Source organism: Sorex araneus, chromosome 1, assembly GCF_027595985.1.
Source record: "Sorex araneus isolate mSorAra2 chromosome 1, mSorAra2.pri, whole genome shotgun sequence".
Taxonomy (NCBI): domain Eukaryota; kingdom Metazoa; phylum Chordata; class Mammalia; order Eulipotyphla; family Soricidae; genus Sorex; species Sorex araneus.
The window spans coordinates 145,790,262-145,861,989 of NC_073302.1; the positions used below are offsets into that span (position 1 = coordinate 145,790,262).

The 71,728-nt window shown below is 41.9% G+C and overlaps 1 protein-coding gene and 1 non-coding gene across 3 annotated transcripts; one reads left to right on the top strand and one right to left on the bottom strand.

Moving 5' to 3' along the window:
• The first annotated feature begins 1,036 nt into the window (after nt 1-1,036).
• On the top strand, nt 1,037-48,437 carry SREK1 (splicing regulatory glutamic acid and lysine rich protein 1). Of its 2 annotated transcripts, XM_055123952.1 has the most exons (12): nt 1,037-1,393; nt 10,404-10,537; nt 15,942-16,057; nt 24,623-24,787; nt 25,163-25,341; nt 26,594-26,724; nt 27,561-27,675; nt 33,096-33,215; nt 33,582-33,938; nt 41,427-41,522; nt 42,308-42,452; nt 44,785-48,437. In XM_055123952.1, exons 1-12 carry the CDS (start codon nt 1,233-1,235, stop codon nt 44,932-44,934), a joined length of 1,869 nt encoding a protein of 622 aa, XP_054979927.1. In that variant the 5' UTR covers nt 1,037-1,232; the 3' UTR covers nt 44,935-48,437. The 2 variants fall into 2 exon arrangements, with proteins under 2 accessions (XP_054979927.1, XP_054979937.1); XM_055123962.1 differs by lacking the exons at nt 1,037-1,393; nt 10,404-10,537 and adding an exon at nt 12,945-15,644.
• Nucleotides 48,438-53,951: 5,514 nt separating this feature from the next.
• LOC129401365 (U6 spliceosomal RNA) lies at nt 53,952-54,053 on the bottom strand. Its single transcript, XR_008628293.1, has one exon. It is a non-coding gene; the product is annotated as a U6 spliceosomal RNA (small nuclear RNA).
• Between the last annotated feature and the right edge of the window lie 17,675 nt (nt 54,054-71,728).

Genomic DNA, 71,728 nt, shown 5'->3' on the forward strand with positions numbered 1-71,728 from the left:
GCTCTGACCTGGAAACCTCTCCTGGCCAGCAGTTCTGCAGGCTACCAGGAACACCCCCAACAGGGGGCCATCTGTGTCAGACCCAGTGTTGCCCAAGGAACCTTGTGATGCCTGTTATGGTCCTACAGTATTGCTCCAGTCCTTTGAGTTGTCTTCCTGTCAGTGACATTTTTTCAGTTTTTTCTTTTTTTGGGGGGGGGGGGACACTTAGCTGGGCTCAGGGATAGAGGAGGGACTGTATTTGTGCTCTAAAAAAATCTTAACTTTTGTGTTGGTGAATACAAAGTATCAGTGTTTGAAAACACTGCTTTGATTCCTGGTAAGGCGCCCCAACAGTTTGACCTACTTTTACAACCTTAATGCAAATACCAACAAAAACGATGAAGGTCAACTATCATAGCATTATGGAAGTTTGATTTCGCAAACTTATGAAAATACTTCACTCAAGCTTTTGCAGCAGCATTTTGGAAATAGTGACCCTCGTTTCGGGTCTTAGTTACTTGTCACCCACTCGGTTGCAAGTTCTAAACGGACCGTTTCTAACAGCCTTTTAACGGTGTCTCATACATAGTAATTATGACCATCTGTGGATTGAGCAAATAAACTACAAGTTGTAAACAATAAGCACATGGTCATCATCTTATTGCCTCCTTAATGTTTGTAGAATTTTGTATAAAATCTCCCCCATTTGGTTTTTTGTTTTAAATAACTGGGGCGGAGACCCAGTGTATCTAAAGGATGCCGCTTATAGTTTATGTCAGCGGTGCCCGAATCACTCCTTCTCAGTGTCACAACATCAGAGAAGGCGTCTTGGTTCCCTAGTGCTACCTAGAGTAGAGATCTGGAAGTGCTGGCTAACCCGTGTTTATAGGCGCACAAAGCATTTGATCGAGTAGGTGGGGAAAAAAAAAAAAATAGGACACACAGTCGGGCGAGAGGGAAGCGAGTAGCAGAAGAGACAGCTCCCGGGAGGCGCAGGCCGCAGCCTCGCGAGACCCGCGCGTTGCCGCGGCGACGCTTCCGGCCGGCGCGCGCGCGCAGCCTCGGGAGCAGGGGAGTCGTGACGCGGGCGGCTAGAGCTGCCCGCCGCCGCAGCTGCCGCCGCGAATTCCGCCCGCGGGAGCGCGCTCGTGGCGCGCGGCCGTGCTCAGCTCTCCAGCCTCGCTCGCTGACGCGTCGTTGACGTTGGGGAGCGGGAAGGCAGCGGCGGCGGCGGCGGCGGCGGCGGCGGGATGAACAGCGGCGCTGCCTTCGCGCTGGGTCTAGGCTTCGGCCTCACCCCGACGGCGGTGATTCAGGTGACGAATCTGTCCTCGGCCGTGACCAGCGAGCAGATGCGGACCCTCTTTTCCTTCCTAGGAGAAATCGAGGAGCTGCGGCTCTACCCCCCGGAGTAAGTGCAGGAGCTCGGCTGGGGGGGAGGGGAGCGGGCGCCCCGGGGCGAGACCCCCGGGAACCCAGGCCCGGGCGCGGGCGGGCGGGCGGATGAACGGGGCGGGGGCGGGGGGGGTCGCGCGCGCGGCGCCTGTCACGTGACCGCCGGGCTTACCTTGGTGCCCATGTTTGATCCGGGCACCTGAGTCCGGCTTCGAGCCTGGCTGGGACTCTAGGTTCCGCCCCAGTTGGGAGGGGTGGAGGGGGGCCTCAGCGCGTGCACCGCGCCTTGCCAAGGGCTTTAAGCGGCGTCTTGGTGGGGGGCCCGCCGGCCCGCGAATCAGCACCCTCCCCTCACCCCCGCCCCTTTCTTTCCCGAACTTAAGATGGCCGCAGGTGGGCCCCGAGGCGTCCTCATGGCCCGCGCCAGGGACCCGCGGAGACCGCGCCCGGGGCGGCCGCCCGGGTGCCGGGCTCCACCCTCCGCCCCCAACCCCTCCGAGGCTGCAGGGCCCCCTCTGGGCCCGCCTGCGGCAGTCCGTGGTCCCCGGAGCGGAGCCAGGGCCGCCTTTGTGGCCCGTCCCCCTCCCCCGGGCGTTGTTTACAGGTCTTCAGCATCTTCCCGGTTCTTGCGAGCCCAGCCGTGCGGTTAGGGAAGATCCCGGCCCTTGTTGACCCTGGTGGCCCCGGGATGCGACTCTACCCTCCGGGAAAGGCACCCGGCCCAGGCTCTTTCGGAGAAAAGTCTTGGGTCCACGCGGGGATGATCCCTTAACCGGGCACTTTGCTGAAGCCGCCTGCGGCCCGCGCACACCTTCCCGGGTGCATTTTGAGGTCAAGATGCCCCCCCCACCCCCCTCCCCGTGCGATACTGTATCCGCTCTAGCTTGTATACAGTCACCTTTGCGGGTGGTTACATTCTCAACGAGCTTTGACTACTGTTACTGTTTTTAAAAGCCAGAGTGTTAGACTTTTGAAATACTCTTCGGTTTTTTTTTGTTCATTGTGTCGGAAATAGTTTTTTCATTGCCGATAACTAGTGTTTAGTGTCTTTTTTTTTTTTCTCAAAATACCAACCGTTGGTATTTGGGGGGGATTAATTTTTTCCCCAGTTTTTTTCTACTTTTTGTTTCTGAATATTTCATGTGTACACAGAAAAATTGCAGAAAATACCGAATGCATTTGACAACCCATGTTCCTTTTACCTGTGTACATCCTTTACCACGGTTAATTTCTTTCTTTTATTCCCCTCCATTCCCATTTCCCATCTTTTTGAAAGTAGTTGCAGATACCACGATATTCATCCCTCAAGACTAAAGTATGTATACTTCAACAAGTATGTTGCCGACGTTGTCACAGTAATATTCGTGGCTAAGCATTTATTTTATTTTTAAAATTTAAAGGTAATACGTTTACGGTGGTGTTAACATTTTTGATCTTGGTGTACAGTTGCTTCATCTGTGCCCCAGTACTTTTACACTAAGGTTAAATACTATTTCATGTGTAATATTTAAGTCTTCCCTTTCCTTTGATGTATGCTGTAACCAGAGATCTTCTGTAGCATTTCATTTTAAAGTCTTCCATGACATTAATATTTGTTTCACAGAATAACTCAACCTGGGGGCTGGAGCAATAGCACAGCGGGTGGGGCATTTGCCTTGCACGCGGCCGACCCGGGTTCGATTCCCAGCATCCCATATGGTCCTCTGAGCACCGCCAGGGGTAATTCCTCAGTGCAGAGCCAGGAGTAGCCCCGTACATCGCCAGGTGTGACCCAAAATAACCAAAAAAAATAAAAAGGGAATAACTCAATCTGGATTTATTTATTTTTTAAAGTATACCACATTACATTTTATTTTATGTTTGGAACAATCTGGATTTAGATAGCTTGCTTTTAAATGTTAGGATTTAGATAGTACATTAAAACACTTTTATAGGGGCTGCTCCCAGTCGTCCTGGGGGTGGTGGTGTTTCCTTTGATGCTTGGTGGGCCACTTGGGCTGCCCCAGCTCTGCTTGGTGGGCCGTGAAGTGTGAAACAGCCCTACTCACTTGCTAGGCATGTGCTTCATCACTTGAACCATTTCTGTGCCTTGTCAAGTAATACATTTAATTTATTTTTTGGTTTTGGAACCATACCCAATGGTGCTCAGGGCTTCCTCGTAGTTCCGTGGTCAGGGATCACTCCTGACAGGCTCAGGGAACGCTGTGGGATGCTAGGGATTGAACCAGGGTCATCGGCGTGCAAGGCAAATCCGCTACCTGCTGTGCTATCTCACCAGCCCCTTAAGTAATGCATATTTTTGTCAAGACTATTTCATAGGTGCATGTACATATATGTGGATTAGCTGTCGAATATATAAATATGGATTTTATTTAACTTTTGTTTGTTTTTTGGGGGATAGTGGCAGAAGCACTTTTAAGGATGCTGAGGGCTACTTCTGTTCTGTGCTCATGATTCCTCAGTGTTCTTGACTGTCAAACCTGGGCCTCCTGCATGCACAGCATATGCTCTCTCTCCCGCCCTGTTTAACTTTGAAAATGCTTTCAGCAGTGTCCTCATTTAGCATTAAAATAGTTCTTAAGGGACTCACAAAATGGCTTAGTGTCACCTTAGTACTTGACTACCAAGCAGAAGTTGTGGATTCAGGCCGAGAGTTCAGACCCCATGCTGCAGCGTGAGCCAGGGCCCTCCTGCCAGGTCTGAGGTCTCAGATCCCTGTTGTGGGAAAAATTTCTTTAGCTATTGAGAAGAATCTGAGCTGGATCTTCTCTTCGGACCCTCTGTTGAGTGGCCCAGCCCGGTGACCTCAAGACACCTGGGGATTGTGTTCAGTGGTAGACTTGCTTTGTATTTATGACACTTTGTGTGCCATCCCTGCCTCCTGACCTCCAAGTCAAAGAAAAAAATGCTCTCAACCAGAGTCCATTAATGAGCCTAGTGAGTCATGGCTGCAAATCATATTGCAAAATTGTAGCAATAAAATGAATCAAGCAAATTCTTTAGTTAGATTTTTTTTTTAATGAAATTCCTCACTGCTGTTTCTCAGAAATGCTTTTGTTCTTTAATGAAGTGATTTTAACCTGGTCCACATATTAAAGGGATTTATGTAAAAGTGATTGATAGGAATTAAAGGCACAGTAGTAGGGGGCCAAGAGATAGTACAGTGGTGAGCAAGGCATGTGCCTGATCCTGCTTGATTTCTGACCCTCTTGCTCTTCTGAGCCCCACCAGGTGTGGGTGATGCTGGAGGCATCCAGCATAGCTGGGTGATCTAGGTTTTCCCTGCACTGCAGGACCCGAGCATCATCGCATCTGTGGGCCCTTGTGCTGGTTGGCTGAGAATTGCCACTGGGGCTCCAGGATCTCCTGAGCACCACTGGGGAATGACCTTCCTCCAAAAGTGAAAAAGTGCAGTGGTACTAGTTAAATTGAAGACAGTTGCTTTGCAACTGTAATAATAATACTACTATATGATTATGCTCTTAGAAACTGTAAATGTCTCTTTTTCTTTTTTTAGTTTTTGGGCTACACCTGGTGGTGCTCAGGGCTTACTTCTAACTATGCTTATGATCACACCCGACAGAGTCAGGGGACTTATGGGGTGCCGGTGATCAAATCCATATGCAAGGGAAACATGGTACCTGCTGTATGACCTCTCTGACCCACCAGGATTTTTTTTTAAAGCATTAAGAATTTATATAAGAGGAACTGGAGAGGTAATATCTCGAGACTAAGTGTGGTTGCAGCCTACTAATCCCTTATTAGTCATTCCTGAGTACTGCTGAGTGTGTCTGCATCCATCCCTCCCACTCCCCAGCCCCTAAGAGATGGGGAGATAGCTCAAAGGGTTTGTGTGCATGTTTTACATGCTGGTTACCTGGGTTTGATCCTTGACACCTTGTGGTCTCCAACCACTGCTGATTAAGTCACCCTTCCCCCGCCCATCCATGAAAAGAATTAGTACAAACATGAGAAGTTCTTTTTGTTTTGTATTTGAGTTATACCTAGATTTGGTTTCGGTGCTGAGGGGACCATGTGGTGTTGCTGGGGATGGAATCCAGACCTCCAGGATGCAAAGCAGGCATCCCAGCCCTTTGTGAACTCGACTCTGGCTGAAAAATTTGTAATTGCTTTGTTGAACTGCATGCCAGACAAGTGTCCAGAATTTTCATTTAAAGTATTTGCGCAATAAGTCTTGTATGTCATGAAAGCCTTTTCATAGCAGTAACAAATCTCTAATTTTTTTCTAGTAAGCTTTTTATTGAAGTATGATGTATGTACAGAAAGGTGTGTGGATAATAGTACAGTGAAGATTTAGAAAATGAATACAGAACACCTGCATCAGGATTATCTGCATCTTATCTTCCTCTCTGCCCCCCTTCCCATTTGTTGTTGTTGTTGGCCTATAGCTAGTGGTGCTTGAGGATCACAGTGTAGCTCTCTGGGTAGCATGTAGTGCCACGCATTCAACCTGGCATCCTGCAGGCTAGTGTGTGTGCCAGCTATTTAAGCCATCTCATTGGCTCTTAATTGTAAGCTTTTTTTTTTTTTTTGGTGGTGGGGGAGGGTGTCATGTCACACCTGGCTGTACTTAGGATTCTTTCTTTAGGGGCGCACCAAGTGATGCTTAGGATTTAGTCCTGGCTCTGTGACCAGGGACCACTTTTGTTTAGCTCTGGGCACTGTATAGGCTGCAGGACTGAACCCAGGTAGGCAGCCTGCAAATAAACCACCCTATTCGCTGTACTATGGTCCAGACCCTTGGTATGATGTCTTAACCTGTAGTTGCTTTAGAGTAGTCAGACTCAAGGTTTCTTATTCCCGTGGATGTCTTAGTTTGAAATGATAGGTTTCCAAGTTAGGTGTACTTATAAATGTAATTTTAGTTTCCAGCAGTGATTAGGTTTCCATTCTCTGTTTTGGAGGGGAGCCTCCCAAGTGGAGCTCAGCTGGTATGTGAGCCTCTCCAGTAATGTTTCGACAACCAGAAAACTAGGCCAGGGCTAGAAGATGTATTGCTTCCTGGGTTCTGTGCTACTGGGGATGTTCTGGTCACCCTGCCGGTGATGGAGGCTTCCAGGGCTGCACCCAGTGAAGCTCAGGGCATATGTACTGGAATTGGGACCCAGATTGGATGCGCCTAGCACGCAATGACTGCTGTACCATCTCCGGACTCTCCATTCTTTGTTAAAAAAATGTCTTTTTGGAAATGTTTCTTTCAGAAGTGTGAGGGTTTGGCTGAAAACTTTGGTGTTGAAAAAAGATAGTTGTTGCATTTGCTAGGACTTAGGCAGCTTGTTTTAATCATAGAGGCTTTTGGTTGCAAAGGAGAAACTTGGCTTCCCAATATAAATTGGACAAGACATTATTTAGAGATTTCCCTAAATTGGAGAGTTAAGATAGCCAGACTTCCCAAAGAGCTAGGCCTCTTGTGAACTGGGTCTGGGAACGAGAGGGTATCAACAGCCAAGGGGTGGTGACTTTAAAATTGTTTTAAAGTTTTTTTATTTTTTATTTTTTGCTTTTTGGGTCACACCTGGCAATGCACAGGGTCTACTCCTGGCTCTGCACTCAGGAATCACCCCTCACGGTGCTCAGGGAACCATATGGGATGCTGGGAATCGAACCCGGGTTGGCCGCATGCAAGGCAAATGCCCTACCCGCTGTGCTATTGCTCCGGCCCAATTTTTTGAACTTAAATTTTGTTGCTTTTTGGCCACATATGGAAGGGGTACCTAATCACTTTATATCTTAAAGTTGTTTTCCAAAAGACTTGGAAAATTGAGCCTTATAGGATTTTAAAAATTTAGGCTTTTAGACTCCATGCTGGCATATTTTGTGGCAGATTGTTGTTACTAAGGAATTTGGATTGGAGGTAGTGTTATTGATTAGGAGGCATTGTAGTATTAGGTGAGCAATGAGATCTGAATTAAGGCATTAATAATGAAAATGATGGGAAAATTAATGTGACGAATGTTTGAGAGGCAATGTGCAGAATTTAGTGGCCAGTTGAATGAAGAGAACAAAAAGTGTGCTTTTTTAGTCAAGGTAGGCAAGGTTTTGTTAACAGCCAAATTTAGTAGTTTCACAAAAATACTAATACTTTTTGTTGGTTTTAGGGCCACAATTAACTCTGGTCATGGATTATTCCTGCTGGTGCTCAGAGGACCAAGTGTTGTGGCAGGGGTCTGACTGGGATCGACTGCATGCACAGCAATCATCTGAACCCCTGTACTCTTTCTCTGGCCCTTATTTCTTCCACTAAATTTAGTATCAGAAACAGTCATTCTGTTGTTGTCATTCACTCTGGAATGAGGCTGATGTATCAGCCACCTATCTTTTGAGTGTTGTTACTGGCAGAGGAAAAGAGCAAAATAGTGTATTACTTTAAAACTCCAGCGTTACCCCTGTCCACTCTGCTTATCTTTATTTGACCAAAATTAGTTGCGTGGCTTGTTCTAAGGAACAGAGAAATTGAATTGTATCGTATACTTAGGGAATTTTGGCATATTTGGTAGAATATGTACTAAAAATGGTCCCATTATTAGATTTCTGACTTCGGTAATATAGTCACATGGGATTTTCGTGAGCTGAGACATGAACTATAGGACAAAGGACAGGACTGATGAGGAAGGAGGATGGTGGATTTATTTTGAATTCTAAATTAGGTCAGCCCAGTGACCATTCAAGGTATAATATTCCAGCAGGCACTTGGACCTGAGTCTGGAGCACAGGGGAAGCCTAAGTTGGCAGTTTTGATAGCATGATGAATTTAGTCTGGAAGGGAATTTATGTACTTCAGCAATAATTCATAAAATGATTGACTCAGATGTTGACTGTGCGGCAGATTATTGGGGTAGGTGGTCTTAATTGGGTGGGATGAATTAGGCAGGAGTGAATTGAATTGGGTTGGATAAGAGGTGGAATTTTTATTTTGCTTCTTTTACTTAGCCTGACTAGTTGTGTCATTAATATATAAATTCCATAGTATTAAGAGTAAATATCTAATCATTATTAGTGTGGATTTTTTTGTTTGAAGATGGATTTGTTATGTGAAGACCTCATTTAATGTATTTATTTTTTTTGCTTATTGGGTCACACCCAGCGTTGCACAGGGGTTACTCCTGGTTATGCACTCAGGAATTACTCCTGGTGGTGCTGGGGGGACCATATGGGATGCTGGGAATTGAACTCGGGTGCGCGTATGCAGAGCAAATACCCTAGCTGCTGTACTATCACTCCAGCCCCAAGACTTCAGTTTAAAAATGTGAAAATGTGAAGTTGGGGCTGGAGAGATAGTACAATGGGCGGCACTCTTGCCTTGCACAATACCAACTAGAGTTTAATCCCTGGCACCTGTGTGGTCCCGAGCCCCGCCAGTAGTAATCTCTGACCCAAGAGCCAAGAATTAAGCCCTGAGCACCACCAGGTGTGACCCCCAAAACCAAACCAAAAAATGTGAAATTATAAATATTGTACAAAATGACTTGAAAATTTGAATAATCAGGGTTGTTTGAGAATTGGAATGAAGATGATTAGACTTACGTTTCACCTTCACCGCTGCAGAAATGGGCAACCTGATTCCCCCTTTTTTTTTTTTTACATTTGTGGGCTATAAATATAGGCAGATGGGCTAAGGGCAGCCATAGAGAAGCATGTGTATCTGTCCATTAATGTACCAGTACCATGGCCACAAAAGTATTTTGTGGGCTGGATAGTAAGGAATAATGTTAACTTCCTTGATTTGTAAGAAATTGTTGCTGCTCAGGACATGTAAAATAATTATAGGTACATTGACATACTGATTGTCCTTGAGGATAATATATTTTGGAATCTAATAAGAAATTCATATGAAGGAAAATTTTTTTTGGGTCTTTTTTATTTTTGGTGGAGGTATTCATACCCAGGAGTGCTGAGAGCTCACTCCATAGTGTTTGGGCTACTACATGGGGTGCTTGGGATCCAACCTAGTTTGGCTGCATGCAAGGCAAGTGCCCTACCCATTGTACTATCTTGCTCGCGCTGGAAAAATTGCTTTATATTTGCTGTGTATGGTTCCAGCGCCAGGGATCTGTTCCAGAACCTCATGTGAGGTACCTACTTTAGGTCCCCGGTTTCTTTTTAAAGAAAACCTGTAGGCCTGAGATTGAACACAGGTCTAGATATTTACTTGTAAATTTCTTGTTGCTTTTTTTGCATATTTTCTTTGAAAATACTTTCACCTGAAACTACAATGCTTCAGCAGCCCTGGACAGTCTAATAATATATGCATAAGACCTTAATCTTATTTTCTGTTGTCTGATTGTTTCCAGTTCTGTGCAGTTTTTAGCTATTTGTGTGCCAGGGAATCACTCTAAGTAGGGTTAGTGTTGGAAGTGGTTATAAAATATGGGAGGTTTGAGAATTGTCTTTTATAAAGGGTGATAAGCATCAAACCCAGTTCAGCTGCTTACTTACTGTACTATCCCTACAGAACTTACAAATACTTTTTCTATTGATGTAGAACTGACATAAAGTATACAGTATTAGTTTCCGATTTGCAACAATTACTCATTATCTTTGATACTTGTATCTGTTGCAGAATGATCATTATAATAAATCTAACTTTACATCACCTTACAGTTACAAGTTTTTCCCCTTGTGATGAGAATTTTTAAGATTACTTTCTTAGCAACTGTTGGGTATGCAAGATAGTGTCATTGCCTCTTTTTGCCAGGCTCTTCATTACACCCTCCTCACCCCCATCTTTTATTGTTTTGTTTTTGTGGTTATATCTAGTAGTGCCGGCGCCAGGGTGAGGAGGCCTCCTATGTGCAGACTCTGCCTATTGAGCTATCTCTCTGCCCCCCACCCCTGGCTTAACCTTATACCTAGAAATTTGTACCTTTTGACTCTCAGAACAAAATGTCTTAAGTTTTGATCATCAAAAATTAATGTGAAGATGTAAGAAAGAAGCTTTAAATGAAAATGGCAGAACCAACCAAACATTTAATTAATCTAATCGTTTTTCTTCTTTTATCTTGCAGCAACGCACCTCTTGCTTTTTCTTCCAAAGTATGTTATGTTAAGTTTCGTGACCCATCCAGTGTTGGCGTGGCCCAGCATCTAACTAACACGGTTTTTATTGACAGAGCTCTGATAGTTGTTCCTTGTGCAGAAGGTTGGTATCTCACATGTTTTTTGCTATTATTTTAAATTCTGTCCTGTCTGTTACTATTTTTCTAGAAATTGGCAGGTACATAAATGTGTGTTTGTATATAAGAATGAAATTTGGAACAGAGATTTTTATCTAATAAAATATATTAAAAGGTTAACTAAATATTTTAGTCTGAGATTTTATGGCTGAATATTAAAAAGTTCATAAATTATTTGGTTTCACAGGTTTACTTTGGCTTTCTGTAATTTATAAGTTTTAAAGAAAGCTGTCTAAAATGAAATTTGGTCAGGAAATTATTTTAAGTGGGTAAATAAGTTAGACTTTGCCCCACTGTGAACAGTAGTAATGATAGCACATAAATAGATGTATACACATTTTTCCAAACTGGGATTAACTGATTCTTGTAAGAAAACTGTCCTTAATTTAAGTATTACCTTATGGCTACAGAGACCATTATTTCATTTTTACTATAACTGGTATGCAACTGGGGTGTTTTTTTACTGACTTTTTAAGGAAAAAAAATCTTATAATTAAAAGAAAAATCATGCAAAGCTATTTTTTAAAGCTGCTATTAAGAAAATAATTGCTGAAGATGAGGATAGGGCCAAAGGCCTTATTTTAGTTAAATTTTATAACTAAACCTGCTTTAAGAGCTAATTATTACTAATATTAATGTTTTAAAGAAACTTCTGTCTGTTTACAGAGCCACTTACGTATAATAGGCTGCTGAATTTGACAGTTCTGGTGTGTAATACATTTATTCAGAGCACTTGACAGTGGCATATGTACATTGATTTTTTTTAATTGGGTTATTATAATTTAAATGTCTTTAAGATATATTTTCACTGGTGGATGGTGATAAATATTTAACATCAAGTTTAATGAACTTTCATGTTTTAAAACCTTTTAGAAACTGGGCTAATAATTAAAATAACTTGATAAATAATAAGCAGAGTGCTGCACTTTTTTCAGTGTTTCATGTTTATTTCAGGATATCTATTCTGGGATGTAAAAAAACATTAGATTTAGCAAGTAACCATTCTGTTATTTTTGAAGTCCCAGAATAGGACATTCTGGATATTTTTCAGATAAAATGGAAGGGTATTTTTCCCATGCTCAAGTCAGAGAGGGAAGAATGAAAATGTATTGTAGTTACTTAGCAGCACAATCTACCTTACGGACTGATATTTATAAGGGGGGGGTCAACATATGGGGCTCCAGAAATGGAGAGCAAACTGGATGAAAGCTTATAATGTTTTAATTCTGCATCCCAAGCTCAAACCATTTTACAAGTAAACTGCATGGGAAAAAAGGAAACCAGAGGGTTTATAAAATTGAAATATTATATCATAAAATGATACTACCACCAACACATGACTTGACTATAGTGTGTTCGTAAAAGAAATGGAAGTAAGAGTTTATTGGTGTTGCTCTGTTGGAACCTTTCTATGTTCCCACAGAATTTTTCATACCTCTGAGAAAGCTCGTGAGCTACCGTAAATATTAAGGTTTGGGCATGTAGAGGTTCCTTTTAAAATGTTTTAATTGATAGAGATGAATAAATGCACATTTATTAGATTGCTTTAAAATGCTTTTAATACTGTGATTTTGATAGCTATTACTCAGCATAAAAATTCAAGTATATTTTTATTGAAATTTGGTTATGTCTTTTAATAGAACACTGACCTATCAAATAATTGGTATTAGAAAAGCACTCAGATACGTACTTTCATTAGCAAAATAAAGCCAATAAATTTATGGAACCTGAAGAATATCACAGTGAACTGTTAAAGATCTGATTATGCACTGCAAGCAAAATTTTATTTTAATGTATTACTATGCTAAAAAATGGCAAAATGAGTTTGTAATAAACCAAAGGAATGAGTTCTAGTAAAGTAAGTTTTGTAAGCGATGTACTGTACTGTTAGAAGCAGCCATCTATTCACTTCACTGACTGCATTGATGTTACAGAAACAGCACTGTGAAAGAAATGAGAAAACCGTAGGAAAATTTTAGGAAAAGTTTTTTCAGTTTCTTTCAATTTGCTGTTTTTTTTATTGCAGACAGCATTGTGAGAAGATCCTAAGCTGTGTAAATAAGGTTTGATGTGTAATAGTTTGATACATATTAAACATTAGCTATTGTTAAAGCCATTTCAAAATAAAATATACTTTCATTATACTCATCCAATATGACCTCTTTTTGTTGTTGCGTGCATCTCAGATTTCTTTTTATAAATGTTAACACTTAGAAAAAGATACGGTCAGACATAATAACATGGGTGTCAGCCTAATCATCAGTCATAACTTTATGTCCACATTTTCTGGTAGATGGATTTTGACTATTAATTTGGTTTTGTATGTTTTCTCTATGTGATATTTGTGCATTATTAGATGACTAGACTGGCCAAGGCAGACCTGTTACACTTGCCTGAGTTAGGCATTGTTTGCCATGCCACTAAACCTGCCGCCAAGTGAAACCTTCATTGGGGAAATGAGATCGGAGTCTGAACCGCAGAAGATGGACGCCCTGTCTCTGTTTTTTATTGTTTTACTTTAATTTCATTTTCTTTTCTTTATTTTGTCCCTTTTTTGTTTTTGTTTTTGTTTTTGTTTTGTTAAATCTCTTTCACTTTAACTTGTGAGCTGGTTTTCCAGTTCTTTGTAAATGGTATTCCATTAAGGTTTCATGACATTGCAATGCAAATTATATTGGGAAATGGTTAGAAGAGCTCAACCTTAATATTAAATAAATTTCATGCAGTAAATTAGAATACAGTGTTGGTTGGATGCCCAGAATGAGTTTAACTGGTGTTTATAGACTAATGAAGTACATTTTATTCTTGAAACAGGGAACAATGATAGTCTCAGGACCACCCCCTAGTCTTAGTGCTACGCTGCTGCAGCCTGCCCTCATCCCCCCCCCCCCAGGTCTATACATTGTTCCTAAAAACCAGTTGATACCTTCTAATTTTAACCCTCCCCCTTAGAATTTAGGCATTTAGGGAAATTGGTAAATTTTTAAAAACAGTAGTGGGATACAGAGTAAGAAGAGACTCTCACTTTTATGATGAGTAATTAGAGATGAAATTTTATTTCCTTAAAGAATCAGTTGCCTATGCGGGGAATGAATATCTGAGAAATTGTTGATTATTTGCATGTGTGTTCACTGTTTGCTTGAAATTTTTGTTGAAAAATATTTAGAGGTAACTAACTTCTAAGTGGGTCCAGAGATTGGGACTAGTATTTTAATACTGTGAAAGATAATGGTTTTCCTTGGTTGTCCTTGAGAAGTATAGTTTAGGAAAAATGCTAAATGCCTGGTTTATAATCCTATATACTCCTGTAGCGTTTGTAGGGTCAATTTAAAGATATTTTGGCTTGGAAGTCAAAGTGAGATTTTTTTTTTTTTCCTAAAAGTATCTTTCATATTAAGCTGTATCAAGAAATTTAAATTTGTAATAATTTACTACTACAGTGAGAAGCAGTGTCAGGCAACTTACTAATAATTTTTAAGCCAAAATGAAAGAAGTTTCACCTGTATTTTTAGATAGTCTTTTTTGTTTATATAGTTTTTCTATACTGTTTGGTATGGATAGTTTTGCTAATTTAATTGACAAAGTGACATTGCTAGATTAAATCTTTTAAATGTATAAATTAGGGTTTGCACATCAGAATTTCGGTTGATTTTTCAAGATGTGCTCAGGTTTTAGATATTTGAAAAGTACCTATTTGTAGCAGATGAAACTGGTCTGATAGCAATATAAATAATTAAAAAGTGGATGTACAGCTAAATGTAAAAAAATAGTAACTAATACAAAGTAGTTTTATGTCTGCAGTAGGCTACTTTTTAATCTATTGTAATGCATGTGTTAAAATCTGTGCTTTTACAATTTACTTTGAGATAAGTAATTTTAGATTGAAAAACTAAACTAATATAGACTTAGTGGTTAGAAAGCTTTAAAAAAGGTTTTTGCTAATGTAATTTTTATATTTTTATAAATAAGGTGTAATCTATTCTTTAAATGAAATTTTAAAATTCATCTTGACTTCTGTTTGTATTTAGAGATAATTTGGATAATAATGTTTAGAAATTTATCCCTACACATTGGTTGTTTTAAATAGATTTTTGCCACTAGACCCCACTATGGTGTTTTGGAAAATTTACTTCACTTGCTCTTTTCAGTTTAGCATGTTATTGTACACTGTTTTAAATTACTTTTGAAAATTCAAAATGGAATTGTATAGTCAGCTACCATATAATACAAACAGTTCTTATAAAATAAATATATATTGTTAGCTTTTAAAGAAATTTTGGGGGTTGGGATAGACAAAAGAAGACCAGGGGGGAAATATGTGAAAATTGCAGTCTATTAGAATTAATTGTATTTCATTAATTGGAGTGTTTGAGTAAAGTCTTCATTTTTTAACCATAGAAATTTGTTTAAGTCATAGGAATTAGTGTCTAAAGTTATTTTAGTGGAGTTGTTAGGCAATTTAAATGTTTATAAGTAAACCTTTAGGCATTAATGATCCCTCTTCAGATAAGTATACATGAATTTATTCTAAAGTTAGTGTAAAAAGATGACTGAGAATAGGGAACTTTTTTGGTTAATCATGCTTGAAAATGTTAGAGTTTCAGAGGCATTTTCTTGGGAACTGAATTTTTGGGGGCACCTCTATTGTTGGTGAGTTGCCATATTAATGAAACAAGTGAAAGCCTCTGTTGAAGCTGTTAAATTGCTGTAGGCTGTAGTTTTTTTCTTCTGTCTACTTGAATAGAGTCTTTAGGAATATTATCAAAATATTTGCATCACAAGTAGGTAGTTTCAGTAACAGGAGCACTCGGTGAGGGACAAATTTCAATTCGCACATATTTGTTTTTTCTTTTTCTTTTTTTTGACTAATTTGGTTATTTGCCATTTCTGGGGATTAAACTTTAAAAAATGTTCTTCTTTTCTGTATCTGATGTTCTGTGTGCTATTAGTGATGCAGCCAACACGAACGGTTGTCATGTGTAACACAACTTTCGATCACCGCGAAAACACCGTCCTGGGAAAGCGTCCATGCTTGATATCGTTTGGTTCATGAACATTAAGTTTCCAGTACAGGTGACCCATAGCTCAAAGTGTTAAATAATTGTCTACATTATTCAATTTTTAAAATAATATTCCATTAATGAGATTGCTAGTCTTTGAAATTTTGCTCACTTTTATTTTTCCTGGTAGAGCAGGATAAAAGGAAAGACTTAAGTTCTTATTTATTTCTTTATTCGGATCTGATAGATAGATTCATTTATTATTATAATTCTTTTTTTAAGTACAAGGGTAATTGTAAAATCTTAGTGTAAAAGTAAAAGTTTGTGTGGTGTTTCTGCTTTTTGTAATGTTTGGAACTTGCCTCTGCAGGTAAAATTCCAGAGGAATCCAAAGCCCTTTCTCTATTGGCTCCTGCACCAACCATGACAAGTCTGATGCCTGGTGCAGGCTTGCTTCCCATACCCACTCCAAATCCCCTGACTACAGTAAGTGCCATTCACATCATTCAGAAGTTGAGGGGGACATTCGGCCATGTAAAAGCCACTGAATAAAGAGTTTAGCACATTGTTTATATTTCTGATTATTATTTTTTTAATGGAGAGGAAATGTCTACCTAATTTCACTCCCCTCCCCTATATAGTCACGGACTTAAAATGTTATTGAATTGATTTGCTGTCAAATACAGTTACAAAGTTGTTCATGATTGAGTCAGTCATATAATAGTTCAGCACCCATCTCTTCACCAGTATACACCAAGGTTTCAGTTTCCCCCTCTCTTCCCCTAGCCTACCTTGATAACAGACAATTTTCTCCTCTCCCTTCTCTTCTCTCTCCTCTCTACCTTACCTCCCCCTTCCTTCTTCCCTTTCAGGTACCAAGGTTTGCATTGCCCTTACAAAGATTATTATGAATGTCAATTTACCTCCTTCAGCACCCAGTTCTTTTTTTTTTTTTTTTTAATTAATAGTTTATTTTTAATTAGTGAGTCAACGTGAGGGTACAGTTACAGATTTATACATTTTTTTTTGAATGCAAACATCCTTTTATTTATTTATTTACTTATTATTTAATTTTTGTGTTTTTTTTTTATAATTTATTTATTTTTAATTAGAGAATCACCATGAGGGTACAGTTACAGATTTATACACTTCTGTGCTTATACTTCCCTCATACAAAGTTCGGGAACCCATCCCTTCACCAGTGCCCATTCTCCACCACCTGTAAACCCGGCGTCCCTCCCACCCTCCCCACTCCCATCTCCCCCCCACCCCACCCTGCCACTGTGGCAGGGCATTCCCCTCTGTTCTCTCTCTCTAATTAGCTGTTGTGGTTTGCAATAAAGGTGTTGAGTGGCTGCTGTGCTCAGTCTCTAGCCCTCATTCAGCCCGCAACTCCCTTCCCCCACATGGCCTTCAACTACAATGTAGTTGGTGATCGCTTCTCTGAGTTGCCCTTTCCCCGGAACGAAGCACCCAGTTCTTATCACTGACTTTTAACTGCCTATTGGAATGAAGGAATTGTGAAGTGATTGGGGATTCATTTATATTTGAGAATTGAAGTAGATTATTCATTAGAAAATTGCTTTCTGGAACTTAGCATTTCAGACAGCATGAGGAATTGGGATAATTTTTGCCATATTTCTCAACTTATGAAAATCTTCATGCATCAAAAGACACATGCATTTAAATTAAATGATCCACAACCTTGGTAACAGGAGAAAATATCTTAGCAGCAGTTCTCTGGTACTGGGAAAATGTAACAAGGTAAACACATGACAGGAAAATTTTTTAATTGTGCAGAATTGAGTAATGCCAACTTTGTGATTTCTGGTAGATTGAAAGTTAAAAGATTATATGGTTATTGGGCTCTTGGTTTTTAAATAAAAGTTTCTGGTCTATTTTTAAAAAGGGTCCATTTTCTTCCAAGAGAATCCAAAGCAAAGGTAAAACTCAATTAAAATCAAGCTCTGTGGTGCAGGATTATTAAGGAGGGAACATTTTGTTGTTTATTTGCTTTTGGACCCTATCAGAGGTGCTTGGGGCTATTGTGGCTCTGCTCAGAGATTCTCTCCCCCACACCCCTCGCAATGCTAAAGGGACTAACTTTGATGTAACTGGGGACCTTATGATCCTTGAGCAGGTAAGGGAGGGTGCAGATAATTTTATATTTTGAAATTTAAAGTTCTCAAAAGTTTTTAAAAATTGTCACTTAAGAAGATACCTTACAGTACCATTAATTGGTCAGTTTATGCAAAAACTAAATTGTAGACTTAGTCCAAAGAAGTAGTTGTCATTATAGAGTTCTAGAGAAAGTATAAGTGAGTTCTTTGAAGACAAGGATGCGTACTTGAAGCATCAGACTGAAAACCACCGAGATGAGATGTGTCACGAGGGCTTAGTGTCTCCCGAGTGAGCAGGCCAGGAGCTGGGCCCCCTCTGCTGCTCCCCTCTAGCCCTCCATTGCCCAGTGAGCTTGGGGAGATGCCTGGTCCTCAAGTGCTTGTGTGCTATCTTTCGTTAAGCAGAATAGCAATTAACTCCTGACAGTCTTGACAATTTCACTACTGGAGTAAAGTTTACTGTGATTTCTTTCCTGATTGTCATCATCTTTGGAAAGCTTCTATTTCAGAAGTTTTGTGATTCACTTCACTTTGTTGGAGATTCTTGCCTTGGAGGTATCACACCAGTACGTTTGCACCTGTGTGTGAGCAGTTTTGTTGTGAAGCTGTGTTCAGTGGCGCTGCCTGTATCACATAGACCCTGCTCGTTTTGTCTCAGCCTCAAGTCCTTTTCTAATTATGGAGTGCCTAGCTGTTTTTTCTTTATGCTTCACTGTTGATTACATCAGTGCATTTTTGGTATTCCTTGGTAGAATTTCTGCAGTTTATGTTGGTGTCAAATTGATGAATGTTCTGAGATTTGAATAGTTTTTTTTTTTTTCTTTTTTTCGGGGATGGGGGGAGGGCACGTGCTTAGAGCACCTGGTTCTCCTCAGTGTTCAGGGCTTCTGGTTTTCTTCAGGGATCACTCTGGTGGGACTTGGGCCGTATGAGGTGCCAGCAATTAACAAGGCACCCTACCCATTGTACTGTTGTTCTGGCTCCAGTTTGGGAGTTTTTCTTTTGACCTCTCACACAGTGCTCAGGAGGCCAGGGGACTACACTGGTGATACTTGGCTTCCTGGGTGGCAGGTCAGTGCAGGGTCTCAGGATGCTGTGGCTTCCCAGCCCCTGTGATGAGGGATACCTGGGCTACTTCTGGGCCTCACTTGGCTGTGCTGGGGGGCCCACCAGGCCTGTACCCAGTGAGACTCAGAGACCATGCGATGCCAGGAACAAACTATCTCCCAGTTACTGTGCTGTTTCCCAGCCCCACTATTTTGAGGTTTATACTTAACTGTTGCTAGTAGGTGAGGATCAACTGATTGGCAAGGACAAATTGGAGGATACCTGTATTGGCGGATAAGCTGCATTTCAACACTGTTCTGCTTTGTGTATTAATGTGTATATTGCCTAAAAGTTACTCAGTGTACTCAGTGCTCGCTCTCTCCCTCGTCTTTCTTCCTTTTCCCCTCTTTTTCTCTCTCCCACCCCTTTCTCTTTTGGGCTCTCCCAAGCAATGCTCAGAAGACGTGGAGGCCACTCTCTGCTGTAATTGGGACCCACTGCCACTGTGGGTGATGGGGGGGCATACAGTGTGGGGATTGAACTAAGGACCTGTGTCTCCCTTATCCTCATATACCACTAGTTCCAGTATTAGACAAGAATTTTACAGTAAAGCTCTGCTCAGAACAAACACACAAAGGCACACGCCAGGTGCAGTCCTGGAAACCCCTTCATCCCGCTGGGGTGGCCCAGGTAATCCCTGTCACTGCAGGGCCTGGCTGCTCTGCATTCTCAGGCCTTGGCATTGAACTGCATTTCCTGTTGGCTGATACTACCAATGAGGCTCCCAGGCCTTTGGGACAATACTTGGGTGTCCCCTAAAAAAATAGGAACTCAGATAAGTGGTTCTTCATTTTTTATGTCCCCAAGTTCTAGGACAGATTTGGTAATACATTTTTATAATATCTGTAATTCGTAAAAGTTAGACCACATAATTTTGTGGTGCTCAGGGTTTACACCTGTCTCTGTGCTTAGGTATCAATCCTGGTGGGGTTCTCTGGGCCACCTTATGCAGTGCCCAGGATCAGACTAAGCTTGGATACATGCAGGGCAAATGCCTTGATTGCTGAACTATTTCTCTGGCTCAAGAATACATACTTTAAAATGTCATTATTAGGGGCTGGAGCATAAGACAGTGGATAGGGCATTTGCCTTGCATGTACTGACCCACGTTTCATCCCCAGCATCCCAGGTGTGACTCCCCTCCCCCCCAAAAAAAACCAACACAAAAACGAACAAAGAACTTACCAGTGTCATTGAAATTTATTACTGCAGTACCGAAGTTTTTCATACTGGCTTGAAAATTCAAAGTATCATGAAAATGTGCTGATTAAGGTAACTACTAATTTGTAGTACTCCCTTATAGTTATACGACTACATTCTTATCTGTTTCTATGTAGTTAGATTTTGTGTTTGAAGTAGTTTCATAGTGATTCTATTTTTAAGAGAATATCATGTTCCCAAGTACTATTTGCAATACTAGATTTAAATGAAAGAAAATGCAATGTCAATTATACAGGTGTTCTTCGGTCTCCATGTACCTGTGTCCTGGCACAGAGTATCATGTTACAAAGTGCTAGCTGGAGTATTACATTTAAGCAAGAGGGAAGAAAACACATTATACATCCAGTGGACTTGCATGTGTCCTGCATACCTCTTGGCAGTTACAGCCCAGTGGTAAACCCTGGTTGTCAGCCTTCCTGCGCCTTTGGACTGCACCTTTCTGCAGTCTGGACTGGTGGTTGAAGACCTTTGGGTTATACCATTTCCTCACTTGGCATACTAACTGAAATCATTTCTTTAGTGGAAAAACTTCTTTTGTGACCTAGACACAATTCATGGAATCTTTCAGAGTTGAGAGGCTGGAGAGAGTACAGGTATTAAGGCACTTGACATCATATCGTCCTCTGAGCACAGCCCACAGTATCTCAAGTATTACGGGGCATAGCTCAAATCCCTCTCCCCGCCCAGTCCCCCCTTTCCAGAAAAGATTGAGTGGCCAGAGTGATAGTGCCATGGGTAGGGAGCTATTTCCAGTTTTTATTTTAAGGAACTGTTGCTGGGGACCACAGGGAGAGAGCCCGGCAGTGTGCAGGCACCTCTGTGGCTATAGCCTGTGGTGCTTTGGGGATGGGATGGGAGCAGTGTGGTTCCAGGGATCTAATTCAGGCTCTAATGCATGCCCTGTTCCCCTTGTGCTATCGCTAAAGCCCTGAAAATGCTTTCTAATTCACAGCTCATTTGAGTTGGGCTTTTCTGAAAATTATACTTAATATATTTTAACATTCTAACTTCTGGATATCCTTTTCTCTGTCCGTAGAAACTTTTTGCTGTTGGTGAATATTTTCTCTCTTGATGCACTTGCATGAGTGATTCCCTAGTACTGAAAATAAGGCATGTGTGTGTATTGGGGTGGGTTTGGTTGGCAGTGATATTTAGTTCATATAGTTTGCTGCCTTGAGGGGAAATGGTTTCCTTTATATCCAGTTGTATATATTCTGTTACAAAACATAATTTGTGAAGAACATCTTTATTTAAAAACAGGAAAGATGGCTTGTTTTGGTTTGGCTTTTGGATACTTCTCTGACCTTTTTATCTTACCTGTTTCTCTTGCTCACTCTACTTAGCTATATTTACCTTGTTATTTCATTGACGTACCCAGTTTATTTCTGCCTTGGATTTTGTATTAAACTCTTGCTAAAACTTTTTTCCATGGGACTGGAGAGATCGTATAATTGGTAAGGTGTTTTTTTTTTTTCCTTGGCTCGAACATGGTCAACCTGTATTTGATCCCTAGCACCCCATGTGGTTTCCTGAGCCCTGCCAGGAATGATCCCTGAGCAGGCAGGTGTGGCACTAAAACAAAGCTAAGAAACACCAGTTCTTTTTAGACATTTAAAAAGGTTAACAATGGAACCTTTAGTGAGGTTTCTGCTTGAAGCCTCACATTTCAAGGGAGGCCACGGTTTCTATATTAGACATCTCTGGAGTCCAAATCATCTTTGGCCATGAAAGACCAAAGTGTAGGGGCAACTGAATGTTTAGGTGCCTTATAACACAGCTGGAAAATAGACCAGAGAAGGGTAATTGTAGTTCCAGAGCAGCCACGTCCAGTAGAACTCTCTGTGGTTCGGGAAATGGCTGTATCTGTACTAATAAGTGTAGTAGCCACATGTGGTGAATGACCACTTGAAATACGGCTAGTGTAGAGTTTTAATTTAAAATTCAAATACCCATAAAGTTCAAGAATTTGTCATTAATAAATGTATAGAAGAATGGTGTAGTGACAAGTAAAAGTTTCTAAAACAGTTGAATTTTTAATTTGAAAAACAAAGGTGTTGGATCAGATGATTTACTTTTCCAATTTAAAGTTCAGTTCAGACTTGTATACAGTTGTATTTCATAGTAAAGAAAAATTTTAGGGACTAGAGCGATAGTACAGCGTGTAGGCTATTTGCCTTGCACACGGCCGACCCGGGTTCGATTCCCAGCATCCCATATGGTCCCCTGAGCACCTCCTGAGTAATTCCTGAGTGCAAAGCCAGGAGTAACTTAACCCTGTGCATTGCCGGGTGTGACCCAAAAAGCAAAAGCAAAAAAAAAGATCTGATTTTCATCTGTGTATCTTGCATCATAGATTACCGAGAGGCTGTGAGGGAGGAGTATGATTACAAAAGCAATGCACAGGGAAAGTCATCACTCAGAGCAAAGTGGCCTTAAATAGTAGAGCTTATTTCACCATTTTTTGGTTTTGTTTCGGGTCCAGACCTGGCTATGCTCAGGGGTTACTCCTGGCTCTGCTCCCAGAAATTACTTGTGGTTTTGCTCTGGCTACCATATGGGTACGGGGATTGAACCTGGATCAGCCCTTTCCAAGGCAAACACTATCTGCTTTACTTATCATTCCAACCCTATTCCACAATTTTGAACTGAGTTAGTCAATAACATGATAATTTGAAATGTTGATGATGAGCATCAGCTCTTAAGCTCTGTTAGCAGCAAGATGCATAGATTATAATAAAAAACAGTTGACCTTGAACTAATGAGGGCTAAGGAGGTTGAACCCTTGTGAGGCAAATAAATAAATAAATAAATAAATAAATAAATAAATAAATAAATTTTCTTTTTTTGGATCCCAGCTCACAATGCTGTGGTGCTTGGGAGACCATATCAGGGTGCTGAGGATTGAACATAGCTCGGTCCTGTGCAAAACAAGCGTGCTACTTGCTGTACTATCACTCTGGCCCCATGCACAGATAACTTTTGGCTCTCTCAAAACTTAATTGCAGTTGTTACTTGGTATTTGTGGAAGTTGGTTCAGGAGTCCCATGGACTCCAAAATCCAAGGATGTTCAAGTCCCTTTTAGCCTTCTAAATTCACTCCACAATCATGGAGTCAGCCAACCACATCTGTAGTAGTTGGTTGAATTGATGAATTTAGAACTCATGGATATAAAAGAGGACATAAGAGACTTCCATGTACTTATTCTTGATTTCCCTTTCATTATTGATATGACCGAAGGTCGCACTCATGTGGTTTGTTTGCACACATGCTTGTCAGGGTTTTGCACTCTTTTGTTATGGTGCTTAGTCAGTTGTGGTGCACTGATGGTCCTAAATAGTAGCACTACTGAGATTGCACTCAGCATGTGTGGTGTTGCTGGAGATTGAATTTGAGGTCTTACTTGACTAATTGTCACTTTGCCATTGAAATTGTCCCCAGTTCCTGAGCCCATTTCTAAAAATCTATTAGGGAAATGACGTATTGGAAATGGGCATATGCATGAAACACTATCATTGATGGTATTGTAAATCATGGTGGCTAAAATAAAATTTGAAAGAAAAATATGTGTAAGAGCTCTATGTTTCACATGTGTGCTGGGACATTTCTTTGAAGAAAAAAAAAGTGATATATGGTAGGGAGTGATGAACCTAACTAAGCTAGGGAAGGTCTTTTAGAGGGCATTGATCTGAATCTGGCAGATGCTGGAGATCTCTTTAAGTAGAAAGAACACCAAAAGAAAATCCTAAGGTGGAGAAAAAGTATGTGTGGCAACTAAGAAGAGAGCAGCGGCCCATGTGGGGAAGTGTGATGAAGGAGAGGGGGAGAGTAAGAAGGCTTTGAACAAAGGTTGGATGGGGTAGAGAGGGCCTGACTATGTAGAGCCTTTTGGACCATAGAGAGGAGTTGGAATTTTGTTGCAAAGTTAATCTGAAGTCATTGATGGGTTTTAAGCAAGTACATGACATGGTATCTCTGGTCCTTGAATGACGAAAACTTGGAATTGCTTGGTATGTTTTAGATGAGGTCAAAGCACTTTAACTTCTTTTAACCCTAATGTTGTAAATAAGTTTGTTTTTTTTTTGGGTGATCTAGTTCCTGTAGTGCTGTTTGTTTTTGGTGATTATGATGTAAAATCCCAGCAGATTTAGTGCTAAAGTTCTGTCTGAAGTTTTTAAGCAGGGAGGTTGTGAAATCCCTTTCAAAAAAAAATACATGTGTTAGATAAGGTTTGCTCCAGAGAAAGGGCTATATATTAATGATTGGTGAAAATATGAGATTCACAAGAACATACCTCTGTTTTGTTTGAGGAGTCATGATTGCTAATTCAGCGTTATGGCATCTTTATAGCACTTAACTACTGGGAATAATGAGAACTTTCTGTTTTTAGTGCCAGGTTAAGAAGTGTTTACCTAGACAGCTAAGAAATATATATTTTTTATTACATTTAAAACTCCTGTGACCATTGCTTTTAATAATTTAGATATATGCCTGGCTTAAAGTTAAGAGCACCTAATTTTCTATTTTTCTTGAGTTGGTAATTCTTTTAAGATTAGAGAATGGTAATATTTGATACTAATAAAGCATCGTTTGTTTGTTTTATAGCTGGGTGTTTCACTTAGCAGCTTGGGAGCTATACCAACAGCAGCACTAGACCCCAATATCACATCTATTGGAGAGATTCCACAGCCTCCACTTATGGGAAATGTCGATCCTTCCAAAATTGATGAAATTAGGAGAACAGTCTATGTTGGCAATCTGAATTCCCAGGTAACCAGTTTAAGAAATAGAGTGGTATAGTGCCTCTTAAGTCTTTCCTTTCTCTCTCTCTTTTTTTTTTTTTGGGAGGGGGGGGCTGGGTCACACCCGGCGATGCACAGGGGTTACTCCTGGCTCATGCACTCTGGAATTACTCCTGGCAGTGCTCGGGGGACCATATGGGATGCTGGGGATCAAACCCGGGTCGGCCGCATGCAAGGCAAACACCCTACCCGCTGTGCTATTGCTCCAGCCCCAAGTCTTTCCTTTCTCTTAAAAAGGAAAAGTGATTGGTACAGTAATATCTATTGCCCTTTTTTTTTCCTTTTTTTTTCTATCGCCCTTTTTAAAGCATATGCATTATTAAAGTAAAATTTCTTTTCTCAGACAACAACAGCTGATCAACTACTTGAATTTTTTAAACAAGTTGGAGAAGTGAAGTTTGTGCGAATGGCAGGTGATGAGACTCAGCCAACTCGATTTGCTTTTGTGGAATTTGCAGACCAAAATTCTGTACCAAGGGCCCTTGCTTTTAATGGAGTAATGTTTGGAGACAGGCCACTGAAGTAAGAAACCCTAAACAGAAATTTTAATGATTATGAAAACATTTAAGTATTTTTAAAGCAATTAAGGCCTTTTCTCTCTTTAATAGTGATTCGCAGTTTGTGGAAAGGAAAGCTTTGCTGAGTGTAAATGAAAACATGCGACAGAGGCTGTTATCTTTGAAATAGTGTTGTCTTTGAAGATTTTTTTATTTTTAAGGTCTAATATTAACATTATTTATGTATCCTTAATGATTGTAGGTCTTTTTTTTCTGTACTTTATTAACAAGTCAGATTTTTGCATTATGACTAAACTATAATGGGCAGTTTAACTGGGCTTACCTTAGGATATGCTATTAAACCTCTAGGTAACTATAAGATTCTGGGAAGAAAATGAGTACTCTGATGTTTTAAGTAAACATCCTTTATTTTTTTGTTACTGTTTTCTGTGTGTTTGTTTCTTTGGCTATACCTAACGATGCTCAGGGATCACTCCTGGCCACTGAGGGGCTGAGTGGACCATAAGAGTTGTGGGGGGTTGAACCCAGGCTGGCTGCATGCAGGGCATATGCCCTACCATCTGTACTACCTCCCCAGTCCTAGACATGTTTAGTTTTAGGTTTGTTCATATTCTTGTTTGCGAAATGGAAAATTGTAGCTTTTCAGATACATAAGATCGGAAATTCTGTTTCATGAAGACTAATATGGAACAGTTAAATCTGGATCACATAGGTAATTGCTGTTATTCTGTAATTTGATCAGGATTTGATTAAGCAGTAATCAGTGTTTCTAATTTTTGTCTTCCCGGTGTGGAGTGGGTAAAGCAAATTCATTTATGTGTATCAGAGAAACCCCTCTTAGAAAAGGAGAAAAATTTGATCAGATACTTCCCATGTTTGAAGCTGGCTCAGATTTCATTAGATCTTTATAAAACACAGCTTCCTCTTTATGGTCCCAGGGTGCAAAAATTATCGACAGAATCTTGTGAGAATAGACATGATTTACCTTGATACTGGTGTCAACATTTTAATACAATTCTAAATATTTTAATGTTCTGGTCTGTTCAAATTGTTAATGAAGTCAACTTTTTCCTGTACTTTTGGTCTTCTAGCAAGAAATAATGGCAAGTGAAATAATAATGGTTTTGTGATTGTTTTTGATTATTCTGTTTTTAGCTCTGTCAATCTCAGTGTGCTTTTGAAATTCATATATATTGTACAAGCATGTTTTGTAAGATATGGTGTATATTTGTGATATGCTAATATTTTCAATTTAGAATAAATCACTCCAACAATGCAATAGTAAAGCCCCCTGAGATGACACCTCAGGCCGCTGCTAAGGAATTAGAAGAAGTAATGAAGCGCGTACGTGAGGCTCAGTCATTTATCTCAGCAGCGATTGAACCAGGTAAGACCAACAGTGTTGTTACACAGGTTATAAAATTTAAGTTCATAGAACTGTAGAACTGGAAGGAATTTTAGAAATTACTTTGTTCAGTGCCTTCATTTTAAAAACAAGAAGACTGAAACTCAAGAAAGAGTAAGTGACTTATTAGTGTCAAAGGTCAAAGGACTGTTTAGTAAAAATGTTTTCTCAGGACACTGAATTGAGGTATACCGGTCTTAATTTTTTTAGTAGCAAAACTGCTCAAAGTTGATTTAAGACAAAGTACAGGTATTATTGTGAAGCTAGAGCAAGATTAAGCAAGAATGAAATGTTACTAGATTTACTTTGTTAATCAGTTTAATTTTAAAAATAGAAAAAAACTCATTTAGGAAAAAATACTATTTTAGTAAGATAAAGGGATGTCTATCCAAACTTACATAATGCTAATTAAAATAATTTAAAGTTCAGTCTAAAAGATATATGGTTTTATGTTTTCACACATTTTCTAAATTAGTACTTAGAATGTAAGCTTCACTTCTAGGAAAATAAATGGAGAGAGAATTTAAAATCAGTCATGAATTACAGACATGTTATAATCTTACGTTATGGCAGCAACAAAATATTACGAACAGCTGTTTATAATCATCTGGTTTATATGTACTGCTGCAGGGTGGCTGCACTCAACGAGTTTATGCAATGACTTTCTTGGATGTTTCTGAAGGATAATTGCACAGGAGGAGGATGTACAGAGAGTAGGCCCCTTGCACTATATGTGGTATATTCCACTTGTGCCTGATTATTAACTGGGATCTTTAGTTGTTCTGAGCTTACACTGCAAAGTGGTTTTTTCCTCCCAGAGTCTGGAAAGAGCACTGAAAGAAAAGGCGGTCGATCTCGTTCCCATACCCGTTCAAAATCCAGGTCTAGCTCAAAATCCCATTCTAGAAGGAAAAGATCAGAGTCAAAACACAGGTAAGACTTTCTGTTGTATTTTAACGTTTTTGTTTAGTATTTAAAATAGTTAAGATTTTCTGAGTGTCTTTTCCCTGTGTGTCAGAATTTAGAGATTTCAGTGGTGTTTAACTGGAAAATAGTTTACCATTAAATACTGATTTAATTACAATACTACAGAAGAATGAAATATTACCTAATTTTTGATGCTTCAACTTATTTTCATGTTTAAAAGTTGATTTTCTATAGTTAAGATGCCTTTCCCCCCATTTTTCTAGGAGCAAACCAGTCTGTAGAAAGACAGGAAACATTAAGGCTCCTTATGGAGAAAGGGAAACAATTTTATAGTTCTGAATTTGCAACTTTTGATTTTTCCTCTGTGCCTCCCCTAGAGGTGCTCTGGGGCTATGCCTGACTTGGTGCAAGGCCTAGTGCTGTGGCCTGGGATTGAACCTAGGCCCCCTCCTGTGTGTGGAGTTTGTGCTCTCTAGCCCTGTGCGCCGTCTTCCCCACTCACTTGCAGTCCCCTTGGTCCCTTCCCCCACTTCAGGGGCTAAGGACTACTACCCTAGATCTTAGTTCCACGTAGCTCCCTGTCTCCAAAGTCATGAGTAAATGGAAGCACTTTATAATTCTACTATTTAAAAAAATTTTTTTTTTCCATGCTGAAAATCCGTCCCAGGACTTCACACATTCAGGACACATGTGCTCTACCAATGAGCCACATCCTCGGCCCGCAGATAGGGCACTTAAGTCTTCAGTTTTCTCCACGAAAACGTCTTTCCTTCTTTGGGACCAGTAACTTGTAGATTTAGCTCCAAATTTTGTGCTTAAGCTTTTTTTTTTTTTTCCCTTTTGGGTCATACCCGGCGATGCACAGGGGATACTCCTGGCTCTGCACTCAGGAATTATTCCTGGCGGTGCTCAGGGGACCATATAGGATGCTGGGTATCGAACCTGGGTTGGCCGAATGCAAGGCAAACACCCTACCCACTGTGCTATTGCTCCAGTCCCGGTTGTGCTTAAGCTTTGTTTCTGTTCTGTTTATGTTACTCTGAGCTGGTTCTATATTTTTAATTTTCTTTTCCTTTTAATTTGTTTTGTGTATGGTGTCAAGGGGGCCTCAGTGTAGGCTTGCCAATGCCATTTTATTTAGAAATGCCATAATCATGTGTAAAGTTTATAATCGTTAAGCTGTATTAATAAAATGTGAAAATACATATAGTGGATTTTAATTGCTTGCTTTATGTTCTAGTCATTTATGTGGGGAAAAGGATGCATGCCTGTCTGTAGGAGGTGTAAGGTATTTGAGAAAGAGTTTGAGGGGAGGAATGGATCATATGTTACCTAATCTTAGCGATTTGTTTTTGTCTTTTTCTTTCTTGTTATGATCCAAGGAGATTGAAGCAATGGATTTGGAAAATAAAGTCTTTATTTTTACTGAGTCTAGTAAACTCTAATTGCAGCTCTCTATTGGTGTATACTTCTCACTTATTTGCTTGCAAAAATTTCAGGGGATATGATTTTACTCTCTTTATCCAAGGACTTAACATTAACAGTCAGGCAAATTCAAAGTGAAGAAATCGTTTATGTACAAGGAATGTAAGATAGCTTGGCAGAATTGAAGAAAGAAGTGGTTGAGCAACAGTTGTATTGGACTGAGGGTATATATTTAGTATTAAAATATTATATTGTATTTCCATAGTTAACGGATATAGTGAAGGTAAAAGAGATGAAGGAAGCAAAGTCCAGCTAAAGAATAATGTCTTTGGGGAAAAAAACAAACCACTGATGGTCTGGATCATCTGTTTCTGAGATTATAAGAGTCTTGCTCTAAATATAGTATACTTTGAATCTAATATAAACTCATTTTCTAAGGCAGGAAAAAACAAAACTTGATTAACATCACTTTGCATGATATCTGTAAGGACAGATCTGTTTTTGGTTTTTAGTGTCAGTTTATCCAAAGATTTTTCGGTTTTTATGTTAAAGTTTATTTGCATGTTTATCTTTTCAAAGGTTAGTGGGAAAGGGTAATTCAGGCTAAACTGAAGTTTGCTAGTTTTTGTTTTTATTCATAGGGCGAGATCTCTCAGTACTAGATTTCTTTGGAGGGTGTGTCAGAGCCTTACTCTAGACATAGTTACTTTGTTTCTTGTGTGTATCTTTCTTACCCAATGCAAGTAGAAACACATTTATCTTTGAGTAAATACACTAGAAGAGGCTGGGTTCTGTTTAAAAGGGGAACCACCTATGAGCGGGTGATTTTGTGGGAACTGGCAAAGCCCCCCACCTTCAACCCCCACGGTGGAGAGGGAGGAGGAGGGCGGTTATTTCTTGGCTTGCCCTGCTAGTGGGATTTGATACTCTCAGTTTTGGCTCCGATGCTGTCTCTTTTCCTTGTCATTGTCAGATGCTGCTTTCTAGAGCCGCCTTCTCACTCATGCTCTGGTTTCTCCTTATCTAAGAAGGGAGAAATTGTCACTAGGACCTTGGCTAGGAATTTGGGGGGACGGGTGTGAGGGTGTTTACTACTTCTCTACATTTTTTAACGTGTTTTTTTCATAGGGACAGTGTTAGAAAAGGTGGGTAGAACTTTATCTTAAAATTAAGTAACCTTTACAGACCAGCATAGGAAATATAAGGCATTTTCTAATTGTTTTAATTGGAAACAACTGACTTACAAATGAACCTGATGCAACATAACGGTAAGTTGCCCTTTATTTACAGTTAATTTATAAATGCAGTCTTGCATGTTATGCAAAGATAAGAACTGGTTACAATAGCTCATATTTTAATCTTTGGTTTGATTTGCATTTGAATTGAAGATTTTGACACTCTTAATTAGAAACCTTGTAGACTAATGTATATGATACAGAGGAATTGAAATAGTTAATGTTAAAATTAAAATATTTATTCTTTGATGGCTATCATAGTCCAAGAATTTATAGAGTAAGGTGGGAAGCCAAGTAACTGATTTTTATATTACTATTATTTATTTATTTGTATTTTTGCTTGGTCAGTAGGTTTATTACTCTTTGTAAAATCTCCATTAAAAAAAAAATTCATGGTTTGATTTTAGCTCTCAGCAGCCCGCTTATATATTTTCATTTATTTTGTTTTGGGTCACACCCTGTGATGCTTAGCAGGGGTTACTCGGGTCTGCACTCAGGAATTTCTCCTGGCAGTGCACAGCGTGGGGGAGGAGGAGACCATATGGGATGCCAGGGGTCAAACCTGGGTTGGCATATGCAAGGCAAGTGTCCCACCCATTGTGCTATCTGTCTATTCCCTGCCTAATTTTTATTTATTTATTTTGCTTTTTGGGTCACACCTGCCAATGCACCGGGGTTACTCCTGATTCTGCACTCAGGAGTCACCCCTGGCAGTGCTCAGAGGACCATATGGGATGCTGGGAATCGAACCCTGGTCGGCCGCGTGAAAGGCAAACACCCTACCAGCTGTACTATTGCTCCAGCTCCCTAAATTTTTTTTAAAGGACTTTCTTTAAGATGGAAATTATTATTTTGAGGAAAACAAAAATTACATTCTTAAAGCTAAGTTAACTTATTTTTGTGAAGATTTGAATAAATGCATAGAAGCATTAGCCCTTTGAAACATTCTTATACAGCTGAAATGTATGTCATATCTAAATATAAAAACTGAAACACTCATTAATTACTATTAATGTCTGTATATGAACTAAAACTGATGTAAGTTTTGAAGTTTTTTTCTGTTTCTCAAGTCTTTTGGGAAAAGAAATTTTGAACTAGATGATATTTCCTAGGTCACTCCCATAGGTGCTTGGTACCACCCAGGGCCAGACCCTGTGGTGCTTGGGGCACCAGGGAACAGCTAGGATCTCGCACCTGCGAGGCATGTACTCTACCCTTTATGGCAGATCTCTGGTCTGACCTCTGAAGTTGCTGGTGATAAAGATTTCAACAAACTGTTATCTTCTTGGTTTAAAAATGAGCTATTAGGCTAGGAGAGAGTTCAGCTTGTGTAGAAAACCTGCTTGGCAAGTGTGAGGCCCTATGTGTGACTCCTTATGCTGCAAGGCCCCCTGAGCACCGCCCATTGTGACTGCTGGCTCCCTAGACTGGCCATGTGCAATCCCTGTAATTTAACAAAAGCTGTGGAATTCAGATAAATGTGTTAGTTTTAAATTCATGTCAAAAAAGAAAAATTAGCTCTTGAGAAACAAATTTTCACTAACCGAAAATGAATTGAAAAGCAAGATTTTTATTACTGAAAATGATTTGGAATGTTTTCTGGTTTCACCGCATACTATAAGCATCGGACTTGTTTTTCTTTTAATGAAATTCAGCTTAGGGGCTGGAGTGATAGCACACCGGGTAGGGCGTTTGCCTTGCATGCGGCCAACCCAGGTTCAATTCCCAGCATCCCATATGGTCCCCTGAGCAACACCAGGGGTAATTCCTGAGTGCAAAGCCAGGAGTAACCCCTGTGCATTGCCGGGTGTGACCCAAAAAGCAGAAAAAAAAAAAAAAAGAAATTCAGCTTAAATAATGTAAGCAGGTATTACTCCTAGCAGGGCTCAGGAAACTATATGGGGTGTCAGGGATTAAACCCTGGTTGAATGCATGCAAGGCCAAGCACCTTACCTGCTGTACTAACTCTCCAATCCTCGGGGAATTAACATTTTTAAGTTCTTACTCTGTGCCAGAGACTGCTGGACATTTTCCACATGTTATTTAATCCTCATGATAACTCAAGGAGGTGCCAGTGTAGATGAAGGAACTCAGGCTTAGAGAAGTTAAGTGATTGGCTGAAATTCTCACAGCTAATGTGAGACAGAGCTGACTGTTAGAGCCAGATTGTTTGACTTCAAAGGCACGGAGACTTGGTCAGTTCTGTTATTTTAGCTGTGTACATTCTGTTCTATTATATTTTAATATAGTTCTAACAAAAATACTACATTATATGAGCAATTATTTCTCTGGGGAAAAGTCTAGAGAATTTTAGGGTTGGAATATCAGTTTCTTTCACTAATTAAGGTTTTTTTTTTTTAAATAGCTATGTTTATGTAGTTATTAAATCAAGGCTTGCAAATCCAGTATTTGATTATATCTGGCCTTAGCTCATAAATAATGATGTCCACTTTCTTCTCTAGCGTAATCATTGGTACTGTGCTTTTTTAAATTTTTTATGTAGGGGCAATCAACAGTCTGCCCCTTTAGAAAATGATGAATCATGAAGGTACTATTTTCTCTCAAGGCAAGTTGTAACCACAAGTAGTTCCATTTCAGGAAAGTCTACTGCCCAATCAGAATCTTTATAAGTCAGCCCAAAGCATTACATGATAAATAATAAGTAGTAGTAAATACTGTCAGTATATATACATTTTAAAAATCTTAAAAAAATTTTAAAAAATTGTACGAATAGTTTTGACATTCTAAAAATTTATTTTGCTTTAGGAGTAGATCTCATAATAGATCACGCTCAAGACCAAAAGATAGACGAAGATCTAAGAGCCCACATAAGAAGCGCTCTAAATCCAGGGAGAGACGGAAGTCAAGGAGCCCGTCGCATTCACGGTGAGTGTTTTGTGGTTCTGTGAAAAATCTGCTATGATGTGTTGTGCTTACTTGGTTTTATTGACACACATCCTAGTGTTGGGTACTATGCTTTTAGTGAGATTAGTGAAGCTTTTTTCTGTTTTAGCAATGAATAACTGCTCACTGTTGATTTGATTCTGATAGTCATTCTGGCACAGAAAGGTTCCAAACTAAGCCTCGCCAGTTGTTTCAGTAACTTTATATATCAGAGTTCTGTAGAAATTTGTATATGATAACTATGCAATTACACATTCTTGTATGTTGATAATTGTTGAGAAGAAGGAAGGTTCTTTTGGGGGAATAGAATTACTTTAGTTGTGAATTTATTTTTGTTTATTTTTAAAGGGACAAGAGAAAGGACACCCGAGAAAAAAACAAGGAAAAGGAAAGAGTCAAAGAAAAAGATAGAGAAAAGGAAAGGGAAAAAGAGAGAGACAGGGAAAAGGAACGAGAAAAGGAAAAAGAACGGGGTAAAAACAAAGATAAAGAGCGGGAAAAAGACAAGGAAAAGGACAGAGAAAGAGAGCGGGAGAAAGATCATGAAAAAGACCGAGACAAAGAGAAAGAAAAGGAACAGGACAAAGACAAAGAACGAGAGAAGGAAAGATCCAAAGAGATAGATGAGAAAAGAAAGAAGGATAAGAAATCCAGAACACCACCCAGAAGCTACAATGCCTCCAGAAGATCTCGTAGTTCCAGCAGGTTTGATCATGTTTATCATTTTTCCAAGTTGTTTACTCTAGAAGGGGAAAGATTATTCTGTAGTAGCATAGAAAACATAATGTTAGCATTTTCTTCTAATTGCAGAGAGCAAATTTCTCTGGTATAGGGATTGTTATTCCAGTATTGGTCTTATGTGGAGAATGGTATTATTTGGCAAAAATAATTTGAAAAAGGGTTTTTTGTTTGTTTTGGTTTTGGTTTACATCCACCAGTGCTCAGGGCTTACTACTGGCTCTGCACTCAGGGATCACTCCTGGCAGGCTCATATGGGGCTCTGCAGATTGAACCCAGGTCAGCCATGTTCAAGGCAAATGCCCTACCTGTAATACTTAATGCTCCAGCCCCAAAATAAGTTGGAAAGTTTTACCACTCTCTTTTTACTTATGGGGCCAGCAACAGTTGCCATTTCTGCTGCTGCTCTCTTCCACTTCATCCTGGAGGGAGAGATGATAGGAACATTTTTTTTCTTTTCTTTTCTTTTCTTTTCTTTTCTTTTCTTTTCTTTTCTTTTCTTTTCTTTTCTTTTCTTTTCTTTTCTTTTCTTTTCTTTTCTTTTCTCTTCTTTTCTTTTCTTTTCTTTTCTTTTCTTTCTTTCTTTCTTTTTTAGTATAGAAGAATTAATCTGAGACTTCTATAGTTCTTAAGAATAGGTGGTGACTTGTAATATCAAAACGATTTCTAGGGCCAGAGCAGTGGTTATAGGAGGTAAAGTGCTTGTGTAAGTAGGTAAGATCAGCTGAGCCTGGTTTGATCTCTGGCACACATGTGGTTAGGTGTCATGTTGAGCATAGACAGCAATAGCTCCTGAGCACCACTGGGCGTATCATCCTCTCCCCCAAACAAAACAAAACAAAAAGATAATCCATTTTGTTATCTAACTCACTATTTTTGTTTTATTTTGAGGGAGAATGATCTTATTTTACCTGGCAGTCTTAGCTCAGCACCAAAAAGGCTCATCCCTGAGTTTCGTGAAACAAGCATTTTTATGCATCACCTATCAAAACAAGACCATGACCAGTGACAGCTTTGTGATAGCCTGACATTGTTTGTAACACCCTGTCATCTGGGGTTGTGGATCCAGTTATCTGCAGCTACAAGTGCTGCAACTGCAGCTTGCTCTGTCCTTAGGCCCCACTGAGGTTAGACAACAGCTTCTGCAGAGGGATTTTCCATTTTCCATCACATCTCTACCTATGTCCCAAGTACCCAGGAACTGGAGAAAGGATGCTTTCTCAGTCTCTGTGCCCAGCTAAGTTGACTATAGCAAGTTTTTTTTTTTTTTTAAATTTATTAGTGAATTACTGTGAGGTACAGTTACAGACTTACAACATTCGTGCTTGCGTTTCAGTCATACAATGTTTGTACCCATCCTCCACCAGTGCCCATTTCTACCACCAATGGTCCCAGTATCCCTCCCACCGCCCCCACCCCATCCCCTCCACCCACCCCGCCTCTGTGGCAGGACATTCCCTTTTGCTCTCTCTCCTTTTGGGTGTTGTGGTTTGCAATTGAGGTATTAAGTGGCCATCACATGTTCGGTCTGTAGTCTACTTTCAGCCCACATCTCCCATTAGCAGGCCCTCCTAATACCCTTTACTTGGTGATTCCTTCTCTGTCTGAGCTGCCTTTTCCCCCAGCATGCGAGGCTGGCTTCTAAGCCATGAAGTCATCCTCCTGATACTTATCTCTACTATTCTTGGGTGTTAGTCTCCCACTCTGTTACTTGATTTTCCACAAATGAGTGCAATCTTCTGTCTGTCCCTCTCTTTCTGACTCATTTCACAATAAGTTGTTTTTGTTTTGAATCAAGAAGGTTTTCATTGAACCTATTTAGAAAGATGTTAGAGGAGAAAGGGAGAGTGTGGTCAAGAGATGGCGCCTTTTTCTTCAGAATGGAAATAAGCAGAGTCCGAGAGATGCTACAGAGAGATGTGCTCAAGGGAGAACAGCACAGTCTTGAGACCAATCCTCTGAGCTAATGTTTACTGTTTTCTTGTTTTGTTTTTGTCTTTGGGCCACAACTGGAGGTTCTCAGCACTTACTCCTGGCTCTGTGCTAACCACCAGGGATCACTCCTGGTGGTTCTGTGGACCATATGGGATATTGGGGATCAAACCTGGGTCGGTCGCATGCAAGGCAAATTTCCTACCCACTGTACTGTTGCTCTGGCCCATTGCTTTTTTTTTTTTTTTTTTAAATGAATAGTATTTCGTCAGTTTTAGGGATTTGATTATTTTTTTCAGGAGATTTTCTCAATTTACTAATAGGTATACTGCCACCAGGTGGCAGTGGCTTGCCATTGCAGAGCTCAAAGTGAGCATTTGTAACTCCAGGTGATCTAAAATTCCAGATGATACCTTGACTATATAAATGGAAATTCCTAACACGTTCAGTCTCTTTAAAATACTAAAAGAATGTATTTTAGTAAGTTTTGAGCTTTTCGAAGATTAACAGTTGGAATGGGGTATGGTTTTAAAAAATGGGGTATGGTGACAAAAGGATTTATACCCTCCCTTTAAACTTTGTGTTCTAATATTTTATTTTCCTCCTTTTGGGAGGTGGCATAGGTGAAAATGCTCAGGTGCGGGGGCTGGAGCGATAGCACAGTGTGTAGGGCATTTGCCATGCGGCCAACACTGGTTCAATTCCCAGCATCCCATATGGTCCCCTGAGCACCACCAGAGGTGGTGCAGAGCCATGAGCAACCCCCATGCATTGCTGGGTGTGACCCCAAAAACCAGTTCTCAGGTGTTACTCCCAGCTCAGTGCTCAAGAGTTGTTCCCACTTGGGGCGGGGAAATCCTGGTGTCTGGTATTGAGCATGGGCCTCCTGCCTGCAAAGCACGTCCATCAACCCTTTGGCCTGTCTCCTTTTTTCCTTTGTTCTTCTGCCAGGGGTTGCCTTTTCATTCCTGCCAAGTCACATTCTGGCTTTTCATTTTTTTGGGGGGGTTGCTGTTTGGGTCCTACCCAGCGATGCACAGGGGTTACTCCTGGCTCATGTACTCAGGAATTACTCCTGGCAGTGCTTGGGGGACCATATGGGATGCTGGGAATCGAACCCACATCGGCTGTGTGCAAGCAAACGCCCTACCCACTGTCCTATTGCTCCAGCCCTTTAATCTGCTTTTTTAAAGAAAAAATTGATGTTTAAAAGAACTAAAGGAAGATCTTTAATTTCTCAGAGTTGGACCAGAGTGACAGTACTTGGTGTAAGGTGCCCACATTGCGAACAGTGTCACTGTCAGGGCTATAGAGGCAGTACAGAGAGCGGAGCACTTACCTTGCATGTAGCCAACTCATCTTTGATCTCCATCACCCCATATGGCCCCCTGAGCATCACCCTTGTGGCCACAAAATCGGGTGGGGGTGGGGAAGTACACAGTTACTGTCAGTAAAGATGAAACTGAGATATTAAAGCAGGGAAAGTCTTTTGAATACCTACTATGTGCTAGACAGTATGCTTTATAGCTAATATCCTAAAGTCCCCATAACCACACTTCAGGACTTGAATTATTTCCATTTTCCACTTGGAAAAACTGAGGCCCAGAATAAGTAATAGGACCCCAATTTAACAGCTGGTGTAGTATTAACATGTAAATCCAAGTCTCACCAACTCCAGTTACCAGCTTTATACTATAGCTGGTCACTTCTTTCTCAGTAATTGGCATTCTCTGTTGCTGTCTATTCAGTTTTGACTTATACTGTCATGTGATACATTGACTAATAAAGAGTTAACACTGATAGGGCAGAATCTTTTTTATGCAAAGTGATTTTCTAAAGCTTTGAAGTAAAGTACTTTGGATTCTTTTCTGCCATTGAATGACATTGGTTGAATGTATTACAAGTATATAACTTGCATTTAGTCTAAAGTATAATTTTGGACTACCTTGGAAACTGGGTAGTAAACAAGAACCTTAGGTGGTATTGGCTATGTGTTTTGAAAGTTCTTGGGCTCCTTTTACTCTTTATCATATACAAAATAGCAAAAGTATGTATAGTTTCAGTTTTATAAGTGAAAATCGTAGACAGTATTTGTCTTGAACATTAGCTTTTACATTTGTATGACCACTGATTATTAGAGATGGTTGTGAGACAAATCATTAGTACACCTGTCATTTAATAAGTAATCCTCATACCTTATTATCCCCTTAATTACCGGACTTTTTGTTCTTCTACCATACCAGGTGGTGCTCAGGACTTTTTTTAAAAGATTTTTTAATTAGTGAATCACCATGTGGGTACAGTTACAGATTTACACATTTTCGTGCTTGTGTTTCCGTCATACAATGTTTGATGTTCGAGAATCTACCCCTCCACCAGTGCCCATTCTCCTTCACCAATGAACCCAGTATCCCTCCCACCCAGTGCTCAGGACTTATTCGTCACTCTGTGCTCAGGGATCACTCCTGTCAGGGATGGGGGACTGTACATGGTGCCATGGATAGAGCTTGGGTTTTCCATGTGCAGGGCAAGTGTCCAACCCACTCTGCTATCTCCAGTCCAAATTATGGACATTATGAAATTCATTGTTTCTAAGTTGATCACCCTTATAGCTAGAGTATGTTTCAGTTCACTGATATGCCAAGCCAAATAGCTTATTGTTTGTTTTGTTTTGTTTTGGAGGAATTACTCCTGCTCTGCACTCAGGAATTACCCCTGGCGGTACTCAGGGAACGATATGGGGATGCTGGGAATTGAACCCGGGTCGGCCGCATGCAAGGCAAAACGCCCTACCTGCCATGCCATCGCTCCAGCCCCCTCAGGGTTTATTCTTTTTTTTTTTTTTTTTTTAATTTTTTTTATTGAATCACCAAGTGGAGGGTTACATAGTTCTCAGGATTATGTCAGTTATACAATACTCAAACACCCTTCCCTTCACCAGTGCCCATCTTCCTTCACCAAACCCCCCACTATATCTGCCGCCCCCTCCCACCTCCCCAGTCCCCACCCTTGGGGATAAGCTTTATCTCGATTACATTCCATGTTTCAACACACAACTCACTACCGTTGCTGGGGTTTCCCCCCCAAAAGAAAAAGACAGTCCTATTGCCAAGGAAGCATTTGATAGTTCTCCATTGCTAAGAATATAGAGATATTAAGTCCCGCTGTTTGTTACATAACTTTTCTTTTTCCCCCTTGCCCCGCGCCACCGAGTTCACGCCTGTTTAGTAATTGCCACGCTGTCTGACAAAGGGAAAAAATCCGAAGAGGATGGTTATTTCCCATCATCAGCCGGCGTGGGGCTCTGGCTTAGTTGATAGTCTAGTAGAGTGTCTGCAAGCAGTTTCTGGACCCAAAGGTCTTGTGCTGGTATCGGCTCCGGCTCGAGATTCCACCAGCGTCCCGCTGTTCCATGTACATAATTTTTCCCCTTATATCCCATTCCCATGCCACCAGGTCTGTTTGCTTAATGGACATCACACTATGTTTGATGCCACTCCGCTTTTCTTCCCGAGAAAGAAGGATATTTCTTCTCAGCCGGCGTGGGGATATAGCTTAGTTCAGTCTAGAGAGATGGCTACCACTTTGATTGCCTTCAATATTTCAGCAAAAGACTTACTATTCTTGTTAGAATCTCCCACAAAAGTCCGACCCATTAAGAAGGAACCATTACATATTGCTGATACTAAGATGACATTAGGTTTTGGGTTTCTGTATAAAGTCCAGGGAAAGTACAACCAAAAATAACATCACTATAAACTTTTACCCTTTTATGGTGCTCATAAGATGGAGAAACCTAGAGAGAAGTTCGGCGTCTCCATTTTGCACTCAGGAAGCCTTGGACCCTGTGCTGTGCTCGGGAGGAAGGGATTGAGAGAGAGAGGTTAAAAGAATTGGGGAATTCCCGGTTTCCACTCTCGCAACCCGCCGTGGGGCTCCCATCCCGTGCCGGAATTAGTTCAGTGGGCTGCTTGGAGTCCAAGGGCGCACTTTTGGGTTCTTCCATCATGCTCGATCCACAGCACGGCCCAAAGGAACGCACAGTGGGGGAGGTGGGTTTAAGTATCTATCTGCGGTGGGCGGGGGTCACCGCCCCCGCCCTCCTGGGGTCTCCCGCGCGCGCATCCTGGTTCAGCTGGCTCGGCGTCTCCATTTTGCACTCAGAAAGCTGTGGCCCCTGCGTGCAGGTTGCTGGCGGGCTGCTGGTGTCCAAAGCAGCTCCCTTGTCTTCCTCAGTCATACTGGGGCTGCAGGCACGGCGAAGTCTCAGGGTTAATTCTTGGCTGTCCTTAGGGATCACTTCTGTTGGGCTTGGAGCACCATATGATGCTAGGGATCAAACCCAGGCCAGCTGTGTGTGCAAGGCTGTATTGTCACTCCAGCCCCAATTTTTAGTAACACTATTTAATAAAGAGTTGAGTTTTATATATATAAATATATAGTTTGTTTTTATATAAATATATTTTATATATGGTATAAAATATACATAGTTTTATATGTAAAATATATTAAAACACATATAAATACACATATATAGTTACATATAAATATATATGGCTTTATGTACAAAATCCCAGGTTTTAACTTTCTAGTTCTTAGCATTTTGTGTACTAATTTCCCATTAATAGAACAGTAATTGTGAAATGTGAGTAAAACAGTTTTTTCTGTAATATGAATTAGTACTGTTCTGAATTTTTTTTAACTCTGTGATCCCACATAGCTGTGCTTATGAACTACTTTTGATTTTGTGCTTGGGGGTGCAGGGATTTGCTGTCATGATGTTCTGTGAGGATATTATCCGGTGATTGCTGGTAATCAAGCATGAATTGCGAATGCTAAACTCTTTAAGCTATTTTCTCAGCCTTCTGAGATGTTCTGGATACTTGGGTCTAGAAGTGTACATTTTATAAGCTCACTTATCTCTCAGTTCTTTTGTTACCTTGTTATAAAACATTCCACAGTGGGGCAGCAAGGAGCTACATACTGTGATTCAGGATCTGATAAGTAAAAATCTGATTTAGATACTAAGAATATGTGTAACTTAAGGGAATCTAAAGCAGCCATTAGTATTTTTCTGCTCAATTATTGTTCATACAAACCAGATGACAGATTTCTTTTCTATAGGAATTCTGAAATATTTTTTTTAATCTGTAAAGTTTATGATTCTTTTTTGGGGGATTGCAAGACCTGGTAGCACTCGGCTACTCCTGACTGCTCAGGGGTCCTTTTGTGATGTTGGGGATCAAACCAGGCCTTGGGGGCCTTAATGTCTAAGCTGTCTTTCCAGCCTCTCTGGTTTATGATTTGGCCTGCACTTTAAAAAGCATGAGTGTAAAACTTTTCTAAAGAACGCTCTTCTCTTGAAACATTAAGGACATTTGCTTTTGTATATTTAAATTACCCTTTGTTTGCAGTTCAGAGCTTTAAATTATTTATCGCATTTTATTATTTACATTGCTGTTCTTTTAAAAGACTGACCAAAAACCTTTGATTTTTTTTTTCCCCTCCCAACCCCACCCCCAGGGAGAGGCGGAGGCGGAGAAGCAGGAGTTCTTCCAGATCACCAAGATCATCAAAAACCCTAAAAAGGAAATCTTCCAGGTCTCCATCACCTAGGAGGTAGGAAGGAAGCATATGCTAGTGCCAAGAACCAGTCAGGGGTGAAATCTTTCAGTTGATGTTTTTGTTTTCGGGGGGTGCCACACCCAGCTATGATCATGGCTTACTCTTTGCTCTGTGCCGAGAGATCATTGGCTTCTTGATGTGGTGCCAGGAACAAGCCTGGGTCAGCTGCTTGCAAGGAAGCGTCCTAGTCCCGCCTGCTCTGCTAGCACTCTAGCCTCTTCAATTGACTTTTGAATGTTACAGGTTGCGTGAGTAATATGTAATACATCTGTGTGGCTCAGAACTCAAAACAGTATAAAAGGCACATTCATAGGTCTTAGAGTACAACCGTTATGAGTGTATCAGAAGGACATGAGACACAATCGTTATGTGAAGTTCCAAGTTAAGCTAGTTCATTCAGCTTTGCCCGGGAGCCACATCTGGTTCTTTATCTTTTTCATTCTTTTTTGTTTATTTTGTTTCACTTTGAAAAGGTGGGTGAGAAAACACTGTATTTGACCTCATTTTCAGTAGGTAAATTAATTTCTAATATTTAAAAGCTAACAATCTTTAATTATTTCTTGCAAATACAGAGTGGCCCCTGGGGAAGGAGTTTGTATTCCATTTGTGAAAGTTATTGGGGTGTTGTGGATAAAGTGGATAATGATGTGGAACTGTTACTTGCTGAAACCATGTATTATGCCAAGTTACAATTCATTAATGTTAGCTAAGAATATGTTGTCTACATTACAGTAGGACTTTAAATTTTAGGAGTTGACATGTTGCTAATGTTCTTATAGCCGAAATAAAAAGGATAAAAAGAGAGAAAAAGAAAGGGACCACATCAATGAAAGAAGAGAAAGAGAACGTTCAAATTCTACAAGGAAGAGTTCTAATGATAGAGATGCAAAGGAAAAATTGGAGAAGAACAGTACTTCACTTAAAGTAAGCAACAGTTAACTGGTTGTTCAAATAATTGAAATAGTTCGTTCGTTAGATTGGTGTCATTTTAGATAAAAAAAAAAATCTTCAGAACCAGTGTCCTATATGTAGCTGGAGTCTTTAATATTTTTTTATTATAATCATTTTAATACATTTTTTAAACTAAAATTTTGAAGGGGTAATTGAAATGTAAATGATTATATTTCTTTAGAGAATCACAGTAACATACAGTAAGAGAAACTTTAGACTATATATAGGTAACATATTTGATTTTGTACGAAGATTTCCACTAGAAGCTGTTTTTCTCAATTTTAGCAAATTTGAAAGGTTTTCTTGTCACTGGTTTTGCAGTACATACTAAAGTTAGGCTTATTCGGAGGTCTGGCTGGAAGCTTGCCAGGTTGTGGGTGGAGGATGCAGGGAAGGGCACTCAGGACAGAGAAGGGACCTCTAGGACAGTGATAGTTGGAAACAATCATTCTGTCAAGAATTGAGTTACCTTCTGAAAGGAGTTAAAGTGACATATTTTATAACCTTTCAGCATCTATCTTGCAGACCATAATGATAAAGAGAGAAGTATCTGCTATAGAGGCAGGCTGGGGGTGGGGGGTTGGCAGGAGGGAAACTGGGGACATTAGTAGTAGGAGGGGTATTGGAACATGGTATGACTTTGTAACTTTATAACTCATGGTGATTCAATTAAAAAAAATCAAAAGAGTAAATAAAGCTAGGCTTGTTAAATTGGGTTAATTAATCGAAAAATAAATTCCACTATGCAAGTTCTGTTGGGGCGGGCGGAGCTTTGGTATGCATTTAATTTAATTTTATTTATTCCTTCCCTCCACCCCCAAATCAAGGGTTTGCTCTTGCTTTTTGGGTCATACCTGGCTCTGCATTCAGGAATTACCTCTGGCGGTGCTCAGGGGACCATATGGGATGCTGGGAATCGAACCCGGGTCAGCCATATGTAAGGCAAACGCCCTACCTGATGTGCTATCACTCCAGCCCCACAAGGGTTTTTTTCAGAACTGAATGGAGCAAGGATTTTTTTGGTACTTTTGTAAGATAGAGTGGAAGTCACTTGTTTTAGTAGAACTAAGAAACCACATTTCCCATTACAGATGAAGTACCTTGTCCTTCAGTTTGTTTTCTCTAGAGAGTGGAATACACTTTAAATACTTGCAAAGTACATTAATTTTACTTCACTGGGAATTTGGAAATCAGTTTTATTTTGGAGTTCTCATCTTGCAGTTTTATTTACTGATAATAATAGAGGCTTATCATTGTCAGTAACATTGATGACCTCTGTTGAATGCTATTACACATACTATCATTACATTCAGATTGTCCTTGAAGCTGAGGGCAGAATTTGGCCTTTTTCTTTTAAGATTGTTTTTGGGCTACACCCAGCAGTGCTAGAGACGGGGTCCATCTGCTCTGTGTTGTGGTTTGCTTCTGGTGGTGCTCTGGGTACTGGGTTGTGCAGGGATGGACCTGGGCCTCCTGGGTGAACTGCATGGAATCAGACCTTGAGCCATCCCCCAGTTCCTGGAATGTTTTACTTTTACTAGGAGGAATAGACTTTTTTGCTGCTTTTCTTTATTTTGCCTTTCTGATGTCCAAATCACAGATCTCTCCTGTCATCTTCAGGAGCTATATTACTCATTTGGTATAAATGCTCCAGGTTTTCAAGTTAATAACCAGCAGTTATTCTATACTTTCTTAGCATCTTGGAAAATGTCTTTTCCTATTGTGTTTGTGTTTATTTATTTATTTTGTTTTGGGGTGCCAAGCATTAAACTGAGAGCCTCCTACATGTAAGTGCTCTACAGCTGAGTCATATTCCTGACCCATAGTTTGATTCTAATTTCTGTTGAGCATTATGAGAGGTATACAGAACATAGTTTTTGCAAAGCTTACTAATATGAAAAGATAATGAGGGAAAATAATCAGTTTTTAATTAGAGATAAAACCTGCACACTTTAGCCATAACCAGATGTAATAGTAAGAAAATACTAAATGTATATTTTATTTTATTTTTATTTTTTTTTAATATTTTTAATATATATATTATGGAGAAATACAGCTCTCACTGTCCCAATTTTATTAAAAGCAATCTGGCTAGAAAAATATATTATTTTCTAAATCACATTGTTTTATCATTTGTCTAGCTTTTGGAAAAGAAAAATTAGAGAACATTTCCTTTTGTTATACTAGGATTTTGATTATTTTATTTTTACATCCATCAAACAGGATAATAAACCTCAGATAAAATCTGATGAAAAAATAATGATAATTAAATAAAATTAAATGTATATTTTAATATTTATTTTAGGAAAAGGAGCACAATAAAGAACCAGATTCAAATGTGGGCAAAGAAGTAGAGGATAAGGATGCAGCAAGGACTGAGGAAAACAAAGTACAGCAGAATGGGAATTGTCAGCCAAATGAAGAGAGCCTCTCTACCAAATCAGAAACAGTATAGAAGTGACAAATGCACCTCTGAAAACAACGCTGGAATGAAATCCAAAGCTTTTAATTCTCTCAGCAAGATGTTAAGCAGTGAAGAAACCCAGTTGAACAGAAAGATGGGAACAGCTTTCCTGATTTTTAGGAGACTCTGTGCCATCTTGTTACTGAGTAAGAAAATTAAGCATGGACGTCTTGAAAATAACAGATGTTACTCAAACTCTTCATCTTCTAAAATCTTCCATGGTGGCGGACACACATGTCATGTGGTTTGTTAGTGTTTGCCAAAAAACTACAGATAAACAGAACATAAAAGATCTAATATTACACTATCCATAAAGACTGGAGATAAACGAAGGTTCTTTAAAAAAAGATGCTAGTTACTGAATTTTGTATTGTTTTGCTTTCTTTTTAAATTTCAATATATACAGATTGATGATGTGCTTGAAATCGGTGCAAATATATACACACCCTTGTAAGTGCAGAATATGTAAGACGTTTTATTATTACTTAACAGAATTTACAGTGGTTGTGTTAAATTTTCACTATTGTGTTTCTTTTTGCTCACGGTCGAGGCAAGTTTTTCTTTAAAATAGTTTTACAGATAAAAATTGCTTTAATAAGTGGATTAAAAGAACAACTGACAATGCATGCTACTGTTCTCTTTCAAAGGGAAGAGCAACTGTGTTGAATACTAACAGTGCATTAGTATTCATTGTTTAGAATCATTGGGTCTCCCCACACAGTAAGCATTTCATTTTGAGTTTTCTTGACATTTCAAACCTTATTATGAATAATACTGCAGTGTATTTTGTCAGCTGTAGATGGCTAAGGTGCCATTATAAACAAAACAAAACCCGAGTTTTCAAAATGGGCTATGGGAGCACAAGCTAAAGCTTCAGTGCCTTCTACAACATGGTATACTGTTTTTCTAGAATTTTATATATGGTATTCATTCTCAGTTCGTGGAATTTAGATGGTTATTCCTTTCACTCCCATAGAGAAGTGTGCAAGTAGTATTTCAGAAGAGCTTATTCCATCTTATAAAGAGAGGGAAGTCCTGTTTCCAGCAATGAATTTAATGATTAAAACAACAGTGCTGTTTTGGGACCATCAGTTTTATACTGTGATAATTAAAAATGAAGCATGTTCTTATTTTACTTAAAATCAGAGTAGTAAATCCTTCAGTTGTCTATTTTTGGATGGCCTTAATTATTACCTTCAATCATTATTTCATAAAGTGGTTGTATGGTTGGTTGTCCTACACTTAACAGTATGTTCACCTGAGTTTAAAAATATAGGTCACCTGTTCTTAGACTCACTTTTTGCAGAAAGTATGCAAGTAGTAAAATGACAACATTGCTAATATTTTCCCAAAAAACTTAATTCATAGTTGAGGAACTTTTCATCATTATAATTCAAAAAGAGATGCTTTTAAATTAGCATATTATTTTGAAATTAAGTATAATTATTCTCATGCATTCTGTTACAATCAAATTACTCAGTTGCCTTACCTCATGGGAAGAGTGAGTTAGAGATTTGAAAAAAGCTTAGTGGCACATTGGTTACTTGGTTCCAACTTGAATTTTCTTTTAATGTTGATGATACTGTTGAAAGTATTTGGTGGTAAATGAAAAGAATTGTCCTTGTTACAAGTAATGAAGTTTGATTATGAAGCTGCTTAATTACTCCTCCTGTTTTCAGAATTACTGTTTTTCCAACCCCTCCCCCTTTTGTCACTGTATATATTAAAATTTTTGAAGATGCTTTACTATGTAAAGTATAAATGGTCATTGTAATCATTCAGCCACATACGGTTGGCTGGTAAACAGCTTATTTCTGATACTAGGATGCTTGGGTGCACATGGAAAGATTGAAGGAGTGCGTGTCTTGCATCAACAACTGTCTTATTTATAATATGTAAGTAGAATAGAGCAAATGTTTGGATCTTTGTTATTTTTAGTACCATTTCTCTAATAAAGCTAAGTATTTCAGAGGAAAGTATTTGTTTATGCGTTTCCACACAGCCTTAGTTTTATTATCTTGTTTCAGAAATTGTTTTGCATGGAGAGTACATGTTTCTGTGGTGTCTATAAAACAATCATTAAAAGTCTGAGTCATTTTCTGTACCCTTAACTTTTTTTTTAAATGTTGGTAATTAGCATATTTAATTTGGTTCCTGCTGTTATTTTTCTTGCTGATATATATTCACTTTTAAAATGATTAAAATAATTTTTAAAGACTTATTTGTAAAAGTTGAACTTAGGTAAAAAATACAGGAGAAAGTGAAATCATTTTTAAAACGGGCTTAAGCAAAAATACCAGGGTGTAGAAGTATAGGGAGAGGATGGGGTAGGGGTGTTTGTGGGTAAAGAGGCTATACATGTATCTTTTTATTGACTTAATAAGTGTTAATATCTTTTTTGTTTTCTTTCAAGGTATTTTGTGTTTTCTTTTATGTATTACCTCTTTTTCTTTATCCCAGATAGATGTCAGGAAACCTTGAGGTAAGGCCAAGAATGTAGTCATTTTACACTTGTTACCTTCTGTAATTATCTTTTTCAGCTTAATTATACAGAGAGTATACTCTCTTCTTTAAATTGTAGTTGCTGTTCATCATTTTAGAACAATTCTGTTGGTCCTCTTGTTCTTTCTTTCAGCAGTGCACACTGAACTGGTAACATAAGATCCTTCATAAGCTAGAGAAAACAAGTATAGATCTGTCTATAATTGTAAAACTAGTCAGGTTGTGGTTTTTCTATTCAAAATTATTTTTTCAGGGGATTTAATATTAATTTTCAGCCATGTCAGAGGCTTAAATTTTGACATGCTTAATTAAATTAAAAACTGACATAGTTGATAGTTTTTGGTCACTAAAATAATTTCTTTTGTGTTAATAGTCATTATAGAATCCTCATTTCTACATATATGTTGCTATCTTAAATCTCAAATAAACAACCTTAATTCAAATTGACGTCAACTGAGTGTGTTCAGATATAAGGATTATGATGTGTAGTAATAGGCTTTTGAAAGTTTTAAGATATTCTATTAGAAATAATGTCATTTTGATTTAAATCGTGTGTGCGTGTGTGGTGCTGGTTGTAGAACCCAGGACTTTCACACGTATAAGACAAGTGCTCTTCTGCTGCACTGTATCCCTGGTCTGACTGAATCTTTAGTAGCTGAATTAGGAATAATGAATGGTTTGGGAAAGGTGCATTGAGTAACAACACTTAAGTGAGTTATTTCTTATATTTTCAATAAAATAATCATGTGGCTTATAAAATAGTCATTTCTATAAAGTTACGTTCCTTATGTGTTTTAGAACTTTTTTTAATTTTTACTACCTATCTACTTAGTATTTTCTTGTGTTTACTAATGTAATCACTTGAAATTGTTTATTTTCAAATTTTAAAAGTTAATGCTCTTAAAAAGGGCTGAATTATATTTCTGGAAACAGGAGTTGAGTATAAATGTAATAAAAGAATCTTTTAAAATAAAATTAACTTCCCTCCTTAATCTTGGGTTTTTTAGTGAATTTATTTTTCCTAAATACATTTTTATTGGTTGTTCTGCTCAAAAATGGATATATTGTTTTAAAGATAAAGTATATTGGTGATCTGGGTTCATATTTTATTAGGTTGGATTTAGTAACTAATAGCTAGATTTCATTCCATTTTAAGGTACTTGTGTGTAGTTTCTAGGAATTTATTACAGTTGGTTTATGACATTTTCTTAGTTTATTGTTTAAAAGCTAGTTTTCAGCCCATTGCCTTTTATTTTGTATCTAGCTAACAATTTCCTTTAAAGTAAAATTTCATTGATTTACTGTTAGTTTATAGAGCTACACTTCATACCTCTGTGTAGGTATGTCTGCTAGTTCAGGGAACACACCACCAATGTTTTTTGTTTTTTGTTTTTGTTTTTTTGCTTTTTGGGTCACACCCAGCGATGCACAGGGGTTAATGCACAGGGGTTACTCCTGGCTCTGCACTCAGGAATTACCCCTGGCGGTGCTCAGGGGACCATATGGGATGCTGGGATTTGAACCCGGGTCGGCCGCGTGCAAGGCAAACGCCCCTACCCACTGTGCTATTGCTCCAGCCCCACACACCAATGTTTTAATGCCCATTTCTCTAGTGTGATATCACTCTGCTTTCCTTTCACTTTAACCATAACTTTCTGAGAGTCCAAAATTGAGAGTGGATGTGGGTGGGGGGTGGGGGAGGCGAGTTTCCCCAGCAGTGCTTAGGGCTTACTCTTGGCTCGATGGTCAGGGATCATTCCTGGCATGCTCAGGGGACCATATGGGATGCCGGGGATTGAACTGGTTTGTTAGCATGAACTGCAAGCACCCTCCCACTGTACTATCACTCCCAGTCCCCGCAAGAGAGTTTTGTTGTGATTTGTTCGTTCCTTTGGTTATTTCTGTTCCACATATGACAAATCATTTGGTAATTTTTTATTACTGATTTACTTTTTCTCAGCATGTTCACCTAAGGGTGCGTCCTTTTTGTTCCCCAAAGCACTTTTTTTTAGCAACTCGCATATTTAGTACAGCATATACATATATACACACATATATATAAAATTATAACCATATCTACGTATATGGGGCCAGAGAGTCTCTTGCCTGCACGCCTGGCTGTCTTTCCCGGGGCCCCTCAGAGGGGATGGGCTCCAGCTTCCCTCCCCACCCCGAGCAGAGCTCCCAGCGGCCAAAGACCACCGGAACCTAGCTACAGCCATGCCTGAGGCCCCTCTCCACACGTTCAGACAGGACTTATGCATGAAGGTACCGGCAGAGGAACCCAGGTGTGTGTAATCCCTTCAATGGCCAACATCCAGAGAGAGACTTAAAAACAAGCTCTCAGAAGCGATATCTTTACCCTACTTCTCCCTCTGGGAGAAACTGGCAGTCTTCTCTGAGTTTCCTGCCCACATGGGACAGCCTTGCAAGCTTCCCATGGTGTATTCATATGCAAAAAACAAGCTGGATCTCATTCCCCTGACCCTGAAGAGCCCCCAGTGCAACATCGTTAGGAGGGCCGAGTCAAGATAGACTTCTAAGATCTCAGGGAAAGGACGAAATGAGATGTTACTGAGCCCGACCAAGAAATCGGTGATTAATGGGATTTCGTGATTTCGTGATCGTGATTGATTGACCTATGTATATATACATATAACCCCTCCCCCTACACACACAAGTTTTTCATGGAAACGCTGATCCTTCTAGGAGATTGAGTATTTGCTAATGCTGCCCATGCAGGTTTTCACTTCTGACATTTCCTTTAATTTTTAGGACTTGGGATTGGTTGGTGAGGAAAGTTCAATCTGTTGGACTCAGTCACTTCAGTGACCAACTTGCTCATTGGTTTGTTTTAGGCCCACCCACACCTTAGGTTGTCCTTGGAGCTTACTCCAAGAGGTGCTCAGGGAACTCTGGTGATGCGGGTTAAACCAGGGTTGGCTGCGTGTAAGGCAGAACCTTAACCCTTGTCTTATCTCTTAAGCACATTAGTGGCTGTCTTGGAGCAGGTGTGCCGAGAAGGTGCAAAGCCTTTTCCTCTTCCTGTGTGTCCTTGTGACCGTACCTGCTTACCCATGTGAGAATGAAGCCTATGGCGCTAATACCACCTCTCCACCCAGCACCGGAACCCGCGACCGACAGTGTTGTTGCTCTGTTCAGGTGTCCTGAGTTTCCAGGGTGAAGGGGAAGGGACATGGCCTTGGCTGCTCTGTTTGGTGAATTGCTGGGTTCTGCGTGTCCCAGCAGCCAGCATTGGGAGGCCCTGTGATTCTTGCCCATGGAAGAAGCTCACGTGGTCCTGGAGAGTGGCGGTCTCCATTGGCCCTCTGCCACTGCTAGGACTGCAGCGCTCATGTCACCTTGGGGCACTTATACAATGCAGGTGAGAGGAGCAATCGGATGGCTCTGACCGTTAGAACTGACGTAACTGGTTATGCTGAATGTTTTAATTTATGGGGTAGGCCATAAGGGTGGGTTGAGGGGCTGAGGTGCTGGGGATCGAACCCAGGGCATGCAAACGTCTGTTCCAAACCCTTTGTGCCATCTCTGGCCCGACTAGCTGTGTCCTAAGGGTTTTTTGTTTTTTTTTTTTTCTCCTGGCGTGGTTTAGCTACTGCGTTTGGGAGCCATCTCCTTGCTAACACTCTGGAAAATTTTCCAACTTTGGGGAAACCATATACTTCTAAGATCAGCTCTTTTCTTTCTTTTCAGATAATTTCTTAACGTTCAATTTATGAAAAGTGTTCTGTAAGAGAGTTGAAGAGATTGAGTTATTCTACCAGTTTTTGTTGATGGTAGACAGGAGACTTGGGGAATCTGTTTTTTTTTTTCTGATTTCCATGGAGGAAGTACACTGTGTGGTACACTGTGTGGCTATATAGCTTAGTAGTTAAAATAATGCTCTATAGAAGCAACCCCTGTGCATCGCCAGGTGTGACCCAAAAAGCCCAAAAAAAAGATGTTAAGCTATACTCCCTGAAATTCTGTAATCTTGTAAACTAATAGATTGATTTTAAAAAATAATAATATTGGTCTATATCTTAAGGTTAATGTAATACTACTTATTTATATAATACTATGGATAATCAAGGGGAAAACTTTAGATATGCTGCATTCTTACTGTGTACATCAATAAGAATAGTATATGGTACAAGTAAAGGTTAGTTGACTATTAGGGCTATTATGTAACATTTTAAGAGGAAACTTGAAATTTTGCTGTTAGTAATATTTTCCATTTCTGAAAAAAATGCATTTTTATGAATTACATTTCTACCATAACTTTAATAATAGGATTTTTCATGGTTTGAAATCAGAGTTTTGAGGTGTTTTTTTTTTCTTTTTTTGGTAGGAGGAAGGTGCCCACATCCAGGGCCCTGCATGCAGTGTGCATGGCATGTATTGAGCCTTGAGTTCCTCCTCTAACCCCAACTAGAATCTTTTGAGTTTTTGCCTTTTTAATTATTATTATTTTGTAATTGAATCCCCATGAGATGCACAATTACAAAATTGCTCATAACTGGGTTTCAGTCATACAGTGTTAATACCCGTCCTTTCACCAGTGAACATTTCCCACCACCCGTGTCCCCAGCCTCCCTATGCCAACAACCCCCTCCCTCTAGCCTGCCTCTGTTGGAACCACTCAGAAAATTCTCTCTTCCCCCCTCCCTCTCTCTCCACTCCCCCTACCCCATCTTGTTCCTTTTGTGCATTATGGTTTGCAATACAGATACCAAAAGGTTATGTATATCCCTTTACCGACTTTCAGCACCCAGCTGGATCCTTTTAAACTTGGTTGATTCAGGTTCTGTGACAATTTGTCAAGGCTTTGCACGTTAGACATTTTGTAGCATTCTAGGAAGTGCTGTCTTTTTGTTCACAGATTGAGTTTCTTACTGCTGAATTTGTATTGTAGGAATTGCTACTCCTTGTCTTTGTCCAGCAAATATCATGCTTCCTTCCTTTTATCAGAGCATAAGCTCCAGACATCATGCACAGAGCTCTGTGCTCGTACTGGTCATTTAAGAAGCCTATTAATAAAAATGTCTCCCCAAATTGGCTATCAGATAAGTAAATACAGAATGCTGTGTGACCTGATGGTTTAATTCAGTGTTTCTAAAACGCTGCTTTTTTTTCTTATTTTTTTCTGTGATGTCTGGCATCACAGCATGGCTGCCATATTCAAACAATAGTGCTGCAAGGATTGTGTTCAGTGCATATAGAACACTGTGGAACTTGGACTCATAATTACACTTGCAGGGTTGCAAGGCAGGCAGTCTGAGCTGCTCGGGTATTCCTCCAGGCCTTATGCCCCATCTTGCTCTCTCTAACTTTTTATTAAAGAGCCATGATTTACAAAGTTAGTGATAGTTAGGTTTAGGCATACAGTAATTCCCACACCAATCCCTCCACCACTGTCAACTTCTCTCCACCAGTGTTCTCAGATTCCCTTCCCATCCCGTCCCCACTCCACCTCTCTCAATTTGACAGGCACGTTACAAAGTTTCAGTGGTTGCCTCTTAGATGTCAGGTTTTCAGTTCTGTTGCTTCTGTGTTCTATGCCGGATTTCTTCATGTAGAACAGCTCTTGAACTTCCTTCAAATACTGTTTGTGTGAGGATTGGATGGTGTGAGGGAAGAGGCTTCAGAGCATCCCCATTGCTAGGAGTGAGTACGACCAGACCCCTGATGCTTTTATCTTATTAACGATTACTGTGTACTAATAACTTGAGTAGATAAATGGTATAAGCTAGACTGAAGAGTTGTCATGTCTTTTTTTTTTTGCCTATATATATTTTTATTATATTTCAAAATTTTATTGAATCACTGTGAGATAGTTACAAGCTTTCATGTTTGGGTTACAATCTCACAATGATCAAACACCCATCCCTCCACCAGTGCACATTCCCCACCACCAATATCCCTGGTATACCCCCCCTTTCCCACCCTCCCCCTGCCTCCATGGCAGACAATATTCCCCACACTCTCTCTCCTTTTGGGCATTATAGCTTTCAACACAGACACTGAGGGGTCATCATGTTTTGTCCATTATCTATTTTTAGCACACATCTCCAATCCCGACTGATTCCTCCAGCCATCATTTTCTTAAGTGATCCCTTCTCTATGCCATCTGCCTTCTCCCCTCCACTCATGAAGCAGGCTTTCAGCTATGGGGCAGTCCTCCTGGCCCTTGTATCTACTGTCCTTGGGTGTCAGCCTTATGTGATATTCTCCTATACTCCACAAATGAGTGCAGTCCTTCTCTGTCTGTCCCTCTATTTCTGACTCATTTCACTTAGCCTGATACTCTCCATGTCTATTCACTTATAAGCAAATTTCATGACTTCATCTCTCCTAACAGCTGCATAGTATTCCATTGTGTAGATGTACCAAAGTTTCTTTAACCAGTCATCTGTTCTAGGGCTCTTGGATTGTTTCCAGATTTTGGCTATTGTGAATAGTGCTGCAGTGAACATATAGGTACAGATGTCATTTCTAGTGTGCTTAAAAATATAGAACACTTCACGAATTTGCGTGTCATCCTTGCACAGGGGTCATGCTAATCTCTATCATTCCAAGTTTAGTATATGTCCTGCCGAAACGAGCACTGTCATGTCTCTTTAAGTTCTTACCTTTCATATCTGTTTGATTTATTTAAATGTAATTTAAATATATGAGGCTTAATTGGTGAACTTTACTTGGTACTGAAGAGTTTTATCTCCTGTAGATATTTTTGAGAATATTCTGCTAACAAATTTAGAGCCTTTGCTTCAAATTAAGAATTCTTAAGTTTTGGGGGAACTATTGCCACTGCTAATTTTAGCCTGAACTCTGAAAATCAAACCTTGTGAGGGGCGCCCCACTGTTTGCTCCGACTGAGGGAACAAGATCTCTTCTGTCAGCCTTGAAGAGTCATTCTGCTCCTTCATGACATTTTGTCCTGGGCCTCAAGTATTGCTTCACATAATGGTTAATTGGTTCTAGACCCGCATGTACCTGGAATCTTTGGAATATTGCCTCTGCAGTGCTCAACTTTCCACAACTCAGGCCACTGGCTTTTGCCTTGGTTTCGAAACTCCCTCTCTTTCAGCTGTTAGCTTTATTCAGGTAGTTGGCTGAGGGGGTGGGGGTGGGGGGCTGAGGAGCACATCTTATGTGTAGATGGAGTCACTGGCCTGCACAGCCTTCTGAATCCTGATGTTTGAATGTCTTTGCTATGTCTGGTCACTTTTTATGTCACTGCCAGCAGTGCTGAAATTTCATATCTGCTCCAGCAATTCATTTTGATTTTGAGCCACACTTGGCTGTGCTTGGCTTCTGGCTCTGTAGTGCTCAGTGATCTTTCCCAGTGGTACTTGGAGAACCATATGTAGTTTGGGAGTTGAACTGGGATTGGCCATGTGCAAGGCCTTACTTGCTGTACTCTCTCTTCAGTTTCTGCTCTTGGACTTTTTAACTTTTTGTTGTGTTGTTCTATATACTTTCTGTTAATGTATGTATCATTTTAACAAAAAAAAAAAACCTTAAAATTTTATTTTTATCATCTTGGAAAGACCAAAGACTCAGGGACTCCATCTTTTGGTCCTTCATAGGAAGAGAAAGGATAAGCTAGCATGATACATGCTTCATTCAATGCAGTTGGATCTGCACAGCCCTCATGTGACCTGACCCATGGCAACCTGGGAAGGAGGCAGGGTCTACAGGGGCTGATTGCTTGACAGATCATAAAGATACTCAAAGATTTGGGGTTAGGGGCTGTGGGGATGGTACAGAGGGTAAGGTGCTTTCCTTGCATCGGGCCAACCCTAGTTCAACCTCTGGCACTGCATATGGCCTGTGAACACTGCCAGGACTGATCCCTGAGCAACTCAAGCAACCCCTATTCCTCCATACAATCCCCCCTCCCCAATTTTATTTTATTTTATTTATTTATTTATTTATTTTGCAGAAGGAGCCACTCAACCAGAAGGTTAGTATCAAGACAGAAGGAGTCTGTCTCCCTGTGCCTGTGACTAAGCCTATGGTCTGAGCAAGATGAAAGTGAGGCGCATTCGTTCAAGAGACGGCTGGCATGGAGACTTCTCCCCGAAGCTGCATGTGAATGGAATCTGTGGCATGTCTGTCTGTCTCTTTGTTGTCCTCACTGTAAGCCCTACCAAGGCTTTAGTAGAGCAAGAAACTTGAGTAGATGTTCATTGGAGTAAAAGATAGACTGAGATCCATCCTTATCAGGATTCTGATTAGCACAAACCTCACAACAGGTTATTTATTGGATTTTGTGTCACTGCCAGCAGTGCTCAGGCTACTCATGCCTCTCTTGGGGGTCCTTTCTGGAGGTGCTCAGGGGACCATGCAGTGCAGGGGATCAAAGTTAGGCCTCCTGTATGCAAGGCATTTGCACTGCCCTTTGAACAAGTTCTCCGGCCCCTGTCTGACCAATTTAACTAAGCCCTCCTGTAGACCCCTGCCCCCCAGGGTAGTCCAGGGAGACCACAGATGAAAGTCTCATGAATTGGGTGGGGGAGGGGAAAGATGACAATGAGAGATGAGGGTCAGACAGGCAGGGCCTGGGAAGGAAACAAGGTCAGAAGAGAGGCAAGGCCAGAAAAAGACCGAGAAACAAAGAACAGCTAGAATTTGGAAACCTTGTTCCCTAAAACACTGCAGCCGGGTTTGCAAGTTGTGTATGGTGGACATACATGCGGGCTCTTCCTCAGGGCTCGAGAACACTGATAATGAGCTCTAACAAATTAAAATAATTGACAAATATAAGTATTCTTTGAACTGCTTTCTCTTGAAGTAAGGGAATTGAAACCCGGGGTGGAGCAGGGCGCCTCTGAGCATCTTGGGTGCCTTTGGGTGAACGGGCAGAAGGTGCCGCCTCTGGGTGATGCAGCCACACGGGAACGGCCAGTGCAGCTCTGCCCGGAGCACTGCTGCACTCGGCGGCTGGAGGCTGCTGCCGACCTTCCTCCCTGCCCCAGCCCGAGCCTCTGGCTGAGTTGTTGGGCCTTGGGGAGGCAGAGAGATGAGCGAGAGATTCATTGGTTTAAAAATGGGACCCAAGGGATAGTACAGTGGAGTGGGTAAAGCACATGGCCAACCCTGGTACAACCCTCAGCACCCCATATGGTCACTCAGCGCCACCAGGAGTGATTCCCAAGCACAGTCAGAAGTAAGCCCCAGTGCTGTCAGGTGTGGCCCCAAACCAAAAATAAACAAACATGGATGAAAGCCTTGAGATCCTGAGCCAATATAAGCAGGCTTCAGAGGATTAAGAATAAATATAATATCCAGGTCATTCTTTTACCGGGCCTTGGATATTAGTCTCATACTTTTTTTATATCCCACAAATGGAGGACTGGTCAGTTGATAGAAACTCAACAAAAGTGTGCGTATTTATGGGGAGGGGCGCTGGGGGTAGGGTGGGAAGGGCAGTTAGGTTACGCTAAGGACCAGTATGATGATCACCAGTTAGAAATAATCACTCTGGACAAGAACTGAGTGTTGGAAGTAGGTAAAGGGATACACCTGATACATTTTCATTATCTGTTACTGCAAATCATTATGCCAAAAAGGCGGGGTAGGAGGGAAGGCGGGGGAGAGAGGGAGAGAGAGAGAGAGAGAGAGAGAGGCCACTGAGGCAGGCAGGGGGTGAGGTGGGAAGGAAACTGGGGACATTGGTGGTGGGAAATGTACACTGATGAAGGTATGGGTGTTGGGACATTACGTGAAACTCAATCATGAACAACCTTGTAACTATCTCATAGTGATTCAATTTTTTTTTTTTTTTTAAGACTGTGCCCACAGACAACTGTACATTAGAGCTTGAAAGGATTTGGGAGATGATCTGGTTCTTCCCATCTTTCTGTTTAACGGAATCCCTAAGCTCTGTAGAATGTGAGAAGGCGCCGAGGGCACCACTGGGAAGTGACCAAGTCTGGCTGGATAATGCTGGAGATCTAGGCCGAGTTCTTTACACTAGACAGTGATTGGCTACCAGGAATTTACTTTGCAGTACATTTTTTTTTTTTAATAGATGCCACACACTAGCTTTGTGCTCAAGGGTTACCCCCAGCTCTGTGCTCAGTGGTTAGAGTGTTTGTAGAACCCATATGTAGGTATCCAACCAAGTTAATTGCTTCATTCGCATGCAAGGCAAAGGCCCTACTCCCTGTACTATCTCTCTGGACCCTCTTTGGAATTATCCAGCTACTGTTTTCATTAAGGCCTCACCCTCTTACATCCGAAGTGCTGCTTCCATTACAATCCATCTCAAAAACACAGCTTTGGAAAAAAGAAAAAGATATTCACTGACTTGGTGATCACAGGATTTCCAAGCATCATCATCATCTATAGTATTTAAAAAAAAACAGTTCATTTTCTTAGACTCATGACTCCGAGCAGTAGTAATTCAATTCCTCTTGAGGCAGCAACTGAGACATCGAGTTAATGCAATTTGTGTTCAAAGATGTTCTAAAAGGCAGAAGTAACTTCATTATCAGTACATGACTTTTAAAAGGATTAAAGCTATTAAAACAGACCATGAGAACATCGTCCAGCGTCACTCCAGTAACACTTTTTGTTCTCTCAGGTCAGATAGCAAAAGTTTAATGAGCATTTTAATTGCTTGATGAATCAAATATGCCTTATTTTTTGCTCCAAGAGTTGTGGTAACATCGACTCATATGACATATTAGCGCTTTGGTGAGAGTAACTTTACTTTCAAGAAATAAGAACTGCCTTAGAAATTAGCTGCATTTTCTCCAAGCACTACATTGTGCCTTACTAGTTATTTTCCATACAGTTCCCAAGCCCTAGAGCTAGTTTCATTTCTAAGATCATCATTGTTTTTGGGCCATACTCAGCAGTGCTCAGGAGTTACTTTTTTTTGGAGGGGGGGGTCACACCTGGCAAAGCACAGGGGCTACTCCTGGTTTTGCACTCAGGAATTATCCCTGGCAGTGCTCAGGGGTCTATATGGGATGCTGGGAATCGAACTCAGGTCAGCTGCGTGCAAGGCAAACACCCTACCCGATGTGCTATTACTCCAGCCCTCAGGGGTTACTTTTGGCTCTACACTTAGGAATTACTGGCAGTGCTTGGGGACCATATGGGATGCCGGGATAGAACCTTGGGTCAGTGTGCAAAATACACTCCCTACCCTGTGCTATCACTCCACTTTCAAAAGTAATCTGACTAGTGGAAATCTAGAATGGGCAATAGACTACATCTGCCGTTGACAGCTTTATTCATTTTCTGTCTCATTTGGTTTTGGGGCCACACCTGGCAGTGCTCAGGGTATACAATACAGTCATATTGAAGGCACACACCCTATCTGCTGTATTATCACTCTAACCCAATCTCCTTTTATTCATGCAGTAGAAGGCAGGTCTGGGGCTGCTGGCCGTTCCTGGTGCTTCCTTGCTGAGCTGGTGCTCCAGTCTCTTCCTCCACTCTCACATGACTTCCACCATCTGTGTCCCCAGTGCTCCCTGGGGTATCTAAGTACCCCCACTCCTGTTGAATTAAGGGCCCCTCTGAGACCAGCATGAGTCCTTTATAAAAAAAAATTCTTTTTTATTGAATCACCATGTGAAAAGTTACAAAGATTTCAGGCTTAAGTCTCAGTGATACAATGCTCAAACACCCATCCCTTTACCAGTGCCCATGTTCCACCATCAAGAATCCCAGTATACCTCCCACCCCACCCCCGCACCTGAGTAGCTGATAATTTTTACTTTACTTTCTCTTTACTTTGATTACATTCAATATTTCAACATAAAACTCACTATTATTATTTGGAATTTTCCCCCCAAAATCGAACCTGCTGAAAAGGCAGCATTTGATAACTTGTTTTCCCCTGTTGAGAATGAAGAGATATGAGGATAGTGGCCACGCGGTTTTGGATTTCTGTATTTTAGTAGCTAAGTCCAGGGAAATTTCTGCCAAAAATTGCATCATTGCAAGCTCATGCCTCTGTTTAGTGGGCCTTCTAAGATGGTGGTCGCCATGCTGCACCCCCAGAAAGGAAAAGCCGAGAGAGAAAGACCTTTCCCTTCCTGGGGTGGCATGTAGCCGTGGCTTAGTTCACAGTCTGGAGGTATTTCTGCAAGAAGCTGCTGGTGCCAAGAGTAGTTAGATGGCTTCTGGGATCATGGGCGTTCAGCAATGGATGGGGCAGCATGAGCACTTTATATTTATTTTTGCTTTTTGGGTCACACCCTGCGATGCTCAGGGGTTACTCTTGGCTCTGCACTCAGGAATTACCCCTGGCAGTGCTCGGGGGACCCTATTAGATGCTGGGAATCGAACCTGGGTCAAGGCAAATGCCCTCCCCGCTGTGCTATCGCTCCAGCCCCAAGCACTTTTTAACTAACGCGTAATAGCTGACTTCTAATGAAGATCCCGTTCAAGGTATGGAAGGGGACACAGGTCGACCCACCACAGCCTGCAGACCTGTATCTTCTCTAATATAAAAACACCACAGGTGCTAACCACCCTGCCTTTCTGAGTGGTGGGAGGCAAGGATTCATCAGTTACACAACCCGACCTTGTTCCTCCAAATATTAAGCATCTGATAGAGAAACTGATGGTAGAGAAGTTAATGTTAGGATTCTGTGGAAGAAAACAAGTTTGTAGGGCCAGGGATGTGGCTCGATGGTAAAGTGTGTATATGAAACTTGGGTTTGGTTCTTGGTACTGAGACAAAAAAGAAAAACCACCTGTGTGTATGTGTGTGTGTACATTGTTAAGAGAGACTTCCTTAAGGATGTGATTTCTAAGGATGTGATAACAGACTTGGAAGACATATCAGATATAAGAAAGGCAAATATCCCCGGTGGAGGAAACTGCACACTAACCCTGTTAGGAAAGCTCAGTACTCTAGGGATTGAAGGCTCAGACTAGGAGAAGATGGGGTCCAAGGTGGAAGGCAGCACCTTCATGAGTAGTGAGTGGCTTACAGGCTTTCCTGACTGCAGTCCTACCGCTGTGAAATGCCAGTATGTAATGCAAACGCACAAACCACATGATACGAGGAGCTAGCAGGCAGAGGTAGCATCTCAGGATCTCCTCAGTGATGGTGGATGGACAGTGGAACTCGGACTAAAGCTCACTGTTTTGGGCTGGTAGCGGTGCCAGTAAATAAAATGGCAAAGGCTGGGGGAAGCCCACGGATTTTGTGGGAGAGAAAGAGGCTGAAGCGAACAGTTGTGTGTTTGACATTCAATTTCAGACAAGTGGATGTCTTATTAGTGAACGTGTCTGCAGAGCTCAGAGACGAGATCTGAGCTGGCAGCATACATTTGGAAGTAGATGACTTCATACAGATAGAATTTAAAGTCAAGGAAGTATGAGTTGTAGAAAAGGAGTCGAGGGAGAAGACTGTCAGGACAAGACTTAAGAAACTAAAAATGAGGGGGCTGGAGAGATAGCACAGCGGGTAGGGCGTTTGCCTTGCACGCGGCCGACCCGGGTTCAAATCCCAGCATCCCATATGGTCCCCTGAGCACGGCCAGGGGTAATTCCTGAGTGCAGAGCCAGGAGTAACCCCTGTGCATCGCCAGGTGTGACCCAAAAAGCAAAAAAAAAAAAAAAAAAAAAAAAAGAAACTAAAAATGAGGCCAGGGATGTAACCCAGTGGAAGAACATATCTATCTTTGCATGTATGAAACCCTGAGTTCGATCGATGCCAGTTGAAAAATCCCACTCTCCCTTCTAAAAAAAAAAAAAAAGCCACCGGCATAGCAACAAAACCTGCAAAATCTGCAATAGTTTAGCACGCTGGGCTCTGTTTTGTGCACAGGGTGATACCTAGCACAGATAAGCTCAAAGGCCTCAGGGTACCATGAGCCAAGACTTAGAATTGCCACAGACTGGCTGTGAGTCCCGAGGCCTGAGTTGTCCAAATTGTGTGACTAGAGAAAGTCATTTAATCTCCTTGAGCTTCTGCTCCCACAGCTGCAAAGTGGGTCCAACACAGCCTCAGCAAAGCAGGGCCTGTCAGTGTTGGTCTTCTGTCCCCAGGGGCAAGAGTTTTAGACTTGGGACAGTCAGGGGAGGGGGGAGGGTTGGACAAAAGAAAAAGATGTTTTATGGGCAGGGGAGATAGAACAGCAGGAAGGGTGCTTGCCCTGCATATGGTCAACCTGGGTTCAATCCCCAGCACCCCTATGGAGTAAGGAAGTCCTGAGAATAATAATAATGCTACTTATTTTTCATTTCAACCATTCCTAAAGGTGAATTTCCTGGAGCCAGTAGAGAAAACAGTATCCAAGGTAATTTTGACTATCCTGAACTTTGTTGGTCGGGGAGGGTAAGCGGGTTTGAGCCACACCGAGCGATATTGCAAGACAAGCACCTTCATCCCTCTGCTTTCTCTCTCCTGCCACACTGATCCCGAATGTTACTTGCTTTCAGTACCTGACAGTTCTGTGCGCTTTGCCTATTTATTTAAAAGTCATCAGTCGTAAAACAGATCACAGGGGCCATTCCTGTTTGGGTGGGACTCCACTGAGTTCCAACTAGAAAGTGAAGTTCTCATAGTAATTGGATCCTTGACCAAATATTTAAACTGTGGGTCTACTGATCCAGATTTGGGGGGTCTATGTGGGAGGGAAGCAATAGGAACCCAATTTCAGAAAGCTACTCTGGTTATCTTTTATTTTTAAAAAACTGTGTACTGGAGTGGACAGTACAGTCGGTAGGGTCATGTGCCCTGCATGTGGCCAACTCGGGTTCAATCCCTGGCATCCCTTATGGTCCCCTCGTACCACCAGGAGTGATCCTTAAGTACAAAGTCAGGAATAAGACCTGAGCACAGCTGGGTGTGGCCCCTACATCAAAAAAGTATAACTATTATTCTTTTGGCCTTTGGGGTCAATGAGTGATGCTTAGGGCTCATTCTGGCCAGTGTTCAGGGATTACTTCTGGCATTGCTCTAGGGCCTGTATGCGGTTCTGGGGATCGAACTGGGCTAGGCCACACACCAGGCAAGCACCCTACCTGATGTACTGTCTCTCTGACCTCAGTCCCCCTGGCTATTCTTAGGCACGTTCAGACCCGAGAACCTTTTCCGTCTGCTGAACAGAAGTGTACACTAACCCGGCAATGTCTTCAGTGGCTGATTACAGCGGGACGAAGCTTCTGAGCTGGCCAGCCTGCAGGCAGCCCCACACCCTTAGCAAGGCTGCAACTCCCATAGTGCGCGGAACCACGAGGAATTGGGCACAAAACTGGGCACAAATTGAGCCTCAAGTAATGACCAAAGTATGGTCATTACAATCACATTTGCAACCTAAAAAACAAATCAGAGATTCTGCTCTTAAAAGTCTTTTCCATAGAATAGTTTGTTGGTTTTAATTTTTTTTTTTTTTGGGTCACACCCGGCGATGCACAGGGGTTACTCCTGGCTCTGCACTCAGGAATTACCCCTGGTGGCGCTCAGGGGACCATATGGGATGCTGGGATTAGAACCCGGGTTGGCCAAGTGCAAGGCAAATGCCCTACCCACTGTGCTATCGCTCCAGCCCCGGTTTTCATTTTTTGAGAATATGAATTACCTAGAGATTTTTCTGTAAAGGCAGAAGAGAGGTGTGTGTGTGTGTGTGTGTGTGTGTGTGTGTGTGTGTGTGTGTGTGTGTGTGATGTTTGGCTAAGGTTTTCTTTTTTTCTTTTGAGTCACACCCAGAATCAGCTTTTCCTCTGGCTCAGTTTGGCTCCGTACTAGCCAGCTGGCTAGCCTCAGCTTCGTCCCCATTTTGTATAATACTTATTCCAGGCAGTGCTCAAGGCAGTGCCAGGAATCAAACTCGGGGCTCACACATATGAATGCCTATCTTTGTGTTTGGGGGCTGCACTCGGCTGGGTGCACCAGGCAGGGCTTAGGGGTGATCATATGGGGTGCTGGAGATTGGACCAGGGTCAGCTACATGCAAGGCTTTAATTCTGGTACTGTCCCTTTGGTCCCCGAACTTAGCTTGTTGTCCACTTATATGAGAGTGACTGTGTTCGCACCTCCTGTCTGCCACAGACGGGAGGTCCCTCGGGTGGGGAGCAGGTATCTGCTACATCAGCTAGGCTGTGCATTAGGCGAGGTCAGAATGGTGGGGGCCGGACAGGCACAGGGATTCTAAAAATCCGAGTAGGTTGGGCTGGTGTTCTAGAAAGTTCCAGGAAAAAGGCAGAACTTGGCCGGGCGTGAAGGAACCAGGAGCAGCTTTCCTGTCCCTCCCATGGGTGCCAGGTGCAAGGGGCGGCCCTCTGTCCCGAGGAGCTGAAAGCAGTTCCTTCATCTCTGAAGATCTGGATCCAGTGCTCTCTGGGTGGGGGCCTTCCCCATACATTTGGGCTTCAGAGTCTTTCTTGGGGGGCCTGGGGAAAATAAAGGCAGGCAGAGCACAAAGAAGGGAGGAGGGATAAAGTGATAAATGACAGTTGTAAACAGCGGCCCCAGGAGCTGTTCCTGGAATTCTCTTCTCCTGAGATTCAGTCACCCAAAGTGGCTTCTGAAAACCTATCTCTGTGCCCCAGCGGGGGGTGGGGCAGCTAAGTGACACCAAGTCCTTTTCCAAAGATGATTAAGTCAGCACAGGGAAGATTCTTCAGATTAAGGGCTGTAAAGTTCCCCTCTTTCATGCTGAATGGATAGCGCTGAAACCAGGTGTGTGTGTGTGTGTGTGTGTGTGTGTGTGTGTGTGTGATGTGTGTGTGTGATATGTGTGTGTGATATGTGTGTGTGTGTGTGTGAGAGTGAGAGAGAGAGAGAGAGAGAGAGAGAGAGAGAGAGAGAGAGAGAGAGAGAGAGAGAGAGAAAGAGAGAGAGGGGCGGGGGCTCTTCTGAGGTAAAGCGGAGTTCATGAGCCGGGACTGAGCCGAGCTGTCCAAATTGGTTCCAGCTGACAGCCTTTGTTAGTGGAGGCCGCTCTCCTGCTATCTGTCTTGTTATTTTTTTCATTTTCTTTCTAAATTCATTTTTGAGCTCGGGGCCTCAAAAAATAACAAGCTTTTAGAATGACGGAGTGCGTTCCCAGGCGCCACGAGGGCCGGCTCCCCCGCTCGTGTCCTAAGCGGGACTCTGGGTGCTCGTTTTTTATTTATTTATTTATTTTCCAGCCCAAGGCCAAGAGGCTGCTAATGCTCCGGACGGGGGGAGGGAGAGGAAAGGACGGTGGTGGTGGTGGTGGGGGGGTGTGCGGGGAGAGATTTTCTCAGGCAAAGGCTCAATTCCAAAGCATTCTCCAAGCTCTGGGGCGGAGCACACCCTGCTGTGCAAAGGGGCTTCTCCTGGCTCTGTGCCCCTGGCGCTGCTGCAGGGGGATGGGGGGACCATACGGGGTGCGGGGGGCTGCAACTAGGGCGGGTGGCGTGCAAGCCGTGCGCTGCAGGAGGCGCTAAGTTGGAGATGGCTGAGCAAAGGCCTTTGGGTAGCTGATGCCTTACGCACAGGCCAACGCTCTGGTGGTGGCGAGCCAGGGCAAGGCGGGCCACGGTGCAGCCCCCGGGACTGGCCTCTCTGAGACACGGCTGCAGAGCAGAGCCCGCGGGAGGACTCCACGTGTGCAAGGAATTGGAGAGTTCGGAAGTGGAGATTCTCAGGATGGGAGTGGGGCGGGGGTGGGGGTGGGGCGGGGATGAGGTGTTTAAAATCGTGGGGGCTGGGCTGGAGTGATAGCACAGCGGGTAGGGCTGTTTGCCTTGCACACAGCTGACCCAAGTTCAATTCCTGGCATATCCGTATGGTCCCTCAAGCACTGCCAGGAATAATACCTGAGTGCAGAGCCTGGAGTAACCCCTGAGCATCGCTGGGTGTGACCCTAAAAGCAAAATAAATCACTCTATCACTGTCGTCCCATTGTTCATCGATTTGCTTGAGTGGGCACCAGTAACATCTCCATTGTGAGACTTGTTACTGTTTTTGGCATATAGAATACACCACGGGTAGCTGGCCAGGCTCTGCCGCGCGGGTAGGATACTCTCGGTAGCTTGCCAGGCTCTTTGAGAGAGATGGAGGAATCAAACCCAGGTGCAAGGCAAACACCCTACCTGCTGTGCTATTGCTCCAGCCGGCAAAATAAATACATAAAATAAAATAAAGCCATGGGGGCACGTCTGGCTGCACCCGGCCAGCTGCGGGGCCCCTTGTGAGATGAGCAAACCCAGCGACCCCAGTTTTCCTGGTGGAAGCGGAGCTCTCGGAGGGACATGCAGGCCTGAGGGTGGCGGCAGGCAGTGCTCAGGGGGCCTGGGCAGGGAGTCCAGAGTGGGCATGGGGTGGAGCTAGGGCCTTTCCCCAGACACTGCAGGGTGCAGGAGGCTCCTCTGAAGGTGGAGGAAACTTCTCCCCGAAGGCTCAGACCAGAACCTCGGGTACCTCCTATTGCCCCAGGCCCGGAACCTGCATGTCTGCCATCCTCCTTCTCCCCTTGTCTAGATGATTCCAGGAGCTTCTGTCTCTCCTGCTTTGGCCCTCAGAGGTCTCAAGGCTGCTGTTGCCACTTTCTAGCGCAGCAAAAAAACTCCTTTCAGGGTTTTTCTGTAGTTCTCAGCCCCCGGAAGTGGCCTGTTTGCAGAGAGGCCTGAGCCTGCCTCTCCGGGTCTCCGTGCCCCCACGTCAGGCCACGCTGGTGGGCTCCATCTCTGCCCTTGCACTCTTCTACTCGCTCCTACTCTCTTGAACCACGTCTCAAGGCTGGTGTCCTGAGGGCCCCCAGAGCAGGACCCACTTTCCCTGTGAGCCCTCATCATCTCATTGCTGCCATCTGCCCTATCTGCTTCCCTTGGCTCAAGGCATAAAAGTCCATGTCCCTGACACCTGCAGGTGGGCTCAGCGGTAGACCACAGGCCCTGAAGAGGAAGAGCCAGGCCTGGTGTGAGGACTGCCGGTTGATCTCTGGCACTGAAGAAAAAAAAACATAGTTCCTTTTTTTGGTGTCTATTTTATGGTGTCTATTTTTGACATGTAGCCCGCATGGCAGAGCCTGGCAAGCTACCTGTGGTGTATTCGATATGCCAAAAACAGTAACAAGTCTCACAATGAAGATGTTACTGGTGCCCGCTTGAGCAAATTGATGAACAACCGGACGACAGTGCTACAGTGCTTCAGTATAGATACAATGCATGCTGTCTTTTGTTTGGTTTAGGGCCACATCCAGTGATGCTCAGAGCTTACTCCTAGCTCTGTGCTCAAGGATCACTCCTGGCAGGCTCAGGGGACAGTATATGGTGCTGGGGATTGAACCCCGGTGAGCCAAGTGCATAGCAAGCACCTACCCACTGTACCATCACTCTGGCCCCTGCATGTCTATTTTAAGGAGAAATGTAAAATGACTAAAGACTCCAAGTTATATGGTGAAAACTCTCTTTCTGTATAATTACTATTTTCAGTGCTGGGGATTGAACCCTGGGCCTCACGCAGGGGAAGCACTGAGCCACCTCACAGCTCCCCAAACACTCCCTCTGTCACATCCTCCCCCGCTGTCCCTTTGTTTGTGCCTTTGTTTCCTATTCTGCACCACACAAAAATCATGGGATTCATGTCCTGAGACCCTAGTGGGGCCAGTGGATTCAGCATCCCTCCTCTCCTGCGGGATGAAGGGCCAGACAAATGTCGAGAGCACAGCCCAAGATATCTTGTGCTGGCAGAGAGGATATTGCATTGTATCCTTGTGACCAGGAGCCTCTGTTCTCTGTGGCTGTCATTGCTCATTCTCGGGGGAAACGGGAGACTTACTCTCACCAGTGCATCACTCTCCCCTGTCCTCTCTCCCCGGGATCATCCTCTGGTCCTCTAGGGGATCTCAACTTAACGTACATCATTGAGTGGGACCCACCACACCCTCTAACTTGCCACTGGAACCACAGGGAGTCTTTTTTTGGTGGTTGTTAGGGACGGCCCAGCTGTCCTTGACCTTGGTTGGTGTGCCGTGCCAAGGGCTGTCCCCAGAGGTGTTTGTGGGTCTGTTCTGTTGATGGAGCCGCATCCCCGGCCCCCAGAGACTGTAGTCCATGGGAGGATGTGGGCCTGAAATCCAGTTCTGACTAACTACGCAGTCCATTCACCAGAGGCCAGTGAGAGGTCAAGACACTCAAACAAGGTTGAGAAGAGACACTTTCAGAGTGGCCAGCTGAGGAGACATGCTCTCTACACACTGATACTGGGGGAAGCTGTTCCCCGACTCCCAGAAGGAAACTGGCCATGGCAGGAGGTGGGAGAGAGGGTAAGAGAGAGAGAGAAAGAGAGAGAGAGAGAGAGAGAGAGAGAGAGAGAGAGAGAGAGAGAGAGAGAGAGAGAGAGAGAGAGAAAGAGAACAAGCTTGAGGCCACCACCCACTGGGGAGAGAGCTGAGAGAGGAGGAGGATATGATCAGTCTTGCGGTGGCCTGCAGCCTTCCTGGATGGTCCAGTTAGGTGACCTATAGCATTTCTTCCTTGTGATTGTTTTGGGGGTGAAGTCAGGAGGGGGATGGGCCACACCCAGAAATGCTGAGGGCTTACTCCTAGCTCTACACTCAGGGATTACTCCGGGGTTCAGGGGACCTGGGGATTGAACCCGGGCCTAGGCCGTGCAAGGCAAACACTCTACCCATTGTACGGTCTCCCCACCCAGCCCCTCTTTCTTGTGATTCTGTGCATTTGGATTCAGCTTGCAGTGACATAGGCCTACTGCAGGCTCCTTCCGTCCTCCTTGTCGTGATTAGTTTACCCACTTTGAACTCTGTGTCCCAAGAGGACTCTGTACCTCTCTTCTTGGCCTCTTTCTCTTTCTCTCCTGCCCTCTTCTCTGCCTTTTTCTTCTCAGCATGGAATTACAATGAATGACACATCTTCTTTTCCATTCCTGTGTCTACAAGTCCAAATTTGACTTTTCTCCCACTGTCCCATGCCACAGGCCTTCTGCCTGAAAACTTTCCTCAGATAGAGTCTCAGCCTGTGGGGCCGCTAGTGAGATGCCTTGGACAGGGTAGCCTGCGGACCACTGAGCTGATTGCCCGAGGGCTGGCATGGGGGAGTCAGAGCCCAGGGAGCCAGCCTGGTCGGGTGGAGGTCTTTCTTTTTGCTCACATCTGGCTCCTCATTTTCTCACCCAGTAGAAGGGTCAAAGGAGCTCTCTGGGTCTCATTTTTTTTAAAAATTTTTTATTGAGTCAACATGTGGAAAGTTACAAAGTTTTCAGGTTTAAATCTCAGTTATACAATGCTCGAATACCCATCCCTTCACCAGTGCACATATTCCACCACCAAGAATCCCAGTATAGCTCCACCCCACCCCCTCACACCCCTAACCCCCCCACGCCCCTAGCCCCCCCACCCTAAGCCCCCCTGCCTGTGTAACTAATAAATTTCACTTTACTTTCACTTTGATTGCATATAATATTTCAACAAAACTCACTATTATTGTTTGGAGAGTCTCTCCCCTATGGGTCTCATTTTTAAGGGTACTCATAGCACAGCGGGTAGGGCGTTTGCCTTGCATATGGCCAACCCGGGTTTGATTCCTCCGTCCCTCTCGGAGAGCCTGGCAAACTACCGAGAGTATCCCGCCTGCACGGCAGAGCCTGGCAAGCTACCTGTGGCATATTCGATATGCCAAGTACATAACAAGTCTCACAATGGAGACGTTACTGGTGCCCGCTCAAGCAAATCAATGAACAACGGGACCACAGTGCTATAGTGCTACTCATTTCATTCATAAGAACATGACCCTCACTTAAACACCATTATTTGGGGTTAAAATTCCAAAGGGTAAGTGAGGGGCACACTTACGGTAGGTGTAACAAATGGCTCACTACCACAGGCGCTCCCGGACACTGCAGCTTAGCCTGTCCCCTTGTGGTGCTCAGAGAGAGTGGAGACCTTGCAGGGGCAGTGGTTCTGTGTCCTGCCCTGACGAGCCGGCCACACTGCCCCCAGACAAAAATGCACACCGTTCATCATAGAAATTGATTTTTCTCCACCGTGTATTACTAAGATATATCCATCTTACTTTGAACTTGGAGTGTGCTGCAGTGCAAGAATCATAATAAACATTCAGCAGCAAGGTCAGCTGAAGGAACTGGTGCCGAGAGACATAAACGCTTTCATCCTGATCTCGGTCCGAGTCAAGAAGGGCTCTGCAGTTTGCTCACCACCACCTCCAAGGGGGTCTCAGCCTTTTCTTGATGTTATTTCGCATCGGGAGAGGAAGCTCAGGGCCGCAGTTGAGATTTGCCAGTTTCCAAATGTTTCATTGGTCTGACTTCTTTATGAGATTAATTTGATTTTTTTGGGGGGAAAGAGTGGTGGAGTTTGGGCCACACCCAGTGGTGCTTAGGGGCTATTTCTAGCTCTGTGCTTAGGGTCAGTCCTGGCAGTGCTCCCGGGACCACAGACTGGGTAAGCACTTTAACCCCTGCACTAAGCTCACTTTTTCCCCAGCCTCCAGGGATCCTGAGAAAAATGTGCAGCTATTCTAACTGTACTTCCCTCTAAGGAGGGAATCATTTTTCTTTTCTAACTCTTAAGACTTTTTTTGGTTGGGGAGGCAAAGCTGGTGGTGCTCAGGGCTTACTCCTGGCTCTGCACTCAGGGATCATTCCCAGTGGTGCTCAGGAGAATTTTCTGGATGTCGGGGATTGAACTTGGGTCAGCTGTGTGTGAAGCAGCACCTTACCCTCTCAACTACGCTCTGGCCCCTCAAACTCTTAAGATTCTGTCTTTGTCTTTCACTCCAGCAATTGAATTTTGATGTGATTGAACAAAAGCTGTGGAACTTTCTTGCCTCCCTCCCTCCCTCTCTTCCTCTCTCCCTCCCTCCGTCCCTCCCTTCCTCCCTCCGTCCCTCCCTCCCTCCCTCCCTCCCTTCCTTCCTTCCTTCCTTCCTTCCTTCCTTCCTTCCTTCCTTCCTTCCTTCCTTCCTTCCTTCCTTCCTTCCTTCCTTCCTTCCTTCCTCCCTCTTTCTTTCTTTCTTGCTTCCTTCCATCCTTCCTTCCTCCATCCCTCTCTTTTCTTTCTTTCTTTCTTTCTTTCTTTCTTTCTTTCTTTCTTTCTTTCTTTCTTTCTTTCTTTCTTTCTTTCTTTCTTTCTTTCTTTCTTTCTTTCTTTCTTTCTTTCTTTCTTTCTTTCTTTCTTTCTTTCTTTCTTTCTTTCTTTCTTCCTTCCTTCCTTCCTTCCTTCCTTCCTTTCTCTTGGTTTTTGGGCCATACCCAGCAGTTCTCAGGACTTATTTCTGACTCTGCAATCAGGGATCACTCCTGAATGCAGGGTATACCAGCTTACTCCATTTCCCCCAGAACTGGAACCCCACTACTTAGAAAACCTGCTCATATTTTGCTATCTTTACTCCCAGTATACTTTGATTTTGTAAACACACCATTGGAATTATATTCTCTACATACTTTAGTCATTATGTTTTCCAATACCACTGTAAAAATTTCCACAAATATTAATACAATATGAATAAATTCTTTTAAATATTATTTTCAAATACTACACATAATTGAAATATTGGGAAAAGGAAAAAATCATAACCAATAGAACAAAAAGGACATGTCATTTCCCCGCTCAGAAATAGCTATGAATTCTTTTAGGTTTATCCACAGGAGCTGCCGAATTTCTTGAATCAGCAGGTTTGTGTCTTTCACTAAATTCTGGGAGTTTCAGACATTTTTTCCTTCAATTTCTTTTTACACCAGATTCTTTCCCTTTTCCTTTGGAATTCCAGTGAGTGTACACTTGGCATTCAGGGGCCCAGCTTCCACCCCCATCCCTCCACCAGTGCCCATTATCTACCACCAGTGATTTCAGTATCCCTGCCACCATCCCTACTCCACCCCGCCTCTGTGGCAGGGCATTCCCTTTTGCTCTCTCAGAAGCCATCTTATTTGTTTAATTTAAATGACATTAGGTATGTTAGATGTTTAACTAAACATATTTGCCTTTTCTTTCTCTTAATTAGAAACATTTTTTGTGATAGTCCCAATATTACTGTGCAGTGTGGCCACCCATGCCCTTCCCCAGAGAGCCATGGTCTCTCCCTGCTACCTTCACATACTCAGAAATTGGTTTTGCCATAAGCAGAGGACAATTTTTCTTGGGGGGGGCATGGGCATTTATAGGTAGTCCCATTTTTTAAAAAAAGTATTTATTTAGACTTTTTGGGTCATCTGTCACATTGGCAATACTCAAGAGTTACTCCTGGCCTTGCACTAAGGATGTCCTCCTGTCGGTGCTTGGGGGACCATATGGGATGCTGGGGACAGACCCAGGTTGGCTGTGTGCAAGGCAAACACCCTAACCTTTGTACT

Excerpts from the sequence above, each read along its gene's own strand:
- SREK1 (XM_055123952.1), top strand. The coding sequence starts at position 1,233 with ATGAACAGCGGCGCTGCCTTCGCGCTGGGTCTAGGCTTCGGCCTCACC. Across the intron at positions 33,216-33,581 it reads AGGAGCCCGTCGCATTCACG|GGACAAGAGAAAGGACACCC; the intron begins GTGAGTGTTTTG and ends TTATTTTTAAAG. Across the intron at positions 41,523-42,307 it reads AGGTCTCCATCACCTAGGAG|CCGAAATAAAAAGGATAAAA; the intron begins GTAGGAAGGAAG and ends ATGTTCTTATAG.